This window comes from Solanum stenotomum, chromosome 12 (genome assembly GCF_019186545.1).
Source record: "Solanum stenotomum isolate F172 chromosome 12, ASM1918654v1, whole genome shotgun sequence".
Classification (NCBI taxonomy): Eukaryota; Viridiplantae; Streptophyta; class Magnoliopsida; order Solanales; family Solanaceae; genus Solanum; species Solanum stenotomum.
Window position 1 is genome coordinate 25,972,992 of NC_064293.1, and position 72,089 is coordinate 26,045,080.

General features: G+C 37.7%; 2 long non-coding RNA genes across 3 annotated transcripts; both read right to left on the bottom strand.

The window, feature by feature from the left end:
* Positions 1 to 30,912: 30,912 nt before the first annotated feature.
* LOC125848317 (uncharacterized) lies at positions 30,913 to 57,818 on the bottom strand. Of its 2 annotated transcripts, XR_007444505.1 has the most exons (6): positions 57,696 to 57,818; positions 56,575 to 56,656; positions 56,300 to 56,433; positions 31,909 to 32,052; positions 31,426 to 31,526; positions 30,913 to 31,172 (listed from the first exon to the last, which is right to left on the bottom strand). It is a non-coding gene; the product is annotated as an uncharacterized LOC125848317 (long non-coding RNA). The 2 variants fall into 2 exon arrangements; XR_007444504.1 differs by lacking the exons at positions 56,575 to 56,656; positions 57,696 to 57,818 and having other exon boundaries at positions 56,300 to 56,563.
* Positions 39,739 to 43,429, bottom strand: LOC125848318 (uncharacterized). The gene is made up of 3 exons (XR_007444506.1): positions 43,381 to 43,429; positions 40,575 to 40,649; positions 39,739 to 39,935 (listed from the first exon to the last, which is right to left on the bottom strand). It is a non-coding gene; the product is annotated as an uncharacterized LOC125848318 (long non-coding RNA).
* Positions 57,819 to 72,089: the final 14,271 nt, after the last annotated feature.

Genomic DNA, 72,089 nt, shown 5'->3' on the forward strand with positions numbered 1-72,089 from the left:
TAGGCCTACAAATTCAAGATACATCAATCAACATTACTTTCATTTACACAAGGAAAGGATGCCCTAAGCCTACCAATTCAAGGTGTACATTACATTGAAGAAACCCTTCATATTCTATCATTATCATTCATAAGTGTCAATTGAGAATAAGCTTTCAATAATAACACAATTGCATTCTAAACATGATCATAGTACTTTTATTGAAATCCCATGCATGTACTTCACATCATGATCATACATCAACCTTCATAAAATTGCCCTTCAAGGCTATGAATCCATCTCAACCCAAACATCTAGAATACTACATTAGATAAGAGGCATATCATAATCCAATAACTATATCAATATAGACATAGACAATTAAACATGCTTTCATGATCAATCAATCCAAAATCACAGTTCATAATTTAGTATTTTTAGGGTATTATGGGTTCATAGGGAATTCCATCTTAATTAATCATTAATTCATCAATTCCTTAATAATTTATCATATATAAACCTTGAAAATGTTTTAAAATTGAACTCATGCTTAGATTGAAACCCTAGCTTTTTGGGGAATTTTGGAAACTTGAAATCATCTTTTGACAAGGCTCTGATGAGTCCACGATTTGGACTCTTTTAGGGCTTTATTTTGATAGATTTAGTGTCCTCAAATGTATTTTTTTGGCTCAATAACTGATGAAAACCCTTGACTTTCAGGTATTTGGAGTTAGAGACAAAGCATGGACACTATTGGGCAAAAAGGAACAAAGAAATCTAAAGGAATAAAGAAATGGAGACCTGATGATCGATGATGTCATTCTGTGAATCGCCAATATCATTCGACGAATTGCCAAATTTCCAAGATACCGCCTAAAGTTACAGAATGATGGAGCTAAAATGGGGGTGAATTCGGTGAGCATCAACTATATTCGGTGTATCGTCGATTTAGTCAGGGAAGGACAACCAGGTGGCCAAAAGTATGAAAGAAGATTTAAGCAAGTATTGATGGGCGAGATAAAAGGTTAAAGGGTGAATCGCGGAGTCATTCGGCGATTCCGACCTAGATCACCTAAAATCACAGTAGCCAGACCAAGGAAAAGCAAAAAATAAAGGCGAGATGAAGAGCAATCGGCGATTCACCGATCTGTCAGCGATACCCAACTTACTTCGCCGAGTAGCCCTGAGCAGTGACACTTCAGACTTGTTTAAATTAATTTTTGCTAGAGAGAGAAATTCATTCAGAAAGTGAGGACGGAATTACTTAGAGAGAACACTACCAAAGGGTTTACTGTGTGATTTTAGCAAGATTTTGAGAGATATTTTTTAAGAGAGGAGATTATCAATTTATTTTCATCTATAATTCTCATTTTGTACCCAACTATGGGGGTGATAATTGATTTTGATTTTTTTATTTTTGATATGAGTGGCTAAAACCCTTTACTTGAGGTTTCGATCATGAAGCCAATTGTTGAATCTACTTAGTGGGTGTTTGTTAGTTGCGAAGAATGGTGTTAATTTGAAGTAGGTCTAAGTTGTTGCTGTGTTTCGAGGTTGAATTGCGTTATTTCGTGTATCAATTTCAGTGTTGTGCACTTGTTCGAGAGAGAGGTGTGGAACCAAGGTTGCAATTTTAGTGTCCTTAGCATAGGTTTCCTTTATTTTAGCTCGAGAGAGTGAAACAAGTGACCCTTCCATTGTATCCAGCTCGAGAGAGTGGATTTGATAAGGGTAAAGAGCTGGGCCTCTTTCGAATGGTGTTGAAGTTCGAGAGAATTCAACATAGAAAACATAATTGTTCGAGTGAAAGTTACTTTATATATGGTTCGACCTACCCACAACAAATTATCCCATTATAAGCAGCAACGTTCATTCATTTCATTGGAATACGATAATTGGCTGATCAATTACCCAAGCTTTACACTACTATTTGATTGTGTGTGTTAAAGTGTAAATTTGGATTGGCACTTAATACACGAAATTTGAGAATTGAACATTAATTGTGCAAGAATTGTTTGATTGAAGAGATTGTCATCCTATTTTTATTATTAAATTTGAAGGATACTCTACACCCTGTGGGATCTACTCTAATTCACGTAGTTGGGTTATTATACTGACAAACGATCGTTGGCATTTAGTATTGGATGAAATGCCTTGATACGTTAATCAGGCTCGTTGAATGAAACATAATAAAGGATGAAGACTACCATACCTTGGTTGTATAAACTCCGCAAAACTGAGTGAGAAAGATGAAATCTTGAGCTTCAAACATTGACTCCTTCTTCTCCAATGGTGGTTTCTAGAGAGAATTATTTGGAGAGGGTAGTTTCTATTTTGTGTGTAGGAAATAATGAATTGAAAAAAAGGAGTTTAATACTTTTAAAAGCCTTAAATAACTCTAATAAAACAATATAAACCGACCCCTACCTAATCTAACCACCCTAAGAATTTACCCCCTTGTCCCTCAAGTGACCGAAATTGGGCAGTATACAGGTGAGAACTACGCCCACTAACCCATGGACCGTGAGTGGGATGTTGCCCCGTACTGCACATCCGTGGTTTGGTTCAAAGGCTCCTAATTTGGGGCCTTGACCTACAGATGTGATCCAAGGGACGTGGATGGACCTACGGGGCGTATGTCTCATCCGTAGGTCCTTATCATTATGACAGCTTTTGGCTAGTTAGGGCATCCTTGGGGTTAGGCTTTAGGGTCCCCCTCAAGGACTCTTGGTTGGTCCTTAAAGGGTCGTAACTTGTCGTTTAACCCTTAAACCCCTCAACCTAAGCCCGAGAACTAATTTTACAACTTCAAACCCATATTAAACTCAATAACACACTCGTTAGGCTCTAGTTTCACCTAATAGTTTTTCCGAGTCGTTACATTACTCCCCCTTAGGAACAGTCGTCCTCGAATGACACTTTAAACACTTAAGGGAAATAAAGGCTCAAGATTAGTAGCCCATCATCCACGAAACATCATAAACAATGCACAAAACTAGGAGGAAACATCAACTCCATCTCAAACATATTACATGCAACACAAGAAGGTAGGAACTACATCTACAAACTCATTATGCATAATAAATTCAACATTTCTCATTTCATTTGAGGAATTACCTTCTTTAACTCAAAGCATGCTCATCATATCATCATTAAGCACACTATGCAATTTCTCTTAAAAGCACATTTAGGCATGTTCAACAATTCACCTCACGAAACATATAGACAACTCATACTAAATGCACATCAACATGAGGAACATAATTCATAAAAACTCATTTTCTCATTTAAACATAAATTCATCAAGAACATGCATAACATAAGGACACCATGGAAACACATAATCACACATGACTCTAAAACATGAAACAAGCTACAAGGAACTCTTGGTCTCAAGCTTGAATAGGAATAGAAGGAATGAGATAAGGATATCGGAACTCTCAACAACCTTACTATTCATCATACCATCTCCCCCTTGGGAGTAAACACATACCAAGGCTAACATGAAAATAACATAGGGACCTTAACAAGACATTCACAACTATAATGAACTATCAACATACCGGTGCCTTTATCCAGAGGAGCTCAGTTGTCCTCTCTAGCCCGAAGTACATAGAAACAATTTTTCTTTGGACCATTAGGATCCGGGTCATTAAGAGAAGCTTATTTGGCCTCTCTTCCTTTGGCCGTAAGAGTAGGGAAATTTTTCACTTGATGATCACTCTTTCCACAACCATAGCACCCAGTAGTACCGACTAGGCACTTTCCATAATGTTTCTTTCCACAATTGGTGCAAATAGGTTTAGGAAATAGAGACTCACTACCTCTCTTTTGGTTAACCCTTGGAGTGCTTAAAGAATATTGATTAAAAGCTCACTTTTTGAACCTTGTTTGATCTTTCTCATCGGACCTAGTTCTCTTCATCTCCTTATTCTTGTTATTAATATTGAACTCCTCAATTTGTTGAGCAAACACCATAAGCCTAGAGATATTCATGTTATCATTGAGCATTGGCATACGACACTCTTCCTCAACTAAGTCGGACACACCCGTCACAAATCTACTCATCTCATCCCTCGAGTTACACACCAAAAATGGAGCATACTTAAACAATAGGGTAAATTTCAAGGAGTACTCTTGCACATTCATACTACCTTGCCTAAGATGGATAAATTCCTCCACCTTAACCTCCCTCTTCTCACGGGGAAAGAACCTATCAAGGAATGTTTTCTTAACCTTTTCCAAATCTATAGGACCCGCTCCTACCGGTATATTGCTCTTCCATTGAATTAACCAAACTTGGGCAATATCTTTCAATTGGTAAGTGGCTAGTTCCGCTTTCTCTATAGAAGTCATCCCTATAGCATTCACTACCTTATACTCTTTGCAGCACATTTTTGGCGACTATAAATACATTTTTGAACATTTAGATTAGTATCAATTTCTCTTTAGAACATTTTATTATGAAGTTTTTAGCATTTGGAGATAGTTTTCTCTAGTTTTTTTCTCAACTTTGAAGGATTAAAGGTATTCACTTTTGACAAAATTGAAGTGGGTCTTTGAAGTTCATCAGATTAGAGCATTGTAAGGAAGAAATTACTCTTACCTAGTTGTTGGATAATCAATTTGGTAATTGTTTTTACCTTTTTATAATGTCTAACTAAAACACCAATTCTTGGGGTGTGATTATGGGCTGATTTAGCTTATGGGTATTGTGAATTGTTAGTTTAAAAGCTATTTAGAAGTGAGTTTAATCATTAATTGTTGTTTAATTTAAGAATTGTAGCTGCAAATATTGTTCTGTGTTTGTGTTCTTGACTTGCTCGAGAGAGGTTTTAGAACTAAAATTATTGATTGATGGTTTATGGGTATTGACCTGGGTTCAATTCGAGATAGTGAATCCTAAACCCAATCCCACACATTTAGCTTGGGAGAATGAGTGGATTAAGGTGTGGTATGCTCTTATTTTGCATACTTGTTGATGTTCAAGAGAAATCACTTGATTCAGGGTAAATTGTTCGAGAGTAAATTTACCTCGACTATAGCCTATCCTACTCACTAATATCTAGCTATTTTTTAATAGTTGCAATTACCTATATGTCTATATTAGCATATAATCAATCACATCCCAAGAACCCGTCTCATTATTGTTAATTTGTATTGTTGTGACTGATGTTTGTAGTTGACAATCAAAATAAAAATCTCCATTTGACATTCGTGTCACCCCTTAATTTGGATGATGTCTTCTCTCGATAATTTTTATTCCTCTAACTGATTTGACCATGTTCATACTTCCCAATTGAATTTGAAACAGGTACCACTCCCCGTGGAATTCGACCCCAACTCATTTGTTTGGGTTTTATACTGATTAACGATCGTTAACGCTTAGAATTGGATGAAGTATCTTTGAAAGATTATTAATAAGCCTTGCATGCCAAAATTTGGACAGCTATAAATTCAATTAAAAAAATGAAAGAAAGGAGTTCTACACTTTTGGAAAGAATCTTTTTAGCTCCAATATTCTCCTGAGCTTTCCATTGTAGACTTTAAATCTTTTGAGACTTGATTTTGAGGAATTTCGATTGGGTTTTTATTGAATTAATTCGATTTGAAGCATGATAGAGACTTATAAACCATTACCCTGCTCATGGCTAACATAGCTGGTAATTTTTTCTTCTTTTTATGATGTGTAGCTAAAACCCCAATTCTTGGGGTGTGATCATGTGATTATTGGCTTAAATAGCTTATGGGTATTGTCGTTTCCTGATTTAAATTCTTAATTGAAGTGGGTTTAATCGATAGATATGTATTAATCTATGAATTGTAGTTGCAAATGCAATTCTAACTTAGTGTTCTGGGTTTGCTTGAGAAAGAGGTTTTGGAACAAAGGTTTTCAATTAATGATTGTAGTTATTGCATTGATGTGTGTTCAGCTCAAAAGAGTGAATCCTAAACTCGATTCTACCTATCTAGCTTGAGAGAGTAGATAAATTAATGTTTTGGGATGTTTATATTGTTAAGTTTGTCGATGTTCGAGAGCACTCGCCTTAATCGTAATAATTGTATGAGAAAATGTTATTGCATCTAAATTCTAGCCTCTCTACTGAGATTTAGCTATTATTAAATAAATTTAAATTACCCATCTTGAGAAATTAGCCTATAATCAATCACGTCCCCGAGAATTTCTCTCTACTTGTTGATTCCCCTATTTTAGTTATTTGTCTAGTAGCTAATTTACAAACCAATGTCCCCATCTGACATTCGTTGTCAATCCCTTTGATTTATCTACCTATTTTCCATAATTTATATTCCTATAATTGATTAGACAACTTTCATTACTTCGTAACTGAAATCGAACTTGTACCGCTCCCTGTGGATTCAACCCCAACTCTTCTTTGAGTTTTATACTAGATTACGATTGCCTACACCTAGTATTGAATGAAGTGTAGTTTAGTGTTTATCAAAAATGGCTCTGCTGCCGGGGAGTTGTGTTTAGAATTCCCTTATTGATGTTTGAATTGTGATTTTTTTGTGTTGTATATGAATCGACTTATTTCGTTTTGTGTTTGTTATTGGTTGTTTTTGAATAGAGGACGAGATGAGTGTGAATGGGAGTAGCGGTAGCCAACTTTGCCACCAAGTTGATATCAAAAATCTGTTGGTGCCATACATCTACCTCTTGTTGAGGGGAATGTTGTCTTCCACGTGACTAGCACGATGTTGCAACTCTTGCAAATGAAAGGATTATATGGAGGGATAGCTCATGAGGATCCCCATGAGCATATTCAGAATTTTATTGACGTATATGGTTATTTCTCATTCAAGAACATATCTCAAGAATCAGTCTATCTCCGGTTGTTCCCTTTTTCTTTGTTGGAGAATATACCAAGTGGTTAGCTCATCTACTGAGGAATTCCATTACTACATGGGATGAACTTACTGTATCCTTCTTTGTAAGGTTTTTTCCTCCTTCAAGGATGATTACGTTGAGAGATAATATTCAGAGCTTCAAACATTTGGACGGTGAATCAATCCATGAGACTGAGATTTCAGAAGTTCCTACTTCGATGTCCAACTGACAGGCTGCCAAAAAACGTGTTGTTACAACACTCTTATAGGAGTTTTGACTCAGTGAACAAAGGTGTTGCTGATCAATTTTTTCCAGGGGGTATAATGCAACATCTTTTTGAAGTCGCATCTAATCTCCTCAATGGGATAACCAAAATTAACATTGCATGGTACACTCAAGAGGACCAGGTGTCTCCTTGATATACCATGAGTTTACAATTTTTTTGATGCATTTCATGTAAAGACTCAGAAAATGATAGGTTAAACTAGATCCTAAACCTGGGGGTTAACGTCAGGGGTTAAGGTCAAGGGCTAAGGGTTTTGGGTGAAGGCCATTGTGAGGGGCCAAGGCTGCCTAAAAACTAGGCTTAGCCACTGCCTACCAAGACCATGAGGGTCTTCACGACCTGTGGTGGCCACCACGAGTCGTGGTTCCACCCGTGGTTGGCATGGCAGTGTGCCCTTGTAAGGTGCCAAGCCAAGGATTCCCTTCACGAGCCACTTCACGGATCGTGGTCATGACTACGGGCTATGGGAAGGGTCGTGGGGCTGCCTTAGCTTGGTGGGAGTTGTGTTAAGTTGAGGGAGCTACTGTCCCAAAGACCACGGGCACCAGCACGAGCCATGGTGCCCTAGACGGTCCGTATAAGTGGTCGTGAAGATCACTTAGGCTCAAGGGAGGCAAGGCTCTCAAGACCTTGACACTACCTCATGACCACAACCATCACCACGACTTGTGGTCTTGACCACGGATCGTGGGAGGTCTCGTGGTCTTGAATTAGGCCCTTAAGAGCTTGGAAAGGTGGAGAGGCACACTGGTCAAAGGACCACGGGCACCACCACGAGTCGTGGTGCTTCTCACGACCCGTCAAAGTGGGCGTGGTCCCTGACGGAGCTGCCTAAGTTGGGGACTTTTATGTAATTTTTCTTTAATAAATTAATGTGTGGGGTTGTTTTTAATTGTTTTATCTCACTCGTATATATATTTTTAAGTCTTAAAACAAGTCATTTACTCCTTATTTCCCCAAATTAAATCACAGAGTTTCTCCTTTCAAAAATTCTCTCTCTAAAAGTTCCCAAAGAAGAAGAAGAAGTGGAAGCTAGGGTTGTGGATTCAAGACGTTTCTTCTTTAAATTTCTTGGGGAATCAAAGAAAGGTATGGTGATCCTTCATCTAGGGGTATATTTCACCCTAGAGTCCATTCAAAAGTAAATTTCAAAGGTTTCAAATTTCTCAAAATCCTAGAGTTTTACTCAAACTCATGGGTTCCCTATTCAAACGTTTTCAAATGGTTATTTATCACAATTTATGATTGTATTAATGTTTAATTGATGATTTATGATGAAAATAATCTATGAACCCATGAATTCTCTCAATTCCTAAATTGTGTCTTTATGAAGTGGATCTATTGAATATGAAAGCATGTGAATAGAAATTGTCTAAATTTCTTTGGGTTATCAAATTGTATCATTATCCATGCCTTAATTGTAGTAAATTGTTAGTGTGTTGGTGATTTGAGATTCATGGCTTTGAAGGGCATAGTATGAGGAATTGAGTTATTATCATGATATCTTGTATATGAATGTGAATCCAATGAAGTTAATGTGATCATGTATTGAATGTAATTGTGCTATTATTGAAAGGCTATTTCTCAATTTGACACTCATGAATGTTGATGATTGAAAGTGAAGGGTTCTTCATGGTATTTTATATCTTGAATTGGTAGGCACTATGCATCCTCTTCTTATATAAATTAATGTATTGTTGATTATTGAATCTTGGATTGGTAGGCTAATGGCACCCTTCCACACATGTTAATAATGAACCTTGGGATCGGTAGGCTTATGGCACCCTTCCATTAATGATATTAATGAACTTTGCGATCGGTAGGCTTTTGGCGCCCTTCCATGAATGTTAATGACGAACCCTGAATCGGTAGGCTTATGGCACCCTTTCATGAGGATTCAATGAGCTTTACAAATGTACGTTGGATCAGTAGGCTTATGTCGCTCTTTCATGTGTTAATGAATGTACTTTGGGTAGGTAGGCCAATGGCACCCTCTCATGTGTAATATAGTTAAAGTAATGAAATACTGTATGGGAATGGAGACTAAGAACTGAGTGAATTTTGTTAGATGGAGACACTCCCGATGTTTAGGCCAGGTTTCAATGATCATCTTCCTTATCTCATAAATTATGTGCCCACATAGGGCTAGCTAGTGGATCCACTTAAGCTAAATGTATCTAGTTCTACCTTAGGCAAGTAGGACACATTTTTACGGTGTGGGGTTATATGACACCAGGTTCCATGGTTTACTCTCATGGTCTATGTCGGTTAATGCTTATTCCCATCATGTGAGATGCGCATTATGGTTTCTTGAGAAGTTCTATGAAGTGTGGGTGGTAGTATGGGATGACATCCTTGCATTACATGAGTAGTCTTTGATAGGGTTATAGTGTGTTCTATAATGTCTTAATGACTAATGTATGAAAGTGCTCTTAATGAGGTTAATGAAGAATGTTAACTTAAATGTCTAATGTGATGATGCATGCTATACTTGGGTTGTATTATGAGTTATTTTCCCTTGTCATTACTTATTAAATGTTTGTCTCTTATGTATGATTATTGTGTTAAGATAGAATGGATGAATGGTAAGTTCACTTTTGGTGGCCTTGATGAGGTACCTAGTGTGGATGGTGGTATGGGACATTATTCATAAATTGCACATGGTATTGGCTTGGGATAAGTTAAGGTGGAAGCTTAATGTAATGAAATGTCTTATGGGTTGGTATGTTTTAATGTGATGTTTTGACTTGTATGATGATTATACTTGTATTTTATGTCTCTTATACCAATGTATATGATATTTCTAAAAAGTGGCATAATGCATTGTTTCAAACCAAAATGTCCCTTTTAAAGCATGTTTTTGCATGGTCATCATACTTAGTATATTGTGTGCTAACCCATATTTTCACTTATTTTACTACAAGTGTAGGGATCGACACTTAATTTGATCCTCCTCGTGGCTAAAGGATTGGATTGAGATTCTCCAAGACTAAGTGGTATGTCCTCATAGATCAAGGACAACTACTTGAAATTTCATTTTCTTCATGTAAAAGACTATTGTTAGACTTTTCGATTGTAAAGGGCTGTGACCCAACTTTTGTTTCAAGATATTGTTTAGATGGCCATGTGGGACAATAGACTTCCGCTGTGTTTTTAAATGAAGTTTGATTGTTTGGATTTAAATGAGTTTTAAATTTCGCACTATTTATATATATCGAATGTTATGAATTCTATGAGCTTTGTATGAGGCTCTTCAGAGTCTNTTAGACTTTTCTATTGTAAAGGGCTGTGACCCTACTTTTGTTTCAAGATATTGTTTAGATGGCCATGTGGGACTATAGACTTCCGCTGTGTTTTTAAATGAAGTTTGATTGTTTGGATTTAAATGAGTTTTAAATTCCGCACTATTTATATATATCGAATGTTATTAATTCTATGAGCTTTGTATGAGGCTCTTCAGAGTCTTGTACGTCGTGTCCCATCTACGAGGTAGCCCCGGGTCATGACATTTCACTCAGAGTTTGTGTGTCTTGGGCTATTTTTTATTAGAACTGATGTTTTGTGTTTGATGTTTGCAGGAAATAGGTTTGGATGCGGTTGATAAAGATGCGAGCTGAAAATTGCAGAAGTGACCACCCATAAAGCCACCCACAGACCGTAGGTCCATCGATGGGCCGTGGATGGGCAGTCGTAGGTCTTGGCCTGGATGTAACAACCTGAAACTAGTAAGTGAAACTAGAGCCTAACGAGTTTGTTTTTGAGTTTGTTATGGGGATTGAAGGTTTAAAAAGTTCCTAAAGTTGGTCCCTAAGGACCCTAAAGTTTTAACTTAAAATTTCTTCCCCTTGCCCGCTTGAGTTTACCCTTTGGACACTTGGGCTCGCCAAGTGCACTAGGTGATTCGCCTAATGCACACTTGGTCCGCCCTTTGTTCTAGTGGCTCACTCAAAGGGGATGTCCAATGGACAATTGGAGGGGTAACGGGCAACACGCCAAGCAAGTCGTCGATCATGCACCTAGGTCGCCCTTTGGAAACTTGGAGTTGCCAAGTGCACTAGGCCCCTCACCAAGTGCACACTTAGCTCGCCCATTTTTCCAGTAGGCTCACTAGATGGGCAGTCCACTAGGCGAGGTGGGGAGCCATTGGGCGATCAAGGCTGCCCATTGCCAAAAGGTCCTTAGGTGACCAAGATTTATTCCACTTTATTTTTTTAGCCTATGCCCTACTAGCACCCTAGGCTTCTTCCTTGCTCGTTCAAGGTCCTAAACTGCCCATACATCAACTCAAGGTCACATTAACCCAAACGTCAAGGCTCTAGATCATCCTATTATTTTCCGAGTCATTACACTATCCCCCACTTAGGAACATTTGTCATCGAATGACAATTAAATACATTAAGGGAAAACGACTCGAGACTAGCAGCCTAACAAACTTACAACATCTTAATCCATGCACCAACTAAAAGAAACATCAACTTTATCTCAACATGTATTCATTGCATTCTACCAACTCATTAGGCACACATACTTCATCATTTATTACTTTAAATAGAGGAACTACCTTCTCCGATCATAAGCATGCTCATTATAACAACATGAAGACAAAAAAAATATTAAATTACTCTCAAAAGCACACATAGGAATGATCATACATTCACTTCTTGAATTCACAACAAGCATCTCATACTAATTGCACAACAAAATGAGGGAATATAGATCAATTACTCATTTTATCATTCTATCGTAATCTCACCAAGAGCATGAATAACATAAAGAAAACCATGCAACACATAATCATGCATGAATCCAAAACATGAAATAAGCTACTAAGAACACTAAGTCTCAAGCTTGAATAGGAATATAAGAAAGTGATAAGGATACCGAAAATCTTCACAACCTCAGAATCAACATACAATCCCCCACTTAAGGAAGAACTCATACTCATACTAGACTAACATGAACACAACATGAGGACCTCAACATCACATTCTAAATTAAAGGAAACCATCACTTACCGGTGTCTTCACCCGGATGACTTTCCATACTCTCCATATCTTGAAGCACATAGAAACGATTTTTCTTGGGAGCATTAGGATCCGGTCCACTATAAGAAGCTTTCTTGGCCTCTCTCCCCTTATCCATGAGTGTAGAACAATCTCTCATCTTATTTCCCTTCTTTCCACACCCAAAGCAACCATCCGTACCGATGAGACACTTACCCAAATGGTGTTATCCACAATTAGCACATGTAGGCCTATCAGAAGGAGAACCACCTCCACTTCCTCCTTGAGATTTAGGGTTAGATACCCCACCTTTGCTCACCATAGAAGAATCATAGGAGGAATTTTGGTTGATTGACCTCTTTTTGAACTTAGGTTTACCTTCATCATCGGATCTAGACCTCTTCAATTCCCTATTATTTTGTTGGAGCTTTTCATCCTCCCTTTTCTTAGCATAAACCATAAGATGAGATAAATCCATGTTATCATGAAGCATAGCTGAACGACATTCTTTTCTCACCAAGCTAGACACATGTCACGAACCTACTCATTTCATCTCTAGGATCCGCAACCATAGAAGGAGCTTATTTAGACAACTCGGTGAATTTAAGAGAATACTCCTCAACACCCATACCTCCTTGTCGAAGATGGATAAACTCTTCTACCTTTGCTTCCTTTTTCTCCCTAGGAAAGAATCTATCGAGGAAAGATCTTTTGAACACCTCCTAACCTATAGCAACCGCTCCTTCCAAACTATTCCTCTTCTATTGAGTATGCCACACTTGTGCCACACACTTCAATTGATAAGCAGCCAACTCCGCTTTCTCCCTAGTAGTCACCCCCATAACATCTACAATCTTATACACCTCATCTAGGAACTCTTAAGGGTCTTCACCCACTTGAGAGCCAAAGAACATAGGAGGATTCATTCTAGTGAAATCTCTTAGCCTCGAAGCCATAGTGCTCTCATTAGGGTTCTCATGAGCTCTAGCATCCCTAGTCACTTTAGCCGTCAAAGCATGGGTCAAGGTTTGCAGAGTCGTCCTTATCTCCACATTAGTCATAGCCTCTTCATCAATAGGAACTTAAGGATCTTGAAGGACTTCCTCATACTGGGAAACATGACCACATAGAGGAACTTGATTACCCTGAGGAGCTTGATTACCTAGAGGGGAACTCCTCTATTCACACCCTCTCCTTCCACCCTCCTAGTGTTATTCCTTCTTGTATTCATATCCTATAAACACATGAGAAGGAGTCAGGAAAAGGACAACTATAGATCTATCTCTAAGGCACGACATAAGAGTATAATGAAAGTGAAACATCCTAACGTCCTATAGCCTCCCACTCATAGATGTGTTGTGACTCACACTGATGAATAAGACTCTACTAGACGTGGCTTGAGAGATGACATCCTAAAAGTACCGTTCCAAAATCTTTGCTCTAATACCATGTTTGTCATGAGCCGAGTCTAGGCCCCGGATGCGACACGGCGTATTCGATCCCAAAAGGCCTCATTCAAGCCTCATAGCATTCATTCATCGCATAGATAATAGAAATTGTATGGAATAAAAACTTTTTATTTAAAACTATATGATTTAAAACATACTAAACATTTAAAACATTGTAGTGGAAGTCTACTTGTCTCACATGTCCATCTTAAAAGAATCTAAAAAAAAACAACATAAGTAGGGTCACGGCCCTTTTCACTTGAAAAGTCTAGAAAGAGTCTAATACAAAGAAGTAGACTAAAACATAAAGCTTCTAAAATGTGTCCACGAATGATGAGGACATACCAATCTAACATGGGAGTCTCAATCCAAATCTTCACTAGAACTAACAAGTCACTTGCCAGAACCTACACTTGTAGACATAGAGGAAATATGGAGTTAGTACACACAAATGTACTAAGTGTGATGACCATGCAAAAACATGCTAAAGCGGACATTTTGGTTTGGAAACCATGCATGATACCAATTTCAAGATATTTCATGAACATGAGAATAAGAGGCATCAAATACAAGTATTACCAACATCCAAGTCATTATCATCACATTTCCACCAAAGGTGAACTTACCATTCTCCTCATGCTCCTTCAATGTCAAGACACAATACAAGAACATATACATCAAGAAAGGCATCTCAATCATCTTAGGGTCCCTATCTAATACAGCCCTAAGACACACTTAAGTAAAATATGAAGTGGCATCCCATACTACCTCTTCACACCACACCTAAGTGTTCCTCTAGGCCACCATAGATAAGACTCCTTGCATTTCAACATATCATGCTAAACAACTCATATTACTAACTCAAGTGAAACATGTTTCATATCTTTTAGTCAACTACGACATACATCATATCATGGAAAACATGCATCATTTCATATAGGCATGTGAGACATACATCAATTCATGTAGACATCAAGGCAACTTGCTTCATTTGTTCATTTAGAAGACATTCTTTCATTAGGAAGTAGAGATTCTCACTGAAGCCCTCTTGAAGCCTACTCGTGAAAATGCATGGATAGCATCTTATACTACTACCCACGCGTCAAAGAACTTCTCAAGAAACCATAATGGGTACCTCACATGATGGGAATAAGCATTTAACTGACATAGACTATGAGAGCTAATTCAGAGAATCCCGTGTCATGTAACCCCACACCGTAAAAAGGTGATCAACTTTCCTAGGGTCGATCTGTGATTAGCCTAATGGATTCCCTAGATATCCTATGTGGGCACATAGTTAAGGGACAAAGAGTTTGCTACATGACACCCCACCTCAACTAATATATGGGGATCCATCACAAGGGATTGCTACTATATACCCCGCCTCAACTATCCTGAGAGCATCCATCCCACTCAATGACCTCTCGGTGCTTAGCCTTCATTCCCATAGAGTAGTTCATGTCATTAGTTCATTAAGGAAGAGAGAATGTTACTAGATAACCTCTCCTCGACTAACGTATGGGTATCCATCTCATTCCAACTTGCATAAGTCCTTTGGGGATAGATATTGTTACTAGATAACCCCGCCTCAAGTAACGTATGGGCATCCATCTCTAAGGATTGCTACTAGATACCTCATCTCAACTATCGTGAGGGCATCCATCCTCTCCCAACATGAGGATAGATCATAGATTCAAACATGAGAATAACCTTTCATATAAGAATCCCTTAACATGCTTTAGTGAAGAGTTGAGAATAACCTTTCAAATCAGCACATCATAACATTCATAATCATATAACTACATATATGCTTTCAAGAAATGGAAACCTAAGTCTACCAATTCAAGATACATTAAAAAGGAAGAAAACCCTCTATATGCAAACATCTTCATTCATAAGTGCATAATTGAGAATGTCCTTGCAATACTAGCACATTTGCATTCTACGCATAGACCACATACATTACTCATATCATGTTCATACTTACACTTTTCATATCACATTCATGCATCTATTCTTCACAATTAGGGTAATAAGAAGACTTCTATCAATTTAATTACCATTATGTACATAGGAAGTAACCACCTCCACCATAAGTGGATCACACATCAATAAATCACACTTCTATATCAACATAAGCTAAATCATGAATTTGCCTTCCAAAGCCATAATCAATACATCACCACATACCAACAATTCTTCATAATTAGGCATGCATAATCATATTGCTTCAATAAACTCATTCAATTTAAGCATCTCATAATCACATGCTTGAACAAACCACAAACCCACTTCTTAGGGCACCATTGAAAACTTTTGGAAAACATGGGTTCTTTGAGAGGGTTTTTCATAAATCCACCATTCAACATCAATACAACCACATTACTTCATAATAAAGCCATTTAAAACAATAAAAGTTTGAACCCATGTTGAAGAGTGAAAGATCTAGGTTTTGAAGTTTTGCAAGCTTTGAAAAACACTTTAATAGGGCTCTAGGGTGAGAGATAACCCTAGATAAAGAGCCACCATACCTTAATCCAAAGAAATCCACAATAAATTTGAGAAGAAACGACCTTGAAATCACCAAACCCAAGCCTCTATTGCTCTCTTCTTCTTCTTATCTAATAGAGGGTTTCTAGTGAGAGAAAATGTTGAGAGGAGATGGGTTTCATTTAATTCTATTTGGAGGGGCTTAAAATTAAAGGAATTAGGTCATAATAAGTTATAAATTTTCTAAGAAAAGTATAGGGTCAATTTCGGAAAAGAACTAAGGACCCTAAAGTTTTAACCCCTTGCCTGCTTGAGTTCGCCCTTTGGACACTTGGGCTCGCCAAGTGCACTAGATGATTCTCCTAATGCACACTTGGTCCACCCTTTGTTCCAGTGGCTCACTCAAGGGGGATGTCCAATGGGCGATTGGAGGGGAAAAGGGCGACACGCCAAGCAAGTCAGCGATCATGCACCTAGGTCACCCTTTGGAAACTTGGGGTTTCCAAGTGCACTAGGCCACTCATCAAGTGCACACTTAGCTCGCCCATTTTTCCAGTAGGCTCACTAGGTGGGCAGTCCACAAGGCGAGGTGGGGAGCCATTGGATGATTCGCCCATCCCATTGGGCAACCAAGGTTGCCCCTCGCCAAAAGGTCCTTAGGTGACCAAGATTTCTTCCACTTTATTTTGCTAGCCTATTCCCCTACTAGCACCGTAGGCTTCTTCCTTGCTCCTTCAAGGTCCTAAACAGCCCATACATCAACTCAAGGTCACATTAACCCAAACGTCAAGGCTCTAGTTCATCCTATCATTTTCCGAGTCACTACATAGGGAATTTATGCCCTAAAGGTATGGTAGTGTTTATCCTTGATTAAGTTTCATTCAAGGAGCCCTGTCAAAAGATGATTTCAAGTTTCCAAAATCCCCCCAAAAAATAGGGTTTCAATCTATGCATGGGTTCAATTCCAAAACATTTTCAAATGTTTATATTTGATGAATTATTGATGGATTGTTGAATTAAATATGAATTATGGTGAATTTCCCCTATGAACCCTTGTTCCCCCAAAATAATAAATTGGAAGTTTGTGATTTGGGTTGATTGATCATGAAAGTATGTTGAATTGTTTATGTGTATATCGAATTAGTTATTGAATCAAGTTAATTTCGTTATCTAATTTAGTATTCTAGATGTTTGGGTTGAGATTGATTCATAGCCTTGGAGGGCAATTTCATGAAGGACTTATGTATGATCAATATATGAAGTTTATGTGTGTGATCTCAATGAAAGTATTATGATCATGTTTAGAATGTAAATGTGTTATGATTGAAAGTTTATTCTCAATTAACACTCATAAATGATGATGATAGAATGTGAAGTTTCTATAATGTGATGTTACATCTTGAATTGGTAGGCTTAGGCATCCTCTTCTTGTATAAATGAAAGTAATGTGGATTGATGTATCTTGAATCGGTAGGCTTAGGCATCCTCTTCTAGTATAAATTAAAGTAATGTGGATTGATGTATCTTGAATTGGTAGGCTTAAGGCATCATTTTCTTGTATTAATGAATGTGACCTTGATTGAAGTACCTTGAATTGGTAGGCTTAAACATCCTCTTCTTGTGTAATGAATGTGTATTCACTTAATGAATATGAATAAATAGGCCTATAGCATTCCTTTCATAAATGAACTAACGTAATGACGACTCTTGAATCGATAGGCCTATGGCATTTCTTTCCTAATGAGTCAATGAACTAATGTATCATGAATCAATAGGACTATGGAATTACTTTCATGTGTATAATAATGAAAGGATGAACCATGAATTTATAAGCTTATGGCATTCTTTTCATGAGAATTCTAGATATATCCTAATAATGTACCTTGAATCGATAGGCTTATGTAATTCCTTTCATGTGTAATGATGTACCTCGGGTCGATAGGCCAATGATATTTCTCTCCAGCACAATAATGTAATGTGAATGAAATGTTCTACGGGAATGGAGGCTAAGGACCGAGTGGATATGGTAAGATGGAAGCTCTCCCTACATTATTCTTGGGTTTCAATGAACATCTTTTTTATCCCATAACTAAGTGCCTGCATAGGTTATTAGGTAGTGGATCCACATAAGCTAAAATGTTACCGATCCTACCTTAGGCAAGTAGACCACCTCTTTACGGTGTGGGGTTATATGACACTAGATTCCATGTCCAACTCACATGGTCTTTGTCGGTTAAACGCTTATTCCCATCATGTGAGATGTGCACTATGGTTACTCAAGTTGTTCTATGAAGTGTTGGTCGTAGTATGGGATACCATTCGTCCATTGCACTAGTAGGCTTGAGAGGGCTATGGTGAGTTCTCTAATGTCTTAATGACTAATGCATTAAAGTGCTCTTAATGAAGCTAATGAAAAATGTTGACCTATATGCTTAATGTAATGATGTATGCTTTACCTTAATTGTATTATGAATTACTTCCTTGTCATGACTTATGAAATGTTTATGTTCCTTATGCATGAGTATTATTTAAAGGTGAAAAGGAAGAATGGTAAGTTTATTTTTGGTGTCCTTAATGTGGTACTTAGTGTGGATGGTGGTATGGGACGCTATTCATACATTGCATGCACAAAGTATACCTTAGGGTTACTTGAGGTGAAAGCTTAATGTGATGAAATGGCTTATGTGTTGGTTATGTTGTATCTTATGCCTCTTATACTTATGTTCATGAAGTTTTCTCAAATTTTCATAAAGCTTGATTTTTAATTAAAATTTTCCTTTTTAAGCATAGTTTTAGCATGGCTATCATACTTAGTACATTAAATTTGCTAACCCATATTCTTTTATTTTCTACGAAGTGTAGGTTCCGGCATTTGAGTTGATTCTCTCTAGTTCAAGGGCTTGGATTGAGTTCTTCCAAGACTAGTGGTATGTCCTCATGCATTCGAGGACAAATGTTTTTGATGTTTCATGTATTTCATTGTAATAAACTCTTTTAGACTTTCTATTGTAAATGGTCGTGACCCTACTTTTGATTTAAAGATTGTTTTTAGATGGCCATGTGAGACAAGTAGACTTCTGTTGTTTTAAATAATTTTTCGATAGCATGGATTAAAAGAGTTTTAAATTCTATACTATTTCTATTATCTTATGTGATGACATGATATGAGGCTTGTATGTGACTTTTCGGAGTCTTGTACCTCATTTCACCTCCGGGGTGTAGGCTCGGATCGTGACAAACATGGTATCAGAGCACATGATTTTGGGATGATTCTTAGGACGATGTCTCATAAGCCATGTCGGGTAGAGTATTATTCATGGGTGTTAATCGCGACACATTTATGAAAGCGAGGCTATAAGACGTTAGGAAACTTCACTTCTTTCATTACTCTTTAAGTCGTGCCATAGATTTTAACTCTATGAACTCCTTTTACTAATCCTTCTCTTGTGTTTATAGAATATGAATACAAGAAGGGCAAACACAAGAAGGATGGAAGAGGATATTGTGAATGAGGGAGTTCCTCCCCAGGTCCTCAAGGTGACCAAGTTCTTCAAGGTAATCAAGTTTCATTTTATCCTCCGACAATGTCTAATGAAGAAGTTAGGTCAGCTCTTTTAATGATGGCTCAAGCCGTAACTACTCAAGCTCAATCCATGACGGCTCAAGCTATTAGGGGTGTTGAGACTCATGTGAACCCTATTGTGAGCACTATGACTTCTAGGTTGACAGACTTTGTGAGGATGAATGATTTGGTATTTCTTGGTTCCAAGGTGGGAGAGGATCCCCAAGAGTTTGTTGATGATGTGTATAAGTTAGTCAATGCTATAGGGGTAAAATCTATTGAGAAAGCAGAACTAGTCGCTTATCAATTGAAAGATGTTGCCCAAGTTTGGTTTACTCAATGGAAAAGCAATAGGCCGGTAGGAGCGGGTCATATAGAGTGGGAGGTGTTTAAGAAAGCATTTCTTGATAGGTTTTTTCCCCGTGAGAAGAGAAGTGTTAAGGTGCAGGAGTTTATCAACCTTAGGCAAGGTAGCATGAGTGTGCAAGAGTACTCCTTGAAATTTACGCAATTGTATAAGTATGCTCCATCTTTAGTGTCTAACCCGAGGTATGAGATTAGTAGATTTGTGACGGGTGTGTCCGACTTGGTTGAGGAAGGGTGTCGTACGGCAATGCTCCATGATCACATGAATATCTCTAGGCTTATGTTATTTGCTTAACAAATTGAGGAGTTCAAAATTAAGAAAAATAATAGGGAGATGAAGATGTCTAGGTCCGATGAGTAAGGTCAACCAAGGATCAAAAAGAGATCTTTTAACCAAGATCCTTCAAGAACTCTTAGGGTTAACCAAGAGAAAGGTAGTGGGTGTCCATTTCCTAAACCTATTTGCATCTATTGTGGAAAGAAACATTATGGGAAGTGCCTAGCCGGTACTAGTGGGTGCTATGCTTGTGGAAAGAATGATCACCAAGTGAAAAATTACCCTACTCTTATGGTCAAAGGAAGGGAGGCCAAACAAGCTTCTCAAAATGGCCCGGATCTTAATGCTCCAATGACTAATTGTTTCTATGCATTTGAGCTAGAGATGACAAAGGAGCTCTTCTGGATGAAGGCATCAGTATGTTGTAGTTTCTTATTGTTATGAATGGTGTACTGAGGTTCGTATGTTATTTTAGGTTAGCCTTAGTTTGGGTTTACTCCCAAGGGGGAGATGGTATGTTGAATAGTAAGGTTGTTGAAAGTTCCGATATACTTATCTTTTTCCTTCAATTCCTATTCAAGCTTGAGACCAAGAGTTCCTTGTATCTTGTTTTATGTAATGGAGTCATGTGTGATTATGTGTTTCCATGGTCTCATTATGATGTGCATGCTCTTGATGAATTCATGTTTAAATGAAAAAATGAGTTTTTTTATGAGATATATTCCTCATGTTGATGTACATTTAGTATGAGTTGCCTATATGCTTTATGAGGTGAATATTTGAACATGCCTAAATGTGCTTTGTAAGAGAAATTACATAATGTGCTTAATGATGTTATGATGAGCATTATTTGAGTTAAAGAAGGTAATTGCTCCAATGAAATGAGAAATGTTGAAGTTTTCATGCATAATGAGTTTGTAGATGTAGTTCCTACTTTCTTGTGTTGCATGGAGTATGTTTGAGATGGAGTTGATGTTTCCTCCTAGTTTTGTGCTTTGTTTATGATTTTGCATCCTTGATGGGCTGCTAGTATTGTGTCTTTATTCCTTAAAGTGTTTAAAGTGTCATTCGAGAACGAATATTCCTAAGGGGGAGATAATGTAACCACCCAGAAAACTAGTAAGTGAAACTAGAGCCTAACGAGTTTGTTTTTGAGTTTGTTGTGGGGTTTGAAGTTGTAAAATGTCTTCCCAAGTTTAGAATGAGGGGTTTAGGGTTTAAATGTCAAGCTATGACTCCCCAAGGACCAAACAAGGGTCCTTAAGGAGGAACCTAAAGCCTAACCCCCAAATCCCCTACATCTGCCAAAAGTGGTCAAAATTCATAACTTACGGATGGGACCTACATGGAATAGGTCCATCCACGCCTCATGGAGGTGGTCTGTAGGTCAAGGCCCCAAATGGCGACCCTCAGACCCAAACCACGGACTTGCAGGATGGGGCGTCACCCCACCTACGGTCCGTAGGTCTAGGGGCGTAGGTCACCACTGGTTTGATGTCAAGTTTCGGCAAAGGTAAGTGCAAGGTAGTAAATTCCTTTTTAGGTTAGTTAAGTTAGGGGACGGTGATATTTGATTAATTAAAGTATTTTAAGGCATTTAAAAGTATGAAAACTACTTTTCTAATTCATTATTCCCAAACACTCAAATTCAAACTACCACTCTTCCAAATATTCTCTCTCTAGAAACCACCGTTGGAGAAGAATGATTCAAGCTTTCAAGCTCAAGATATCACCTTCCTCGCTCAATTTTCAAGGAGTTTCTTCCCTAAAGGTATGTTAGCCTTCATCCTTGATTAAGTTTCATTCAAGGAGCCCTATCAAAAGATGATTTCAAGTTTCAAAAATCCCCCTAAACCCTAGGGTTTTAATCTATGCATGGGTTCAATTCCAAAACATTTTCAAAAGGTTTATATTTGATGAATTATGAATGGACTGTTGAATTAATTATGAATGGATTGTTGAATTAATTATGAATTATGGTGAATTTCCCCTATGAACCCATGTTCCCCTAAAATACTAAATTGGAAGTTTATGATTTGGGTTGATTGATCATGAAAGTATGTTGAATTGTTTATCTATAAATTGAATTAGCTATTGAATAATTGTAATTACCTTATCTAATGTGGTATTCTAGATGTTTGGGTTGAGACTGATTCATAGCCTTGGAGGGCAATTTCATGAAGGATCTATGTATGATCATGATGTGAAGTATATGTGAATTATATCAATGAAAGTATTATGATCATGTTTAGAATGTAATTATGTTATGATGTAAAGTTTATTCTCAATTAATACTCATGAATGATGACAATAGAATGTGAAGGGTTTCTATAATATAATGTTACATCTTGAATTGGTAGGCTTAGGCATCATCTTCTTGTATAAATGAAAGTAATGTGGATTGATGTATCTTGAATTGGTAGGCTTAGGAATTCTCATCTTGTATAAATGAAAGTAATGTGGATTGATGTATCTTGAATTGGTAGGCTTAAGGCATCTTTTTCTTATATTGATGAATGTGACCTTGATTGAAGTACCTTGAATTAGTAGGTTTAGACATCCTCTTCTAGTGTAATCAATGTGTCTTGACTTAATGAATATAAATCGATAGGCCTATGGCATTCCTTTCATAAATGAACTAATGTAATGACGACTCTTGAATAGATAGGCCTATGGCATTCCTTTCCTGATGAGTCAATGAACTAATGTACCATGAATCGATAGGCTTATGTCATCCTTTCATGAGAATTCAAGAGCTATCGTAATAATGTACCATGAATTGATAGGCTTATGGCATTCCTTTCATGTGTAATTATGTACCTTGGGTCAATAGGCCAATGGCATTCCTCTCCAGTACAATAATGTAATGTGAATGAAATGCGCTATGGGAATGGAGGCTAAGAACCGAGTGGATATGGTAAGATGGAAGCTCTCCCTACGTTAGGCTTGGGTTTCAATGAACATCTTATCTTTCTTATCCCATAACTATGTGCCCACATAGGTTATTAGCTAGTGGATCCACATAAGCTAAAATGTCATCGGTCCTACCTTCGGCAAGTAGACCACTTCTTTACGGTGTGGGGTTATATGACAGTGGATTCCATGTCAAGCTCACATGGTCTATGTCAGTTAAACACTTATTCCCATCATGTGAGATATGCACTATGGTTACTTAAAAGGTTATATGATGTGTGTGTGGTAGTATGTGATGCCATTCATTCATTGCACAAGTAGGCTTTGAGAGGTCTATGGTGAGTTCTCTATTGTCTTTATGACTAATCAATGAAAGTGCTCTTAATGAAGCTAATGAAGAATGTTTACTTATATACTTAATGTAATGATGTATGCTTTACTTGGATTGTATTATGAATTACTTCCATGTCATGACTTATGAAATGTTTATGTTCCTTATGCATGAGTATTTTTAAAGGTGAAAAGGAAGAATGGTAAGTTCACTTTTGGTTGCCTTAATGTGGTAATTAGTGTGGATGGTGGTAGGGGACACTATTCATATATTGCACAAAGTATAGCTTAGGGTTACTTGAGGTGAAAGCTTAATGTGATGAAATAGCTTATGTGTTGGTTATGTTGTTTCTTATGTCTCTTATACTTATGTTCATGAAGTTTTCTCAAATTCGCATAAAGCATGATTTTTAAATAAAATGTCTATTTTAAGCATGGTTTTTGCATGGCTATCATACTTAGTACATTTAATGTGCTAACCCATATTCTTATATTTTCTACAAAGTGTAGGTTCCGGCATTTGAGTTGATTCTCTCTAGTTCAAGGGCTTGGATTGATTTCTTCCAAGGCTAGTGGCATGTCATCATGGATTCGAGGACTAGTGTTTTTGATGTTTCATGTCTTACATTGTAATAGACTCTTTTAGACTTTCTATTGTAAATGGTTGTGACCCTACTTTTGATTCAAAGATAACTTTTAGAAGGCCATGTGAGACAAATAGACTTTCGTTGTTTTAAATGATTTTTCGATTGGATGGATTAAAAGAGTTTTAAATACCGTACTATTTATATTATCTTATGTGATGAATGCAATGAGGCTTGTATGAGACTTTTTGGAGTATCATACATTGTTTCACGTCCGGGGTGTAGGCTCGTGTCGTGACACTGGAAGTTGAATTCTAGTAACTCAAACAACGGAGTGCTAAAATGGACCGTAGTCATGTCCACGGATCGTGGGTGAGGCATCGTATGTAGAACATCAGGGAAGTCTCACAAGTGTGGAACTACAAAGCAAGACGATGGCCCATAGGTCGACCCACAATCCATCCTGCATGTCCGTCATTGATGATTTGAGAGTTGGAGGTTCAAGTACCCTCTGAAATTGTCTAAGTGTTGAGCCACGGAGGGGACCTCTAGACCGTAGGTTGACCCACGATCCATAGGTCAAAGCGTTGTTTGAAATCGCATCCTGGTAGTTTATTTCCTTATTATGTTTCTTGTTTTGTTTAAGATTTTTTTTCTATAAATATGAGTTATAAACCTTGTTTTTAGGGGTTAGACATTATTGTAAACTCTTAGTTTTTAGTGTTTTGGGAATCAAACTTTCAAACATTAGCAATTTGATTTTTGGAATTCATTTAATACAAATTTCACTTTTAATTTCAATTGAAGATTTAGGGTTTCATCAATTCTACTTGTAAGTTCATGAATTCTTCTTAAGATCCAACTTTAGGAGGACTGCAGCCCAAGCATTGAACACCAGAGAAGGTTAAATATATGCAAAACGTGGTCAAAAAGGATATCATCTAATGGTGAGATACTGGGGCGGTGTACCCCATTTTTTATAGTCATTGAGTCAACCCAATGCAATGTGTGCCCAAAAAGAATGGTATGACAGTGGTGTCAAATGCAAAGAATGAGTTGGTCCCGCAAAGATGAGTCACTAGATGGCGAATGTGCATGGACTACAGGAAGCTGAACGAGTGGGCCTTGAAGGATCACTTCCCAATGCCATAAATGGACCAGATGTTTGACATGTTGGCTAGAAAAGGGTGGTACTATATCTTAGATGGATACTCTAGCTACAACCAGATATCAATTGCTAAGATCAGGAAAAGACCACCTTTACATGTCCTTATGGCACCTTTGCGTTTAAACGCATGCAATTTGAACTATGTAATGCACCAGCAACTTTTAAGAGGTGTATGATATCTATCTTCTCTGACATGGTGGAGGACACTCTGGAGGTATTCATGGATGACTTTTCGGTGGTAGATGATACTTTTGATGACTCTTTGCTCAGTCTTACCAGGGCTTTATATAGTTGTGAGTAGGCTAACCTAGTGCTGAATTGGGAGAAGTGCCATTTCATGGTCAAAGAAGGCACAGTCCTTGGTCACAAGGTCTCATAAAAGAGGTTAGAGGTTGACAAAGCCAAAATTGAGGTGATTGAAAAGTTGCCTCCACGTATATGTGTGAAGGGTGTTCAAAGCTTCTTAGGACATGTTGGGTTTTATAGGTGTTTCATCAAGGACTTCTCAAAAATTGCACAGCCCTTGTGCAAGCTTTCGGAGAAGGAGGTGAAATTTGTTTTTGATGAAGAATGTCTAAGAGCCTGTGAGTTCCTGAAAGAAAAGTTAATTTATGCCCTAGTGATCATTGGCCCAGATTGGGCTGAGCCATTTGAGGTAATGTGTGATGCGAATGGTACTGCATAAGGAGTTGTGATGGGGAAAAAGCGCAATAACATGTTTCATCAGATTTACTATACTAGCAAGTCACTAAATGGAGCACAGTAAAACTACACAATTACTGAACATGAACTACAGGCTGTGGTATATGCTTTTGAGAAATTGAGAGCTTAGTTGCTGGGTACTAGGGTGATAGTCCACACGGATCATGCAACTCTTAGATATCTCATGGCAAAGAAAGATGTCAAACCTAGGTTGATCAAATGGGAGTTGTTGCTTCAAGATTTTGATTTTGAGGTTAAGGATACGAGAGGTTGTGAAAATAAGGTGGTTGATCACCTGTGTAGGTTATAGGTTGAAAAGAAAGAGGAACTTGAGCTCGAAATCAATTAATTGTTCCCGGATGAGCAGGTGTTAGCTGCTACTCTTGATCTTATTCCTTGGTTTGTTGATTTTGCTAATTTCCTTGTTAGTGACTTGATGCTTGAGGGGCTGACATTTCAGCAAAGGAAGAGGTTCTTGCATGATGTGGGTGCGTATTTTTGGGATGAACCTTATTTGTACAATATGTGTGATGATAATATCATCAGGCGATGTGTCCCTGAAACTGAGATGTTGCATATTTTAGAGGCCTGTCACTCCTCTCCAGTAGGTGGCCATCATGGAGATGCTCAGACAACACACAAGGTACTTTAGTATGGGTACTACTGGCCCATACTTCATCAGGATGCGATAGACATAGTAAGGACTTGTGGTGTGTGCCAGCGGCAATGAGCCATCTCTCGAAGCCACGAGTTACCCATGACACCTATTCTAGAGGTGGAGCTATTTGATATGTGGGGATTTTATTTCATGGGCTCATTTGTGAGCTCCTATGGGCAGAAATATATATTGGTGGCAGTGGACTATGTGTCCAAATGGGTTGAGGCAGTTGCTTTACTTGAGAATGATGGCAACAATGTTGTTGGCTTTCTAAAGAAGAATATCGTCTCAAAGCTATTATTAGTGATGGCGGTTCTCATTTTTGCAACAAGGTATTCAGTGCGTTTCTGGCCAAATATGGGGTCAAATAACACAAGGTGGAAACACCATAACACCCACAAACCTGTGGCCAAGTGGAGGTGTCCAATAGAGAAATAAAGGTGATTGTGGCAAAAATAGTGAATGCCAATAGGACAGATTAGGCACAAAAGTTAGATGATGCTCTATGTGCATATCGAACAGCTTTCAAGACGCCTATTGGTATGTCTCCATATCAATTGGTGTTTTGAAAGGCATGTCATTTGCCAGTAAAGCTTGAGCATAAGGCACTCTGAATTTGAAGAAGCAGAATCTTAGTTGGAGTGAAAGATCAGATCAATGAGATGGATGAGTTCCGTTTGAGAGCTTATGAGAGGTCTGCACAATACTAAGAGAGGATGAAGTTGTATCATGATATGCATATTGAGAAGAGAACCTTCACTCCTGGTGACTTGGTGTTACTTTACAATTCTACACTTAGTCTGTTTCCGAGGAAGTTGAGATCCAAATGGTCTGGACCTTTTAGAGTAACTCAGCTGTTCTAGTCTGGTGCTATTGAGCTTGAGAATGACAAGGGTGAGAGGTTCAAGGCCAATAATCAGCGAACAGTACAACATTTTAGACCTACAACCACCCTAATAAAGTGTAGCCTAAACTAGCAAAAAGTGTGGCCTTTGATAAAAGGCTACGCTTTTGGACTTTAAGCAACGCTTTTTAGGGGTTGGCCTAATGATGCGTAACCTTTGACATTAGGCCACGCTTTTGAAATGTTGCCATAGTAGCTACACTTAAAAAGCGTGGTCAAAGAGGTATAAAGGGCACGCTTTGTAGTAATTTATTAGCAACACCTTTTGTTTGATTGTACTACACTTAAAAGCGTGACCTTTTCTTTGTTATTGGTCACACTTAAAAAGTGTTGCCTTTTATATCTCATCTAAAACAACACTTATGAAGTGTAACTTTTCATATGTACAAGATAAAATTTGTAATCAATAAGCCACACATTGGACGTCCCTATAGCAACACTTTTGAAGTGTGACAATGTTGTGTAGAATTTTTGTAGCCACAATTTTTCATTTTTAAAAATAATAATTTTTAATTGCATATATTCAATAATCACATGATTAAATATATAAGTGATGTAAAGCACAACATTAGCTAATAAATAAATCGAAGCTATGTATTTCAAATAAACATCGAAAAACACGTCTTCTACAAACATTACTTAGAAAGTGATTTCTTAAAGATCTCTACAATCAATAAATTCCACAAATTTAAATGTATTCAAACAAATATGACAATAGTACAAAAACACTTCATCGTTCAATACAATAGATCGAGTTTACTTCTGGCCACTATTCAAATTAATTATTCGCATTTTCTTGCACATTCAAAATAAAATTATAAGTTAGTGAAATAAATCATGTATTTAATATGCTCAATACTAGTCATTTTAAACAATACTTCCCAGCCCCTTCCCAATGTAGTGGAACTGTTGTGAAAAACAGGACTCTTAGTTACTATTAAAACATGTATTTCATATGCTAATAAGATATCACAGTAAGAACTACAACAAAATCCACTTTCCAATCAACTGTTGTTACAAAAACTATAAAATCCTAGTTCTACATGTATTCAAAGAGTCTTTCGGCAAATATGAATAATAAATCTGGGAGAACAGACCAAAACACTTAAATGATCACTAACAAACTACATTTGGGCAACTCCATTTCCAGTCAAAGTAGAATATAGATACAAATTTTAGGAATTTCTAGTTGTGTGTGGATTAGTCACTGGCAGGATATTCTTGAATGGTGACAAATATTTGGGCAACTCCATTAATCATGCCTCTGTGGCCCACTTGGAATGAAAAGAGGAAGGTAATGGAGTTCAAATAACTCACCAACGTCACATGAAAATAAAATAAATAGATTAGCCTATGTTCATGAAGATGAACTTTCAAATTAAGCCAAACCAATCCATCACAATAAAGTAACTGGCCAAACAAATCAATGCATGCTTTTATCAACAGCTTGTCACATGCTTATTTAATACAAATCTAAACTACCAAATCTAAAGCCAATTGACTAAAACTTTTCCTTAGGCATAAATGAATTACTGGAAGACAACTCTTTATAAATTTCAACATTTTAAAGACAAGAGACATCTAAAAGAAACAAAGAATTACTTGCAAAGCTAATCCATCTTGAAGGCAGTGCCTTCCCAAGACAACATAGGCTACTGATCCACATTAATATGAAAAATTTCATGTCAAATTTCATTCTATCAAAAGTTAAAGAAAAATGAAGCTCACAGAGGTCACAAGCAGTAAAGAAAAAGGCAGATTCATTTGTCACTAGAGAACATACACTTATGCAGATCACAACCTGAAAGATATAATACGAACTCATTTGAGGCCTATTATGTCAAGCTAACTGATGTTGGGCAATATCTCACCCCAAACAAATGAAATAGTATCCACATCTCTGAAAAATACAAAACGACAGGAATCAAATAAAAATTCACTGTGAGAATCAGAAAAAAATGTCTCGTATCGAAAGGGATCATTCACAATACAAAATGACCCTACCAAGGTTGAATAAATCTACATGATATGAGTGAGAACTAATCAATCTAAACTTAGAAAACAAGCACAAGAACAATGGAGTAATTTCTTTGACACCTTCAAAACTCATAACCAAAAACAAGAAAACTACTACAACAGATAGAGAAAGAACAAACGCATGGTGATTAACAAATAAATAAACCAAGCTTAAGGATAGCACAACAACTACAACTCAAGAAGACTAAGACCAGGAAAACAATGCTTGAATGATGGCAGATAGATATCACTATCTTATAACAAAGGAGATTACAAATGTAATGTTATTTATTTTAATGGATTCACATGCCTTCTATGTTATATTAAGTTAAAATTAGTTATTCAATGAACTACTTTTGAAGCAAAAAATAAATAAAAGATAATGTATTTTGCTGTGAAAATTCTTTTGAACCATTAAATTTTTTCTTCTTTCTGCAGAACTGTGCTATGAAAAATCTAGATATGGATTTTCTAAAAGATTATAACAAGTTTTTAATGTTGATCAATTAATTAGGTACTAGTTATAAACTTTGCAAGGCAATTTGGACTACGACATAGTACTAATACCCATATGTCCTATACTAAGTTACGGAAGGATGTCTATAGAAATTACTTCTCCCACCATTAGAGTGAATACTAAAAATTCTTTATGTAACTATACAAATTTTTCAACTGTACAATTTTGACGGAAGAAAATGACCTCATGAAGATCTCGTATTTTATTTTCAGATCTTATGTGTAAATATAAAGATCACTCAAGAGACTTTGACATAAAACTAAAAAAGAAGTTCTAATGGGCCACAAATCCAACTAAACCAGTTAGCCAATATGGTATCCTCGTCTGGAAGTCTTATCTAATTATGATTCAATTATGATACAAGATAGACAGAGACTTGTGGTTTAATTAGCGTTGGTTTACATAAACAAGCATTAGCATTAAGCTCTTATCGAAGTCCATTTAAAGAAAAAAAAACGTATAAAGGAAATACCAGGTTGATGATAAGCGTTAATGTTGACAAGTGAAACATAAATCCCAACAGCTCGCTCGTAGAGTGCTTTTAGAGCTCCAACAGATCTAGGTGTCATTTCCTGCACAGTGACTGTGATGGACTCCCGGTCGTTCGAATATAGAGCTGACCTTGTTCCCTGCAAAACATGGATCAACCTTTTGAATAAAGCTACAAATAGCAAGAAATATAAAACACAAGAGAACAAAAGATCGTTACTGTGTAAGGAAAAAAGTATGTAACATAAATCAAAAACTGTGAGATTCTGTGATAAAGGCCATGGGTCAAACATTCACAATAATCTCTTTTGATACCAAGGAAGTACTGACCAGCTTAAAAAATATACAAAAAGCTGGGAATTTTTTGACACAGTGCCTAAATAATTAAAACTTCTTTACAAATTCATCAGAAACTTGTTCTTTTTAGTGGAATGCTAAAATATTGTTTCATCTCAATTATCTTCTATTCATCAACTATCAATTTCATAGTAGGTCAGTTTATAGAGCATTCAACATCTCACTGTATGAAGCCTATAAAACATCTTGCATTTCTTGCACTAAACCTTCACACCCCCTTCAATAAATGTTGCAAAGAAATTGTGTGCACCTTCTCGTAGTTGTTGAATATAGCTGGAAACAAGAAAAAGAGAAAACTAAATTTATGGTGAAACGATGACCACTTAGCAAATACTTAGATGAGCTTCAAAGGAAAGTACACCAGCCTCTATAATTTCATTTTCTTGTTTATTTTTTCTTTAGTGATGAGTGAAAAGTACAATCTAAGTTGGTACCCGTATGGGGTTACATGAGTAAGTGGAAATGCATCTATTTTGTGTTGTTTTAGTCTGAAAAAATTAAGAACTGGAAACTATAGGAAATATACTCGGTTACCATCCAGGTCAAACTCTTTGCTTCATCCATCAATAGATTGTTTGCTTCATCCATCAATGCAGCACCGGCGAGCTTCTCTCTAATATCAATTCCCTGGCATGAAAAGATATATAAGGCTTAATGTTACACAAATATTGTAAACCAAGATGAAATAATTCCCTATGTCTCATTCTATGTGACAAAGTCTGGCTGACCTTGGATTGTAAGTGTTGTCCTACTCAAATAATACATTCTACGTAAAATTAGAAGTTTTAAGAAGTTACAGAGGTTGTATATAAGTTAATTTGATAAAGACAATATCACACCAATCATCACATTCATTTCTACAAATGAATTTGAATTTCTGAAACTTGTGAGAGTTACATGAAATATTCTTTCTTCTAAAATTATGTCGAGAAGTTTGGGAAGTTTAAAGCAGTGAATTGTGATATATAAGCAACCTGAGATTAGAAATGTGACTTTAGGAGTGTCAAACTTGAAGTGCAGCTGGAAGTAAACCAACTGTAGATATTTCAGAGGTTCTTCTGCCCACCTAATCAAACATAGGGAATCTGGCTAACCAACCCTCAATTCTAGCAGTGTTGTCAAGCAATGAGTTCTCTTGTGTAATGGCAACACCCTGCACATGAGTTGCAGTATGCAACAATGAGAAGTGAAAACTGACTAAAACATTTTAGGCCTATGGCCACACTAAATCTGGACAACACTTGTAAGGTGTTGCCTAAAATGTTTTTGGGCACACTTTTAAAGAGTAGCCAATGTTTTAAACTTTTGGCTTCGATAATATTAGCAACACTTGTAAAACGTACTCTTTAATGGTATAGGCTACATTTTTAAGTGTTGTTATATCATAATATAATTGGCAACAACTATTTATATATACGGCCACACTTTTAAAGTGTGTTATTGTAACACCCCGGAAATTTTGTAGGTTGAACTAGAGCCTAAACGTAGTGTCAATGAGGTATAAAATGAATTTCCCTAAGTTAGTATATCATCTAGGTGTGCTATAGTGGTCTATTAGTTAAGGCCTAAGGGAGGAGTGCCAAACAAAAGGGGTAAGCCAAGGCTTAAGGCCAAGGCTGCCCCAAATTTGGAGCGACTGCCCCAAATTTGGAGCGACTGCCTCAAACTCCACGGCCATCACCACGGCTTGTGTTCATGACCACGGATTGTGGGAGGCTTCGTGGAGTTTCCTTTGTCGAGGGAGAGGGACCTCCAAGTGTCCCAGACAATGCCTCACCCTTCACGAGAGGGACCACGAGTCGTGGTCCACTTCACGACTCATGAAGGTGGGCGTGGAGTTCTCTTAGCTTTTAGGGAGTTGGGGGTTGTTAGGGTAGCTACTACCCAAGGCACCACAGGCACCACTACAGGCTTTGGTGCACTGGACGAGGGAGAGGGNGGATTGTGGGAGGCTCCGTGGTCTTGCCTTGGACAAGTGTTGGCTTGTGCACGAAAGGGGAGCCACTGCCTCCAACACCACGGGTAGTACCATGGCCCGTGGTGCACTTTCACGGTCCGTGAATGTTGGCCGTGGTCCCTGACAGGGACCATTTAAATTAGGAGTTTTGGGACTTTCCTTTTAAGTCCTATTTAAGTAGGGGTGTTTTGGGTATTTTTAGAGGTTAATTATATATTGGTTTTTAAGTCTAAATTCACAAGTTTTGGTCATTATACACAACACCCAATTGAAATCAAAACTCTCCCACTTCTCTTTAAACTCTCTCTCTCTAAAACCTTTAGAAGAAGAAGAATACATTGGAGCTAGGGTTACAAGGTTCTTTCACAAATTGCTTGGAGTTTCTCCATTGATTCTCAAGGAATCAACTAATGTATGGTTGCTTATCACTCTTGGGATTCCTTTCCCTAAGAGGTCCCTTCAAGATGAATTTCAAAATCTCCAATTTCTAGGTTTCAATCCAAAAACGTGGGTTTTCTTTGTAAAGTGAAATTGATGTTATAAAATGAATTTGATTGATGTTATATGAACAATTATGAATGAATTTATGTTGTATTTGTGGTTTCTTGAAGAATTCCCCATGAGAGTTTCCCCTTCTTTTCCTAATTCTAACCCTAGTTTTTGTTGGATATTGCGTGAAGGCTATGAATCGAATGTGATGTTATGTAATTCATGTTTGTATGATGATTCTACCCTACGTTATGTATAATTTCTATGAAATTAGGATTGATTCTTTGAATGAAGCCTTAAAGACTATGAAGGGAATATGTCAATTGACTATATTGATGTTGATTATGTACTACTTTATGAATTATCTTGTATTATGTATGGGTTATGAACTGATTGGTGATTGAAGTACAAATTTCCTATGAAGGGCAAGAAGGTATGAAGGTTGGTTCTTCTTTGAACTCAAGTATGAAAGGTGAATTACTTAGATTGTAATGATGCTATACCTAATGTGTTGTTGTGGTGCTGATGACCTAGTATCCTCATCCTTAACCCTCTACACTTGAATTAGCTATGAAATATGTATGTATGTTACGGTATAATTGCTATAGATTGAAAGGTAGTTCTCATGATTATAGTGTAATGTAAAGTGAAAGGGTTACTCACTTACTAAGTGTTTCTAAAGTGAAAGGATTGTTACTCACTTATGAACACATATGAGCTATTATGGTAAGATGTTTACATAAGAGTCTAGTAAAGGCTAATGTGAAATTATGTGATGACTAAAGATAATTGCAAAAGGGAATTAGATGCTTAGCACCGAAAGGGCATGTAAATGAGATGGGGGTCTCACGTTTAGTAAGTTCGGCTTCCCACATGGGTTTCCTCACGTTTAGCAAGTCCGGACTACCCACGGTATGTGTTGTCTCATGAGATGGAAATCCCCCACGTTTAGTAAGTTAGGATTTCTAGAAGCGATCTCCTTGACCCCTAACTATGTTCCCACATAGGACTTTAGCTTAGTGGATCCACCTAGATAGCTATGTACGAATGGTTACACCTTAGGCAAGTGTTAACCTTCTCTTTTCGGTGTGGGAGTAGAACACCGGATACCATGTAGCTCTCATGGTCTATGTCGGTTATGGCAATATCTCCCTAATGTAAAACTAAATGAAGGTATGAAAGGTGTGAACTCTTACTAGTGCTTTCTTAAGTGTTTCTACATTGTGTAAGGGAGGGTTTGGGACTTCTCTTGCACATTGCACTTGTGGCATCCTAAGAGATGGTTGTAGTAGTGTTCTCTTACAATTATGATGATTATTACTTATGTATGTTGAAGCTATGTTATGTATGATCATTATGAATATGGTAAGTTATGATGAAGTATGATCTTATGCATGTATGCATGAAGTAGGTTGTTTAATGTGATACTTGGCTTTGAATATGGTTATGGGATTCTGTTCCTTGTATTGTACTAGTATTACTTTGGTTGTCTACATGTTGGGATGATATTATGTTGGTTTGTACTATGATGCTTACTTTGTGTGCATATTGGATTTACTTGGTAAAAAGCATGTTTTGACTAAAATGACCTTTTTTGCATGTTTCAATGGTTTTTATGCATAGTAGTCATACTTAGTACGTGTGTTACTAACCCATATTGTCTCATTTTTCCCCAAGCATTTAGGTTCGGGCCATTGAGGATTCAAGCTTACTTCTCAAGACACTTGGAGTTGCTTCCCCTAGTTGGTGAGTCCTCATGTCCGAGGACAAGACCCTATGATCTAGCTTCTATGTTTAGTTCTTTAGTTATGTTGAAAGACATTGTTGTACTTTCCTATTTCTTGACTTCTTATTGATGTAAGGGCTAAGTCCCATTTTCGATACTTCTATGTCTAGATGGTACATTGTGACGAAGTTAGATTCTATTTTTCATATATGAAGTGAAGTTGAACTTCCAAAGTAAAAGTTTTAAAGTTTCCATGTTTTTATTCTACGATACATGCTATGATGAATGCTAAGGGCTTGAATAAGACCTCTTCGAGGTTGAATATGCCGGTAACGACTTGGGGGTGTTCTCGTGTCGTTACAAACTTGGTATCAGAGCATAAGGTTGAGAATAATGTAGGATCCATGTCACAAGATACCACGTCGAGCAGAGTCTTGTTCATGGGTGTGAAGCGGGCCTCACTTATGAATGAGAGGCTATGAGATGCTTAAGAACTTTCGCTCTTTTGTTACTCCATAGTCATGCCTAAGATTCTTAACTCTATCTAGTCCTTTTATTCTAATCCTTCTCTTATGCTTATAGGCAATGAATACAAGAAGGAACAATGCAAGGAGGGCTGGTGAGGAGAATGTGAATGAGGCGATTCCCCCTCAAGCTCCTCAAAACCCTCAAGTTCCTATTGAAGAAGGGGCTATGTCTAATGTTGAGATAAGGTCGGCTATTCATAATTTGACTCAAGTGTTGGCCACTCAAGTTTCTAGGGATGCTAAGGTGCAAGTGAACCCTAATGCTAGCACTACCGCTTCTAGGATAAGGTATAGGTATTTCACAAGGATGAATCCCCCTACTTTCTTTGGCTCCAAGGTGGAAGAAGGTCCACAAGGATTCATTGACGAAGTGTTTAAGGTTCTAGAGGCTATGGGTGTGTCTTCTCAAGAAAAGGCGGAGTTAGCCGCCTATCAACTCAAAGATGTGGCACAAGTGTGGTATGAACAATGAAAGGAGGGGAGACCTATTAGAGAGGGTCCGATAAGTTGGGCTACATTCAAGATGGCTTTTCTTGATAGGTTTTTCCCCTTGGAACTAAGGAAGAGGAAAATGCAAGAATTTATCAACCTTCGTCAAGGGAGTATGAGTGTGAAGGAGTATGGCCTCAAGTTCACTCAATCTTCCAAGCATGCTCCTACTTTGGTGTCGAACTCTAGAGCTACAATGAACAAATTTGTTATGGGAGTATCCGATTGAGTGGTGAATGAATGTAGGTCGGCTATGCTAATCCCAAGCATGGACATTTCTCGTCTTATGGTTCATGCCGAACAAATTGAGAAGCAAAAGCTTAAGAAAGTTGGTAGAGAATTGAAGAGGTCAAGAGCCGATGATGGAAATTCTTCTAAGGTTAGGTTTGAAATCCAAGATAAGTCAAAGTTCAAAAAGAGGTTTTCCAACCAAGGTCCTCCTTACACTCCAAGGGTCAGCATAGGTAAAATGTCTACCCCCAAGCCTCAAGAAACAAAAGGTGGTGGTCCTTATGTTAAGAAGCCTATTTGTGCAAAATGTGGCCGAAAACATGAAAGGAAGTGCCTAGTTGGCACGGGTAATTGCTATGGTTGTGGTAAGAGCAGCCACATGAGAAGGGACTGCCCTATGCTAAAGGCTGAAGGAAGGGAAAATGCTCAAGCACAAGTAAGTGGCCCAAATCCCGATGCTCTTAAGAAGAATCTCTTCTATGCTCTCCAATCCCGAGGTGATCAAGAGAGTTCTCCGGATGTTATGACCGGTATGTTACAAGTATTTTCAATTAATGTTTATGCATTGTTGGATCCCAGTGCCACTTTGTCTTTTGTAGCCCCTTTAGTGGCTATGAAGTTTTATATGCTTCCCGTTGTCTTAAATGAACCCTTTTTGGTTTCCACCCCGGTGGGTGATTCCATAATTGCTAAAAGAGTGTATAGGGGTTGTCCCATATCATAGCCTAATAGAGTCATTTTGGTTGATCTGGTGGAACTTGATATGTTACACTTTGATGTTATATTGGAGATGGATTCGCTTCATGCGTGTTTTGGATCCATAGATTGTATGACCCGAATTGTGAAGTTTCAATTTCCTAATGAACCCATTTTAGAATGGAAGGGAGGAAATTCCGTCCCTAGGGGAAGGATCATTTCATGTCTAAAAGCTTATAAGTTGATTTCTAAGGGTTGTCTCTATCACATTATGAGGGTCAAGGATCTTGAGTCCGAGATTCCTCCTTTGGAGTCGGTCCCCATAGTGAAGGATTTTTTGGAAGTCTTTCCCGATGACTTACCCGAGATTCATCTCGAACGGGAAATAGATTTCGGCATAAATTTATTGCCAGATACACAACCCATTTTATTCCCTCCTTACAGGATGGCCCCAGCGGAGTTGAAAGAATTAAAAACTCAACTCAAGGATTTGTTGGATAAGGGTTTCATCCAACCTAGTGTATCTCCTTGGGGTGCACCTGTGTTATTTGTGAAGAAGAAGGATGGATCTCTTCGTATGTGTATTGATTACCGACAATTAAATAAGGTGACCATTAAGAACAAGTATCCACTCCCTAGGATTGATGACTTAGTTGATCAACTTCAAGGAGCGAGTTACTTTTCAAAAATTGATTTGAGGTCGGGTTATCACAAACTTAGGGTGAGAGGTGTTGATGTTCCAAAAACAGCCTTCCGAACAAGATACGGTCATTTTGAGTTCTTAGTGATGTCCTTTGGTCTTACAAATGCCCCGGCGGCTTTCATGGACCTTATGAACCGTGTGTTTAGAAATTTTCTAGACTCATTTGTTATTGTCTTTATCGATGACATCTTATATACTCAAAAAGTGAGGATGATCACATGAATCATTTGAGGATAGTATTGCAAGTCCTCAAAAAATCACCAACTCTATGCTAAGTTTAGCAAGTGCGAGTTTTCACTAAGATCAGTTACTTTCCTTAGTCACATTGTTTCTAGTGAGGGTATAGAAGTTGATCCAAAGAAAACCAATTCGGTCAAAAGTTGGCCTAGACCTTTGAGTCCTTCCGACATCCGAAGCTTTTTGGGTTTGGCCGATTACTGCCGGAGGTTTGTTGAGGGATTTTCATCTATTGCATCTCTATTAACGGCCTTAACTCAAAATAAGTCCAAGTTCGAATGGTTGGAATCTTGTGAAAGGAGCTTCCAATTGTTAAAAGATAAGCTCACCTCCGCTCCGATTCTGACCTCACCGGAGGGCACCCAAGGGTTTGTAGTATATTGTGACGCTTCCCGAGTGGGTTTGGGTTGTGTCCTCATACAGCATGGTAAGGTTATAGCTTATGCCTCGAGAAAACTCAAGGTACATGAGAAGAATTATCCAACTCATGACCTTGAGCTAACGGTCGTAGTCTTTGCCTTCAAGATTTGGAGACACTATCTCTATGGGGTACATGTGGATGTGTTTACCGACCACAAGAGCCTTCAATATGTTTTTATCCAAAAAAAATTGAATCTCCGACAAAGGAGGTGGTTGAAACTCTTGAAAAATTATGATATGAGTATCCTTTACCACCCCGTAAAAGCAAATGTAGTTGCGGATGCTTTGAGTCGTGTATCTATGGGTAGTGTGTCTCATGTGGAAGAAGAGAAAAGGGAGTTAGCCCGTGATGTACATAGGCTAGCCCGGTTGGGTGTCCGACTTGAAGATTCCCCAAAAGGAGGTGTCATGGTCCGTCATAATTCCAAGTCATTGGTTGTTGTTGATATGAAGTCTAAGCAACATCTTGACCCTATTTTGATGGAACTAAAAGAGTCGGTTCTCAACAAAGCAATAGAAACTTTCTCTCAAGGAGAAGATGGGGTGCTTAGGCACCAAGGGAGGTTATGTGTGCCAGATGTGGATGGCCTAAGAGAAACAATCTTAGAGGAGACCCATGGGTCCCGATACTCCATCTATCCAGGAGCCACCAAGATGTATCGTGACTTACGTGTGATTTATTGGTGGAACGGAATGAAAAGAGACAGCAAAATTTGTCGCTAGGTGCTCAAATTGCCAACAAGTCAAAGCCGAGCACCAAGGACTAGGAGGTCTGACTCAAGATATCGATATCCCTACTTGGAAGTGGGAAGAGGTGAATATGGACTTTGTGGTAGGTTTGCCTCGAGCTCGTAGGCAACATGACTCTATTTGGGTCATTGTGGATAGATTTACTAAATCAGCCCATTTCACTACAAGAAAAGTGGCTATTAGCGAAGGGAAAACTGGTCCTTAAAAGTGTAATTCTAGTCCTTAGAAGTCAATAGCGACCAGAAATATCTGGTCGCTCCCCGTCCTTATAGGCGCCGTCTCTAGAGATCAATAGCGAAGAGTTCTATTCACCGGTCCTTATAGTGTTTGCGCGACGAGAAACACACTGGTCCCTAAAACACTTTTAAGGACTATAAATCTGGTCCTAAGCATGGATCGACTGGTCCCTACAATAATTTACTAGCTTAGTTTTACTGGTCAAAGAAAAGTCTTTTAAGACCAAAATACTGGTCCTTAAAGATTCTTCTCAAGTTATGTTTCTTTTGAATTTATACCATAATTAATTAAATAATCAGATACACATGATAAAAAAATGTCAATAAATTCATGCTTTAATTATACAAATAAGAACTTACAAATCTAAAATTGGTATATTATTAGAAAATATGTAATAACATCACATTTGTAGCAATATAACCACAATGCACATGCACGCTATTGTTTACACAACTTTTTAGGAAAATAATAATCTACATTTTCCTAACTTCTCAAACAAATGATAACCAATTTCACAACTTGTCTGAAGTCTTCAAAACTCTCATCATGACTTGTAACTGAAACTCTTCAAACCCTATAAAAAATAAAAGTAAAATCTATTTAGAGAATTATATAGATCAGAGAGTATCTAAAAGATAATATATTGGTGAGAAAAATTGGGATATTGTATCTTTCTTCCCCTTCAAATTAAACATGTCATCTTCATATATAGTCCAACTACATTCTTCAAATACAAATTGTAGGAAAGCTAGGTATCCAGTATATTACAAAAAAAAGAGTTTAAAACAAGAACATTACACAATCTAGGGAAACCTCCAATCATTCTTCATGAATGTCCATGTTTAACCTAAGAACTTCAATACAGATGTTCGTTAAAAAGCATTTATTTGAAAATATTTGAAATTCAAGAAAGAGAAAAAAATAAGGAACATTTTGAATGGCCAGTGATGAAAATAATTATTTTACTATAATACATCACTGTTTAAAATTGGTTCCATTGCTTTCTTTGGTGTATATGTTCCTTGAGAATCAGAAAGCAACCATATTTTACACATAATGTAAACACCAGTTAAAATCATGAAGAGTATTTGCATGGTCATCGATAACACTTGATATCACTTTTCGGACATAAGTAAATAGAGAAATAAAGTACTATCTCAAGGAATTGAAAAACAAAATAATGTGCAGCAGACACACATAAAAGTAGACTTACAAGGTAAGGTGAAGCACCTAAAAGCCTCAAAAATATGTTCTGGTTCAAGTGTTTGTTTGTCTTCTGTAGTACAAACTTCATTGGATTCAGATGAGATAAAATTAATCAAATTCACACAATATAGATAAAGTCTCAAACACTTCGCAAATGAGAAAAAGGGAAAACGATCTTATGAAATTAATTTAAATAATAACTGAAGCTAGCTAAAGTACTCATAGAAGCTATACACATTTTATTTACTTAATATATTCAGAAAGGTCAGAACATGAAAGGGAACATATATCACGAGCCAAAACATCTATGGAAGCAAAAACTTAGCACCAACAAACAATAACACAATAATCATAGTCTTTATGAGAACTTATTTGTATGAAGTGTGTAACCATCTCAATAGTTCATATCAGAAAGGTAACGAACATTGCTCATTGGTTTAAACGTCTGAAGTAGTCCACCAATAAGATATGAGGATAAGTTTTGAGCCGAGATAACACATGATAGTCTCGCCAAATGTCTATGTTGCTTCACCACCCCATCTAATAGCTTAAGTTGTTAAAGAGAGTGCCCTTTTAAGTTCATACATTTGGACTTGTTCTTTTTAATAAGCCAAGCACATGGAAAATCTTTTTAATATAGGTTGCTGCAAGACTAAAACTCAAGTACTCTACATGCTTTGCTACCATGTTTAAGTGTGACCATCTCATCTAAAATCTAAATTTATTAAGAAAGTACACTTTCATTTACTTAATTACCTCTCAAAAAACCTTAGACTTTATAAGGACTAGTAAAAATCCTTTAGCACATAACTTAACCAAATTGCTAAATATATCAGTAAATATCTAAGGATAACGCATGAATTCGATTCCATCGACCAGCTTATCAAGTGAAAATTGGTCAACAGGTATGGGTAGAGGGCCTACACCTTTGGCATGCACCTTTTCACCCAAAAATGATTGGTCACCAAAGATAGGGACAATAGTTTCCGGGCACTATAACCAAATAAAGCTGATAAGTTGCAAGTAAAACCAATAGATATTAGCAGGGTAATGAACATACAACATTTGAAATTCTATCACAACTTTTAGACCAATAGAACCCCCATGGTGCACCAGAAAGGAAAATTATCGGGGTAATTCAAGGTTTTTAAAACTAGAATTCCTTAATCTCACACTTATCTCTACAACATTGACGTACAAGTCTTTCACTAACCAAAAATTGTTGACTAGTGCGAGAGCTAATGTATATTTAAACAATAACTAAGACTTAACGTAAACTAGTTGGTATCATATATATAGGTCCTTTAGTTCCATGTTGTTCTGTTGTTCTAAGCAAAATCAGTAGCTGTTTCAATGAGTAGAATACACAGTAATGGAGTTGGACAAATATTTCAACTGAAGCACAACAATTCATCGAAATAAACATAATGTATTATTACGCAGTGAAAGAGATTTGAATTACCCTCTCGCTCCAAAGCAGTTCATAGCTTAACAACACGATAAACTATTAAGTCCCCAACTAACCAAACTCATAGTACTACTAAATGGAATATGACCTGAACTTGCAACAACATTACCCATCTGACCCATTATCTATTCACAGAATTGAAAACGAAATAGGTGGCACAAAGACTATGATGACAGGGGAACTCCTTTGCCTCAAGAATTTATATACAATAGTAGCATCCAAAAGGAAAAATGCTTTGTTTCTAAATCTGGTCTTGCTATATTTATCCCGATTTATTGAAATAACAAGAAATTGGTTGATACTAGTGGCTTTTATTAGGCGTAGCCATCAAAGTGAAGATCAAATGCATTTTTTTGACACAATCTTTTATCAAAATATACATATACACATATACAACAACAACAACAACAACAACAAAATATATAGAGAGAATCATTATTTACACTATCTTATAAAAATGTGTAGAGAGAATCACATGTATCTTATATCAACTTATGAATTGAGAAGTTTAACACCACAAATCAATAAACTTGAAAGTTAAAAGAGACTTATCAAGTGTCAGTAGTTTGATTTGCACCTAATGCAAGAGATGTAGAAGAGACACATAATGGAAAAATTTGTAAAAAGTTGTAATTGAACTAAGAAGTGGAAATTGTTACAACCAAAGATACTGTATATATCTAAATAATTGGACCCTAGTAACATTGAGAATATCTCCTCTTTTAAATTGTATTTAAAGTTGGATATCAGTACTCCTTCTCAGAATAGGATAACTTAAATGTTTTTGAAATTGGAAACTTAGAAGTTTATAAGGAAAAGGTATAAACTTTAGTATAAATTTTACTACTCATATCTCAATAAATTCTATTGAAAAGGTAGGGTAGAACATTGAATTTCTCAATGATCTAACCTCTTTATTGTAAAAAAATTGAACTTTCTAACCCAAAACATCTCTCCTACAACTTTTCTACAACCTATATTTACTAACTTTTTATTTGAGAAGTCTTATTTTATAGTATAATCACTGTCCATTACTCTAAAAACACAACATCTAGTAACCAAAAACAAGGACATCCCAAACTTAGGATGCAATAGAAGAATTCAATTCTAACGACCTTGTTAAATTTTGTTTGTTTCCATTCATTAGTTCTCCAATACAATACTGTAAGAAATCTGCAATTTTTTCCCAACCAAATAAAAATGAACCCATTAATGTTCTATTCCACATTTGAGATAAACAGAACATCAACATATTTAAAATCAAAACTCAAAGGCTGCAGGGAGAACACAATCATAAAGTGTAAACAAATAACTTACTATACTCAAATTAAAAGATAAGATTTACCTCAAAAACGTTGAAATAAAGAAACAGGGACCATCAAAAAACACTGAGCATCCATAGACACTTGTTCAATCTTCAGATTTCTGAGATAGAATTTCGGAGAGTTCTTGGGCTCATGGTCAAGTCCACAACCTGGAGAATACAAATAAGTGAGAGAAAACACATTGTAGAAACCCAATTGATTGAAAAATCGAAAAGCTACCAGCATGATTTGTATGTTTGTGTCCTTTCGTTATTGCACGATCTACCCGGAACATAGATCAACAGATTAGAGGCAAAATAGGAACTATGATTTTCACTCACATAGAGAAGTGGTCTAGGGTTTTTTTGAGATGAAGTTAGGTTTCAACGATGATATTTGCTTTAGTTAAAGTACCCATTCCTAATTTTTTTATTTTTTTTAAGAGCAATATTTTATTTTGGGTTTAGTCTCACTCAATTTTGGATATTAGGGACAAGTTATTGATGATATTAGGGACTATATTTCATCCCTTCGCATTTTAGAAAAATAAATAAGAGAACTAGGGTCCGGAAAAAAATCTGGACCTTATAGGTACGCTTTTAAAGACAAGATATTTTACTCATCGCTAAATGTTGGTCTTTGTTAAGCCTTTTTCTTGTAGTGTTTTCTTCCTGTTAAGGTTTCTTATTCGGCGGAAGATTATGCTAAGTTGTACATTAAAGAGATTGTGAAGTTGCATGGGGCCCCATTGTCGATTATTTCGGATAGAGGTGCCCAATTTACTTCCCATTTTTGGAGGTCTTTCCAAAGTGGGCTTGGTACTCAAGTGAAGCTTAGTACCGCATTTCACCCTCAAACGGATGGTCAAGCGGAACGCACCATCCAAACCCTAGAGGACATGTTGAGAGTGTGTGTCATTGACTTCAAAGGTAATTGGGATGACCACCTACCTTTGATAGAATTTTTCCTACAACAATAGCTACCACTCAAGTATTGCTATGGAACCCTTTGAAGCACTTTATGGTAGAAGTTGTCGATCTCCGGTTGGGTGGTTTGAAGTGGGTGAATTTGCTCTTCTTGGTCCTGAGGTATTCTATGAGGCCACGGAGAAAGTTCAACTTATAAGGGATAGGTTGAAAACGGCTCATAGTCGGCAAAAGTCTTATGCTGATAATAGAAAGAGATATCTTGAATTTGAAGTAGGTGATTGGGTCTACTTGAAGATCTCACCCATGAAAGGGGTGATGAGGTTTGGTAAGAAGGGTAAACTTAGCCCCCGGTATGTTGGGCCTTATGAGATCTTGAAGCATGTCGGAAATTTTGCTTATGAGTTGAAATTGCCCATTGAATTGGCCCCGGTTCACCCGATATTCCATATTTCTATGTTAAAGAAGTGTATAGGTGACTCGGTGTCCATCCTCCCTCTAGAAGGTTTAGGTGTGGATAAGAACCTTTCTTATGAAGAGGTTCCGGTCGAAATCTTAGATCGTCAAGCTAAGAAGTTGAGGAATAAAGAAGTTGCCTCCGTAAAAGTCCTATGGAGAAACCACCTAGTTGAGGGTGCAACATGGGAGGCCGAGGCAGACATGAAGTCCCGCTACCCTCATCTTTTTCCTCCTACTCCTAGCCATAGTTGAGGTTAGTAGTCTCTCTTAATTTAGTATAAATTGAAAAATCATGTGTGTTGATTATTATGACATGATTTCCTTGTATGTGCATATTTTTTTGAAAATTCATGCTTAAGTTGTATGTTGAATTTTCATGAATTTTGTTTCTCATGATTGAAATTTCACCCATAGATGTTGTGTGATGTTGTCTTTATGAGAGTTGTAATGAGCATGCTTGATGTTGTCTTGTTAACAAAATTTCTTGTTAATTGCTGAAAATATATGTTGATGCTCATTAAATATGGAGAAGGTAGTTCCTCTTATACTTATGTGAAGTGAAGACTTTTGAGCATAGTGATGTTCTGGATTAAATTCCTATATGATATGATGATAAGATGATGTTGATGTGACTGGTTGTTGTGCTGCTAGTTCGAGTCATTTTCTCCCTAGAAAGAAGCCCTAGTGACATTCGGCGACGAATGTTCCTAAGGGGGGGATATTGTAACACCCAGAAATTTCGAAGGTTGAACTAGAGCCTAAACGTAGTGTCAATGAGGTATAAAATGAATTCCCCTAAGTTAGTAGGCCATCTAGGTATGCTATGGTGGTCTATGAGTTAAGGCCTAAGGGAGGAGTGCCAAACAAAATGGGCAAGCCAAGGCCTAAGGCCAAGGCTTCCCCAAATTTGGAGTGGCTGCCCCAAATTTGGAGCGACTGCCTCAAACTCCACGGCCATCACCACGGCTCGTGGTCATAACCACGGATCGTGGAAGGCTTCGTGGAGTTTCCTTTGTCGAGGGAGAGGGACTCCAAGTGTTCCAGACACTGCCTCACTCTTCACGAAAGGGACCACAAGTCGTGGTCCACTTCACGGCTCGTGAAGGTGGGCGTGGAGTTCTCTTAGATTTTAGGGAGTTGGGAGTTCTTAAGGTAGCTACTACCCAAGCACCACGGGCACCACTACGAGCCGTGGTGCACTTGACGAGGGAGAGGGGTGGCTTGTGAACATCACTTGGCACCAAGGCTTGAAGGCCTTGCCTCCACAAGGCCAAGTCATGACCAAGACCATCACCACGGACCGTGGTCATGACCACGGATTGTGGGAGGCTCCGTGGTCTTGCTTTGGCCAAGTGTTGGCTTGTGCGCGAAAGGGGAGCCACTGCCTCCAACACCATGGGCAATACCATGGCCTGTGGTGCACTTTCACGGTCCGTGAATGTTAGCCGTGGTCCCTGACGGGGACCATTTAAATGAGGAGTTTTGGGACTTTCCTTTTAATCCCTATTTAAGTAGGGGTGTTTTAGGTATTTTTAGAGGTTAATTATATATTGGTTTTTAAGTCTAAATTCACAAGTTTTGGTCATTATACACAACACCCAATTGAAATTAAAACTCTCTCAGTTCTCTCTAAACTCTCTCTCTAAAAACCTTAGAAGAAGAAGAATACATTGGAGCAAGGGTTTCAAGGTTCTTTCCCAAATTGCTTAGAGTTTATCCATTGATTCTCAATAAATCAACTAAGGTATGGTTGCTTATCACTCTTGGAATTCCTTTCCCCAAGAGGTCCGTTCAAGATGAATTTCAAAATCACCAATTTCGAGGTTTTCAATCCAAAAATGTGGGTCTTCTTTCTAAAGTGAAATTGAAGTTATAAACTGAATTTGATTGATGTTATATGAACAATTATGAATGAATTTATGTTGTATTTGTGGTTTCTTGAAGAATTCCCCATGAGGCCCATGTTTCCCCTTCTTTTCCTAACTCTAACCCTTGTTTGTGTTGGATATTGAGTGAAGGCTATGAATCGAATGTGATGTTATGTAATTCATGTTTGTATGATGATTCTACCCTAGGTTATGTATAATTTCTATGAAATTAGGGTTGAGTCTTTGAATGAAGCCTTGAAGGCTATGAAGGAAATATGTCAATTGCTTATATTGATGTTGATTATGTATTACTTCATGAATTACCTTGTATTATGTATTGGTTATGAACTGATTGGTAATTGAAGTATGAATGTCCTATGAAGAGAAAGAAGGTATGAAGGTTGGTTCTTCTTTGAATTCAAGTATGAAAGGTGAATTACTTAGATTGTAATGATGCTATACCTAATGTGTTGTTGTGGTGTTGATGACCTAGTTTCCTCCTCCTTAACCCTCTACACTTGAATTAGCTATGAAATATGTATGTATGTTATGGTATGATTGCTATATGATTGAAAGGTAGTTCTCATGATTATAGTGTAATGTAAAGTGAAAGGGTTACTCACTTACTAAGTGTTTCTAAAGTGAAAGGATTGTTACTCAGTTATGAACACATATGAACTATTATGGTAAGATGTTTACATAAGAGCCTAGTAAATGCAAATGTGAACTTATGTGATGACTAAAGATGATTACAAAAGGGAATTAGATGCTTAGCACCGAAAGGGCATGTAAATGAGATGGGGGTCTCATGTTTAGTAAGTTCGGCTTCCCACATGGGTTTCCTCACGTTTAGCAAGTCCGGACTACCCACGGTATGTGTTGTCTCATGAGATGGAAATCCCCCACGTTTAGTAAGTTAGGATTTCTAGGAGCGATCTCCTTGACCCTTAACTATGTTCCCACATAGGACTTTAGCTTAGTGGATCCACCTAGATAGCTATGTACGAATGGTTACACCTTAGGCAAGTGTTAACCCTCTCTTTTCGATGTGGGAGTAGAACACCGGATACCATGTAGCTCTCATGGTCTATGTCGGTTATGGCAATATCTCCCTAATGTAAAACTAAATGAAGGTATGAAAGGTGTGAACTCTTACTAGGGCTTTCTTAAGGGTTTCTACATTGTGTAAGGGAGGGTTTGGGACTTCTCTTGCACATTGCACTTGTGGCATCCTAAGAGATGGTTGTAGTAGTGTTCTCTTACAATTATGATGATTATTACTTATGTATGTTGAAGCTATGTTATGTATGATCATTATGAATATGGTAAGTTATGATGAAGTATGATCTTATGTATGTTGAAGCTATGTTATGTATGATCGTTATGAATAGGGTAAGTTATGATGAAGTATGATCTTATGTATGTATGCATGAAGTAGGTTGCTTAATGTGATACTTGGCTTTGAATAGGGTTATTGGATTCTATTCCTTGCATTGCACTAGTATTACTTGGGTTGTCTATGTGTTGGGATGATATTATGTTGGTTTGTACTATGATGCTTACCTTGTGTGCATATTGGATTTACTTGGTAAAAAGAATGTTTTGACTAAAATGACCTTTTATGCATGTTTCAATGGTTTTTATGCATACTAGCCCTACTTAGTACGTGTGTTTTACTAACCCATATTGTCTCATTTTTCCCCAAACATTTAGGTTCGGGCCATTGAGGATTCAAGCTTACTTCTCAAGACACTTGGAGTTGCTTCCCCAAGTTGGTGAGTCCTCAAGTCCGAGGACAAGACCCTATGATCTAGCTTCTATGTTTAGTTCTTTGCTTATGTTGAAAGATATTGTTGTACTTTTCTATTTCTAGAGTTCTTATTGATGTAAGGGCTAAGTCCCATTTTTGATACTTCTATGTCTAGATGGTACATTGTGACGAAGTTAGATTCTATTTTTCATATATGAAGTGAAGTTGAACTTCCAAAGTAAAAGTTTAAAATTTTCCATGTTTTTATTCTTTGATACATGCTATGATTAATGCTAAGGGCTTGTATAAGACCTTTTCGAGGTCGAATACGCCGGTAACGACTAGGGGGTGCTCTCGGGTCGTTACAAACTTGTTATTTTTATAACTGAAAAAACAACACATTACAAGTGTAGCCTTAATGTTTTCACTAAAATATAATATTCCCTTCAACATTTTCAAGTCCCGCTCCAATTTTTATTTGGCAAAAAAAATGTCACAAAATATAAAACCTTTCAACTCTAGGTCTTTTCCCCATATCAGAAAAAATTTATAATTTCTTGAAGAACAAAATTTGCTCCAAATTTAAAATTTTCCCCAACTTTTAGTCTTTGCTCCAAATCTAAAACTTTTCGAGGGCTCACAAATTAACAGGTATTTCTTCATCAACACATAAAGTAAAGATTTTTCACAAAGCAAAGTGAAGAATCGTTTGAAAATTTCGTTCATTATCATCGGACTACGATTTTGCTCCAATCTGAAAAATTGCTCATCGTGAATCGCTCATTTAGTTGTTCTTGTCAGCTTGATGAACAAAATTTGCTCCAAATCTGATTTATTTTTCACTGTTCTAATCTAGTTGGAGAACAGGATAGAACAAATTGCTTCACTTCAGAAGATGGTGTCTTAAAGCTTCATAACATTGAAAGGATTTTGTTAGAATAGAGTTTATCAGTAAAAATTTAATCTTTAAAAGTCTAAATTTATGGCATCTGGGTTTATTTTTCTAATATTCTTGATTTGTTGAGATGACTTTTTGTTGATTTTTCGGAGTCTAGCTCGATTTTGTACTACCCACATCATTTAATTCTTTGCCCCATTTTTCTCTTTTAGATTTGTTAGTTTCCCTTAAACCCACTGCACTCAAAGATTACAGAAGAAAAAGAAGAGTAAAATTTTATTCCTTAAAAGTCCAAATTTATGGAATATGGTTGATATTCTTGTGTTGTTGAGATGTTTTTTTGTTAATTTTAGGAGTCTAGCTCGTTTTTGTACTACCCACATCAGTTAATTCTTTGCCCCATTTTTCTCTTTTATATTGTTAGTTTCCCTAAAACCCATTACACTCAAAGATTACAGAAGAAACAGTAGAGTTGAAAAGGACAACAAAAACAACAAAGAACTAATGTTCGGTGAAGTAGAAAATTTAACAGTTAATATCATAGCCGAGTGCAAGTTAACTTCCAACAACTCAACAATAATTGGTACACACGTGTCCTGATTTCATTTGATTATTTCCATTTCTGGATCAGTTGTAGGGTTAATGCTATTGTTAAGAAGTGAGAATCCACAACATTGACTCTTGAATTCTCATCAACACCTCTATCTTCTACTTAGGTGTCTCAATTTCTATGAAAGTTTCGTTTTTCCGAGGTTCAATATCCCTAAGGTGAATGACCCATTTTAGGTAATGTTTTCAATGTTGACGTGTTAAAGGTGTTGTGTTTGTACTACTATTTTTCTCTAATTATAGATTATGTTATTGGGTATCAACGAAAATGTAAAACTTTAATTTCTAGGTTGGGATTGTGGCGTAGTAGAAACGAAATGAGCTCAATTGGATCAGAGTGTTTGAACTTCTTTAAAACGTTGTTTACAACGTGAACCTACTTCTTGATAGAATTTCGCAATCTCAATTAGTTCATTTAATTTCTTTAATCGCTAAGGATATATTTATCGCCATTAGTTCTTTGCTTAAATGAAGTTCTATGTTGTTTCAGCACTTCAACACTTTGTTAATTTTGCTTCAGCCAGAACTTTCCTCGACATCTCATCCAACTTCATCGACTCTGTGGTAGGTAGGCTTTTAACATTTCTTCAAGTTTCAATATTTATTGAAATTTATCTACTTTCTCACCCTTTTGTAATAGTGTGTGTGAGGGAGAGGATTGGTCTTTATGTGTATTTCTTTGGTTACACTCGTTTCTATTTCTACTATGTTAAATTATGAACAAGATAGTGCAACTCCATGCTTTATATTAGTAAAACTTTTTTATATGTACCACAGTAGAAAGAAACATGCGGATTTCTAACTGAATATTCATCCACTTTGTCATTTCTACTACTGCTATTCTCTCCCTTTCGGTAAATTCTTGGTTTGAGGCATAATTAAGATGAGCTTGAATCTCATATAGCCTTTCCCTTGTTGCTGCAATTCTATTGTCCAAGCTACCTATTCCTTGATGTTGTAGTAGCTTTAGTGGTTCTTTGCATAATTTTAATCTAGTCCAAAGTTTAAACATGTTTGTTCCTCGAACTGGTTGCTGCCAGCTATGTTCTACAATCTCCATGAATTTCTCATCCTCAGTTAAAATGTTGATGAACCTGAAAGACTTTCTTCTCAAGGCTATAGTTGTGGTTATTTCCATATGGACTGGGGAGGTATCTGAGAAGTGTTTTTCCTCGAATTGAGTTGTAATGTGACCATATTGTGAAATACATTCCTCGTTACATAATGCCCTGTCTATTTTACTCCAAATATGCCTATTAGTCCAAGTAAATACTCTTCCGGTCGCTTTCATATCAGTTAGGATTAGAGTATCAATTACTTGCTGGAAATCTCTACTCTCACTTTCGTTTACTGGTTGGCCTCATTTTCTATAACAGAGAGTTGAAGTTTCCACAGATACACCAAGGGGTAGTTAGGTTAACACCCAACCTCATCAAACCATCCCATAGGCTCCTTCTCTCTTACAGGTTATTACTTCCATATACTACAGTTATATCACACTTAAAGTTTGTTCTTCCGTCAACCAATGTACAATGGATGTATTTGCCATGTGTTGCATGAACAGTAACCTCAACCTCAGTTGCCTGAACAGACACTCATGATCAGTTTCATAAACACATTGCTGTTGAATTTTTGTTTTCTCATCCATGTGAATTCCATCTTGGTCGTGATCATCTGGATATGTTAGTTTACGTGTAACTGCATGATTTTCTGAGGCTTTTCAGTTTTGATTGCCTTCTTTCTCGAGATAGGTTGAACGTCATACTAGTCAAGTTCATAGAGTTGTAGTTGTTTATAAAATCCACTGTTGCATATTGGTCAAGTTCATATAAGCACTGTTTGTTCTGTTTGTTGTCAGTCAAATCGTACATCAGATATGTGAACATGTGCAAGAAAAGAAAGAGCAAGAGAGTGAATATGTTCGCTGTCAAAACTTAGGAATCTGCTCATATACCATCAAAAAAGAACAAAAACTTACAGTCTTGAAGAGAATTAAAAGCTGATTGGAACCTAGGCTTGTTAGTCTTCTTGAGTTCTGTTTAAAAAGGTAATAAAAAGCATACATCCAATCTATTAAATATGGGCAGCCTATGTTCAGCAAAAAGTAAACCTAGGCTTGTTAGTCTTCTTGAGTTCTATTCAGCTCCTCATTCTTAGTCGTCTTGAGTTCGTAGTTTTTGTGCTCGCCTTAAGCTTGGTTTATTTGATTATTAATCACCATAAAATTCAGATGTTCAGAATTCTTTTATATGTATGGATTAGGTATTTCTTGTTTTGGAGACTGTTGTATTGAGGGAGGTTTTAATCTAATAGATAGAAGGAAGGTACTTTTTAACCATTTATGATATATTAAGGCCATTTTGACCCTTTTCTTTTTTCCTAATAAAATTTTTCCCTGGAATCCTTAACTTTTTCTTCCTTGCATTGCTACAAACACCATATCTTTACAACTTTATAATTTATGATTTTCCCTGGTGCTAATTTGAAGTCTCCTGGTTCAAGGTCATATGTTGAGTTGCAAATAAGCCAATCTGCTGATTTCACAGTTTTGTTGTTGTGTACCAACATGTTGAAAATAATGTTATGCATTGTTGAATTTCCCATTCTTGTCCAAAGTAAATTTGATGTATTCATGATTGGCATAGGTGGTTCAAACTGAAAAGTATTATGATCTGCCATTTTGCATACCAGGTTCATCCTACAACTTTTCACTCATTGTATTTATGTGGAGCACATGAATTCAATAGCTTTTGTTGAACCTCGTATATGAAACTTATTAAATAAATGTATGACTATGAACTCAGTTCTTATTTTGTATGAACTTTTAATGTCTGTTGTAAGAACTTATAAATTTCAAATCATGTATCCGCCTATGAGGTTAGACTATAGTCGCGATTCGTATCAAAAAATTTGATAGGTGTATGTTGGAACACTTGAGTGGTCCTTATACACTCTATTTCTAGGTGAGATTTTAAATGGGGATCGACTTGTGAGTGGTCCTTATGCACTCTATTTCTTGGTAGATAAAGACTTGGAAAATTCTTTGTCGAAAGAAGTTAACAAAGGATGAAGTTGCTTAGTTTTGAAGAGCAGTAGTTAAGGACTATTACTTTAAGATGTACTACGATGAATTGCCCGTATGAGGACTTATCGGAAGAGTTGAGAATAGGGAAGAGACAGAGGAAACAAAATATTACAAGTACTTTCTATACAAACACGTTCATTTTGATATCCACTATAACATGGACTGTGTTATTGAGATCACTGAACGAATGGATCCGCATTTTGTTTTGGACATAACAGAGGATAGGGAAGTCGATGTTGAGTTCACATACACCGCAAAATGGAAGGGAACAGCTATTCTGTTTGAGAATCGGATGGATAAGTTCATGTAGACTTCTCTACCACATATTTGGTTCTCGATTATCAATTCTTGTGTCACTGTCCTCCTTTTAACCAGTTTCCTTGCCACGGTTCTTATACGAGTCCTTAAGAATGATTTTATCAAGTAAGTGGCTTATCCTTCATTTTCAAAAAGAAAACTAACTACAGTCATAAACTCCTCTATTTATCCTGATACTTTTTGGCTGCTACAACAAAATGTTATTACATATAACATATAGTAATACATCATTTCAAAGAAAACATGTTCGCTATAGAGAGGTCTGACTATATCAGATTTTCTTGAGAAATAACTCTTTTAATTGACAATGTATGCAAAAAGTATGCATATGATGAAGAAGCAGTTAACGATCAAGAGGAGACGGGATGGAAGTACATACATGGTGATGTCTTTAGGTTCCCGAAACACAAGTCATTGTTTGCTATAGCACTTGGTTGTGGTGCTTAGCTCTTTACATTGTTAGTGTCCTCCGAAATATGTTGTTCTAATAAATTAAGTCTAATACAAGAAACATTTGCATTATTGTAAATTGTGTATCTTGTACAGGACAATTTTTATATTCATGATGGCGCTTGTTGGGGTGTTTTATCCTTACAATAGAGAGCTCTATTCACTACCATGATGGTTATATATGCACTCACTTCTAGCGTTGCCGGATACACATCAACCTCTTTCTATTGCCAGCTTGAAGGAACTAATTGGGTAAGTGCTGTAATATTCTCATAAATGCTGAGATATTGTCATCTAGACACTAAACTTGTTGTTTAATTCCAGCTATAACTATAATGTAAGCTGAGGTGTATCATGCCTTTTTGTTATCATAGTTGATTAAGCATAAACTACTTGCTCGTAAGAGAGCACAAACGACAAGGTTCAAATCCTCTGTTGAGATTACTGTTGTTGAACTCGAGAAAAAGGAGAACCTAGTATGTTGGCTACGAGTTTAGCAAACCCTAGTAACTTTGGTTCAAATCTTGTATTTTTGCAGGTGGCGTAGCAGGTACTTAGTAAAATAGTCAATGGGGCGCAAATTGTTCTAGAAAACATTGTAATATTTTAAGAATACCCATCTAAATACGAGTCTCACGCATATGTATGCTTCCACATGAAGAGGTTTAATGTAATGAGATCTAGAGGGCTATATACAACACGAAAGTTGGGTTCAGACATCCATGGAAGAGTATTTGACCTCTTTTGTTCTCACTCCTATCTTCTTTAAATGAAACTGTTTTTTTTTTTTCCTTTAGTTTGTTGCTCATTATTGTAACTCAAGTTATGCTTACAAGAACAACATCCAGAAGATGGATTAGTGGTACACTGAACATGATTTATTTTCTCACTTGTATCCCTTTTTTTTCTGGTTCTTCTCTTGTTTTCTAGTTGGTTTATTTGATTGCTTGGAAAACATTTTTCTGCATGTACACTAATTGTTGTTGTAGTTTTTCAAAAGATTTTGTTTGCCTAATTCGTAGCTGTTTTAATATTTTGCTGATTAGAATCTGATTCCTCCTCTATGAAAGGAGGTTCATGCTAGTAAATTTTGTTAGTTTGTTAGTTTTGGAAAGGAGGTTTCTCTGCTTTAACATGCTTTAACATTTTGCTCTTTTGTATTTTTGGAGAGCTCTGTTGTGACTTTATTGTTATGACCCAATTTTAGATTTGTTAGTTTTGAAGAGCTTTACTGTTGTGACTCAATTTTAGATTTGTATTAAGGAGAGCTTCAGTTTATGGTTGCTCTACTGTGACTTTATTGTCATGAATTGATTTGGCTTACTGTGAATTTGAGCATATTAAATACACATGATTTATTTCAGTAACTTAAAATTTTATTTTGAATGTGCAGGAAAATACCAGTGATTGAATTTGAATAGTGGTATGAAGTAAACTCGATCTATTGTAGTAAACGATGAAGAGTTTTTGTTATGTTTGAATTCATTTGGTTTTGTAGAATTTATTGGTAGTAGAGACATGTTTGTCGAATTTTGATTGTACAAGACATGTTTGTCTAAGTATTGGTTGTACAAGACATGTGTCTTGAAGCTTATTTGAAATATATAGCTTCGATTTATTTATTAGATAATTTTGTGCTTTAGATCGCTTATATATTTAATTATTATATGTGACTATTGAATATATGCAAATAAAAATTATTATTCTTAAAAATAAAAAATTGTGGCTACAAAAATTCTGCACACTATTGCCACACTTCACAAGTGTTGCTATAGGGACGTCCAATGTGTGGCATACTGTACATAAGAAAAGTTACACTTTAAAAGTGTTGTTCTAGATGAGATATAAAAGGCAACATTTTTTAAGAGTGCCCAATAACAAAGCAAAGGCCACACTTTTAAATGTAGTATAATCAAACAAAAGGTGTTGCTAATGAATTACTAAAAAGTGTGCCCTTATACCTCTTTGGCCACACTTTTTAAGTGTAGCTATTATGGCAACATTTAAAAAGCGTTGCCTAATGTCAAAGATTATGCTTCTTTTGAACACCCCGTGAAAAGTGTTGCTTAAAGTCCAAAAGTGTAGCCTTTTATCAAAGGCCACACTTTTTGCTAGTTTAGGCTACACTTTACTGTGGTGGCTAAAAGCCTAAAATGTTGTAATGACTATTTAAGAGCAATGCTATGCACAACCTGCAATATATACTATAATGGAGAGTGAACAAAAAGATGGAACCAGAGGATAACAGACCAAGCAGAAACTTTTGGTAGACCTACTAAAACTCCTAAACCAGTAGATGCAGATTAAGTGTAAAAGTAAACCTAAGGTAAGATACAACTATCTGATATTTTCATTCATTTCAAATGCCACCATATTTCTAAATCAATAATTCAGTTCTCAGATAACAACAATAACATCAGACCAATTCTCAAATGGAGTCTGAAAGAAATTCATGACTAGGTTAGATTGCTTTAGTGTAGGTAGATTAAGAAACAACATGTCTCAGCTAAGCCGCTGAGCAGCAACATAGTCCGCTACAGTAAATGAATGAAAAATATTAGACGTACTAACAATCTTGTAGAATGATAGATACTCACAATATTGACGCTAATTGTTCCAACAATTCTAAACCAAAGCTAAAAGATACACCAGCCAAAGTCCAAGATAAAGCAATGGAGAATGTAATAATAGAAATAGGCATACTTTGCATCCATGCTTTTCTGATAGTCCACTAAGAACATTCTCACACTTGTCAGATATATCAGTTGAGAAGACATCATTAAACCACAACAAGAGGAAGTTGTTATGAGATTATCAAAGAAATAATGGTTATAACGAAAAAAAATCAGTGCACAACAGTGTAGTCAGTCACCTCTGCATAATTTCCAAGGACGCAGTGATTCCAGAGATCACGAGCTCTCTTGTGAAGGGAAATTAGGTACACAAGGGAGGGTCTGAAAGAAATAGGGACATATGATTAAATTACAGAAACAGAACTTCTGATCCACAATGATGTCCAAAATCAATAAGTGAAAGTTAGGACAAGAAGTTCCTTAGGCAATTTATACACAGACCAAAAGCAAACATTAAGACATGCAGTTCCTTAGGCAATTTATGCACATGAAGTTACTAGAAACATATTAGTGAAAGCTCCAATTCTACATCCAGCATTTCAAGAACATAATGCAAAATGAAGACATGTATCCAAAGTAGAAAACAATGTTTGCAGCCACCACTGCAAGGAATAAGGAAAAGATGCACGATCTTTGAAAGGTGCGGCTATTAAAAAAATGCATTAGCACTAAACGGTATTAACAACTCCACCAACAAGAAATTAACTTATCACCAAAGATCATTAACAAGCTCCACAAACAAGAAATAAACCCCTTTAAGTCTTAAGGATGAGAATGAAAGACAATCGAAATGTAGACAAAGGAAGATAACAATGGCATCAGTTGAGTGCACTTGTTCACTACTTCTCCTCTGAAAGATTTGGGACCTGATCCAACAAAATTGGTTGATGAGCTAAGAAGTTCCTCTCCCCGTCTTGGCTACTATTATTAGTGTCCTCTATAAGAACCCTTTCCAACTTAGCTATATGGTATACTTCTTCAATTAAATAGAAAATAGTTATATCTATATGCTTCAACAAAGTGGCAGAGAGATCTACAACATAGACATCAACGATAAGAATTCATCATACACGAAGCATAAAATATTGAATTCTGCATATCTAGAGCATAAATATCATAATGCAACTTAAAATCTAATTCAGTGAGATTTAACACGAAGGGAACTAAGATTAACTTCCTTTGCTACTACAATTTATCGAACAGAACCCAGAGTGCGCTATTTCGGCCAATAACATTCTTAAACATTAGCCAAAACAATTAAAGAAGGTTCATGCTAAACTTCGAATCAAGAAATGGCTGCTTAGCCTCAATCTATGTACAATTTCAATCTATTAACCTCATAAAGATTAACACTATATACCATTTATTAGCACGAAAGTGAAGCAGCAAAGATATGCTTAAACTCTAACAACCAACTCCCACTATCTGCGCATACTGCTGAAGGAATGTTCTCCCAGCCAGGTGGTAACCAGTATGATCCACTTTAAGGCACACTTGGGTGTTCCAAAAGAAGTGAAGATAGTGGAGGAATGTAAACTTGATGAAGTCTGAGTAATCAAGTAACATGCGTCGCACCGCGACGTTAAATTGTGCACTGCTTGGGAGGCAACCCAAGATTGTAATTATTATAGGTAGTTTCCTTTCTCTCATTTTTCTTTGTGTTTATAGAGTCACTGTGTGTAGAGGTGTGCAGGAAGGGTTTGAACTGAATATTGCAGAACAGGGTGCAAACCACTCTTCACGAGCAGTGCCACGGGCCGTAATGCCCTTCATAGGCAATTTCACTTCCCGTCATCCTCAAAAGCAGCCAAAGGAGGCTACTTGAAATTTCCATAAGTGTCTTAACAGAAGGGTTCACGGTCCGTCAAACTTTGTATGGACCATCTAGCCTCTCATGAACCTCAAGTAAGTTGTCCCTAACCAAGACATATACACGGACGTCTTTACGGGCCATGGTACGCTTCATGGGAAACTTCATGGTCCGTCATATATAAGCCAGTAGTACAATAGCTCGACCCAACCCACGCGCATAGAAAATTAATTTGAAACGTTTATATAGTTCATAAAGCACCAAAGGTCAGGTTTTTTTTCCTCTTCAATCTCATCTATAACAGTTCCTAAAGAGATAACAAGGGTTTCCACCTTCCATAAAGTTTAAATCCATCAGAGAATCAAAACCCTAGTTCTTGTATGTCAACAATTTGAAGTCAAAGTTCAGTATCTTTCTTTCTGGGGAAAAATTGTGACCCTATTCAAAGTAAGTTTACTATTAACTTGTGATAAGCATGAACTATCAATAAACAAGTTAGAACTACTATGATTGTGTCGAATTTGAGCATTATTTTTATTGAATGATCATTGACGATACCTTATGGGTGTGTGTCAGTTGAAATTGGTGTTTTCCATACATGGGTCTGTGAAAGTTGTGTGGAACTAAGTGTTGATGTATGGGTGTGATGAATTCTTGCATAATTACTGCATATAATGATACGAGTCTCTTTTTGAGTCCTAGTTGTCAGTATACATGGTATATGAATGAATGTCGTGCCAATAAATTAGGGAAAAATTGTTGAAGTTGCATGATTAATCTCATAGGCATGTGATTATGATCATAGTGTGATCTAGATTGTGTTTTATTTACATGGCGAGTGATAAATGTGGTATAATGGTTGGTCTCATGTGCTAATAGATCTCATAACCTTGTGATGGGTTGAAATTGGGCATCGATTGTTATTGGAAAGAGAGGACCACTGGAAATGGGCCAAGTGTAAGTCCACGATGGGCTTCACGGACCGTGGGATCAACTACAGATTGTGAAACCCCTTGTGGACCACACTTGGCAAAGGAGGAGTACACTGGGTAGGATCACGATGGCCTTCACAGACCGTGGTTCACTCCACGGACCGTGAAGTTGTTCGTGATCCATTCCAATACACCATCTCACATAGTCAAGTCATCAACTGGTGTTCACGAGGGTCTTCACAGATCGTGGTACCCACCACGACCCATCTTGGCTCCCTTACATATAAAAAAATGTATTTTTACTTTCTGCATTTTGATTTTGTGGCCCTTCCCAATGATAGATTGGGTGATGATATTCTTAAGGCAAGGCATCACGTTGTAATTACACAGGGGAAGTCTGAGCACCCGATAGTGTGTCATTTTACTATTTTGGTGTACTAATGGGTTTTGTATTTCTCAGGTACTATGGCTCCCCGAAGAAAGAACGCAACCAAACATTCCTTACCGACTGCTTCTCAATCGAAAGGTCATAACGCATCAGAATCTAGTAGTTTCGAGGTTCAGATTAATACCATAATTAAGGAGAACTCACGTCAAACTACTAGATCCCAGACACCGAGGGCAATTCTCCAGAACACTCCTCCCCAGTCTGAAGAGGAAGGTAGTAGTTCTGGTAGCGGTGAGGAATTAGATAGCCAATCTGCTGATGATTTGGGAGATAATTTAGAGTATGCTAGTGGCTCTCATGAGAATGTAACCACACCTCAACCTGCAGTAAACATAGAAGCCAAAATTGGAGTGTAGGAAGAGGTAGGTGTTGTAGGAAAATATAAAGAGATCACTGCTGATGACACCATGGTCCAATATGTTCACATCCATGAATATGACCCTACAACGAGACAACAACTGATTGATTGTTTCCATTCTATGTGGATTGTGGGCAGGTGCGAGGACTTCTTTAATAATGGAATTATGAAGAAGTCTGGCAGTTTCAAGAAGAGATCAATCATGTCTGAGACCATAGTGGTGGTAGCTGATATTTATCAAAGCATTCCCCGATATTTATCAGATCTTTCAGTTTCATCAATTTTATTCTAGCCACCTGACCAGAGAGTTTTATTCGTCTTATGCAACCACATTGATGAACTTGGCTACAAAAACTGAGACAAATAAACGAGGGTAGAAGGAAATTGACAGCACATGGGGTCCACTCAACTCAATTATGGTTCGGGGAAAATCTAAAGACATCTCAAAGGCTACTATCAACATAATATTGCATGGCCCTAAATACACAGCACTAGTGTCAATTGGCCTTTATGAGGGCAAACATAATGAAGTCACCAACGAAACTGAGATGGGCGTTCAGAGTTCTTGAGAGCGGGTCTTGTGCTAGATTGCAGGAAAAATTGCTTCAGAGATGTAGAATGCATCTTGGGTCACAGGAACACAACCGCTCATCACTAAAGCGTCACTTTCTTTTACGGCCAAGGTTTGGTGGGTTATTGTTCGTGCACATTTGAGACCTACGGGTAATTATAATACGGGTCTCCCTCACTGGGTTCTTTGCTAGCGTGCCTCATGGCTAGGTACCTGGTAAATGTGGGGCGGATCATAGCGATCGAGATGAGAGAAATGGAACTAAATGAGAGAGACAAACTTCCATTTCCTTGTCTGATAGGGAAATTATGTCAACAAGCAAACATTTCCCCAAACAAGCTAGTTGACAGATATAGTCAGGCGTCCAGAATCACCCAGGCCTCTAAAATCAAAGATGTTGCTAACCATCTCTTTGGTGAGAAATCTAAGTTGCGGGTTCTTTGGTAGTTGTTCCTCATGTACCAATTGACATTCCACATTCGAAAAGAGGGCCCGGGCAAGGAGAGTCATCGCAGCCATCAACAGAGGCACCACTACCACCAGCTTCAGCCTCACAGGCTCCAGGTACCTTTGTCACTATTCCCATGATATTCCTTGAGAAATTAGTTGCAGATCAGCGCCAGTCCAGGACCTTAGTCGACCAGATTTACACCGGATGCCCCAACTAATAGAGCGAGATGTGTTAGCTGTAGAGAAGAGGATAAAAAATGAGATGTGGAAGGAGCTGACTGTCTTAAAAGACAAGATGGGTGGTTTGGAGATCCTTGTTCAGGATCGAGTGCAGGTTGACGGTTCAGTCAAATCTGAAGATTTCAAGACACAATTAGCTGAGATGCGAACTCAAGTTGCTAAACTAGTTGAAAAGCCAATACAGGTGCCCACTCCGGTCATGTCAGAGTCCTTGATGCAATTGCTCAGTCAGGCACCCTCCAGTCAATTACTTGAAGATTTCTGGGGTGAACTACCCAAGAGTAAGTCTGGCAAGAGAAAACACAAAGTCGGAGAGTTTGATAAGGAGCTGCCTACCGACCTATCCAAGGAGGAAAAAAGAAAACAAAAGAAAGCCCACAGGGCTTTGAAAAGATCGTCAAGAGAAGCAGAAGCACTTGTCCAACAACAGCGAGATGCGGTGTTAGCTGGCACTTCTGGTAGAGGAGCATATGTCCCAGTCAGTGGTAGTCAGCCTGATCCAGAGCTGGGTTCTGAAGATGCACCCATTGATAACGGTGTCATGTTGATCCGACTATCAGCGCCTAGAGCGCTGTAGGTATGACCCTTCCTCATAACCCTGTTTTGTTTTCTTTATTGACTTTAAGGGAAAAGTCCTTCTGTTTGGGGAAGGGGTGGTGAGCAACCTGCCATTTTAGCTGTTAAAATGAATGGAGGTTGACTTTATGTTTGTCTGTGATTGCTATAGTTTTGTTTTTTGAGAAAATTGTGAAGTTTTTGTGTGTTGGGCTATGTAGCAGTTGGTTTGTTAGCAATGATGACCTTGATATGAAATCTGCTTGTTAGGATATTTAGATGGCATTTTAGGTACTCACATGTTGAACATTGCTAATCTGGAAATAAATTGGTGTTCCAAGAAACTGGAGAATGTAGTCCTGTGTCATGTGTGTGTGAGGTTTTCTAGAAGTCTAAAGCTAGGAGCAAAAACTAGAACTTGCCCGAGTAGTCTTGCTTAAAACTGAGAATAATCAGATAGGAAAGGATCAGTAGGTCATTTTTGCTACGCCATTAAAAAGCCAAAAATAAAACAACCAAATAAAATGCTTATCACTTGAACCCGATTTGAGCCTGAAAATCAATTTTTGTTCTTACCCAGTAAATATCATATCCTTGGGTCTCCGAAGATACTATGTCACAACTCAGGCGTAAAACTTAAGTTGAGGGTGATTGTAACCTGAGCAGAAAGAAGAAGCGAAAAAAAAAGGTTCAACCAGCGAGTTGAATGCATAAAAAAATAAAAATAAAAAAGAAAAGAAAAGAACAGAAAATAAAAGAGAAATGAAAAGAAAATAATGGCCGCTTGGATGTACTGAAACGAAGAAAAAGAGGGAATCGCTCAGAAAAGAGTTGTGTGCAAACAAAACTTTGGAGAACCAAGGGACTAGTCACTCACAAACCCAAATATCCATTTCCTAGCTTGAGCCTATGTTACAAGCCGATAAAGTCCTACAGTGACCCTATTCCAGGTGTTTGAAAGATAAAGCGTAGAAAGTGATTAATTTCAAGGACACTTCATCCAATTCTAAGTGTCAACGATCGTTAGTCAGTATATAACCCAACCAACTGAGTTGGGGTCGATCCCACTAAGAGTAGCTTTCTTTGAATTCAAGTAAGAAAGTATGACGATGACCTTTGCAGCTCAGCAGCACACACTTAAGAGTTTAATACTCAAATTTTCAGGATATCGTTGCCAACACACTTCAAAGTATAAACAAGAAACAATCACATAGTTAGAACACACTTGGGGGATTGACTAACCAACTATCGAATTCAACTTAATGGGGGTACATCATTACCGATAATGCTAATTCGTCGCGGGTAGAATGGACTATAAGTAAAAACAACTTTTCATTTCCATTGATTTCTCTCGAACCTCAACTCTATCCATAAGCTAACCAGCCCACGTTCTCATCAAATCCACTCTATTGAGCTAGATACAAAGGTTGGGTCTTGGGTTTCACTTTCTCAAGCTGAAACCGTCAAGACCCACTACTAAGAATGCCAAATTACTACGTTGGTTACGTACTTCTCTCTCGAGCAAGCACAAAACTCTGAAATCTATCACATCAAAGATGCAATAATAAAGTTTAACCACCATAATAATTTAGACCCACTTCAGATTAACACCAATAATCGCTAATCGATAACACCCATTTAGTAGAATGCAATAATTGGTCACATCGTCAAACCCCCAATGTTAGGGTTTTAGCTAATCATGGAGAAAAGATGAAAATCAACACCTGCCACGTTTCCCAAAGCTGGGAAAATGAAATTCAAAAGTTAAAATCAACTAAAATCTTATCTATTACAAAATCTCAGTGAAAAACCTTGCTAAAAATTACTTGAAATCCACAATGGTAGTGTTTTTGCTCTCAATCTTTTGTTCCTTACGTTTCTGAATGCCTTTTCTCTCTTGCAAAAATCAATTTATGCAAATCTAATGTGTGGCTATTTGGGACCAATCGGCGAGGTAAGTCGGACTTCGCCGACCATTCAGCGGCTCACCGATTTTCTTTCATCTCGCCTTCATTTTTCACCTCTTCTTTGTTCAACCAATGTAATTTTAGGCGAGCCAGATCAGGATTGCCGAGTGATTCCGCGATGAGCCCTTTTTTCTGTCATCCCGCCCATCAACACTTATCTTGATCTCCATTAGTACTTTTGGTGACCTGATCATCCATAACCGAAGCGGTCGGCGACACGCCAAGTGGAATTGCTGCTCGCCGAAGCTACCCCTAATTCAACCTCAGCGCACTATAACTTTAGGCGATAGAGTGGCAACTTGGTGAGTCGCCGAGTGAGTTTGGCGATCATTAGGCTTGTTTTTCCTTCTCTTTTTCGCTCGTGTTGTCTCTATTGCCCATTTATGTCCTATCTTTGTTCGTCAATCAATATATCTGCAAATCAATGGTTTTACATCAGTTATTGGCACAAAATAAGCATTTGAGGACACTAAATCTATAAACATAAAGCCTTGAATTAGTCCAAATATCGGACTCATCATCACCCCGAACTTACTCATGCAAGGATCAGTTGTGCACTCAAAGACTCAAGTTGTGACTTACCATTACCAAAGAATCTCAAGCTCACACTACTTGCTTCAAATGCAAGTTCAACCTCAACAAAGGTACTCAAATGCCCTCACACAAAGACTGATTCCATATTCACACACAATTGTTCAACAATATATAGCTCCGGAATCACAAACAACTCTCACACTCACAAGGATGAACACATGCATGACTTCACCCATAAGTTTGCCCTTATTTTCCAATCAACACTTATTTCAGCTCAATTAAGATCAAAAAGGTTTTTTCAAGGCTTGTAATGGGGCTGAGTGTAAAGGTATGGTGATTTAGGCTCGTTGGATGCTTATCCTCAAGAAATGTGGTATGAACAGTACTTTCTTTCCTTTTCTTCATCATTCTCATTCATGCTCAAAATTTACCCCATTATTCACTTTCCATGGAATACCGAACACCCTTTCTTTTGCACTTTCACAATTTTTTTCAAACTTTTTCATTCTTTTTCTTTTTCTCTCTTTTTTTTTGTATGGAGGGGTTCCATCTTTATCACAACCATGGTGCCTTCTTTGCACTTCTTGATTTACCTTCTCTTTTCACCACACTCCCAACTTAGTCTTTTGGCCTAAGTTGGCTATTCAAACAAACCATATTCCGTGAGGATTATGGGTGAAGGGATAAAGAGAGGTTTCATTTGCTCAAGTTTCTTCCAAGAAAAGGGTAAGGCTCAAAGGGTGTTCAAGCAAAGTTGACACACTGACAAAGTAGGCCGCAAAAGAGGTATAATGTCAAATTGTTTCACTCTTTAAAATTGTTGCCTAAGATCATTTCAAGAGCTTGTATCACTTAGTCAATTGGACCAACGGGGCAAATTCTAGGTGTCCTCATACAGGGTTCACGGTAAGTTCATCACATAAGGCATTGGCACCAATGTCAAACAAGAATCCACACTCTCGCTAGTGTGCAACGTTCATAACAAGAGACTTAATTTGATAATCGGCTAGTCACAACGAAATGCAAAGAGTTCACATATTGCCTATGCAACTTCATTTGGTCTCATCGTAGCTGCACATTTCATGTGTGCTTGATTTAGAGCATTATTCAAGACATCAGTATTGATCACAATCGACACTCAAATTTGCAGAAGAAGAGCCACAATTAAACACAATCAAGAGGTGGCAAAAATGGGTCTAAGAGGGTACAAGAACACAAAGGAATTTGCTGACCAAACACCCCCACCAAAAACATTCAACATTGTCCCTATTGTGAGTAGAGAACGGACACTCCCACAAATAAAATAAAAGCAAAAATAAAAAAGCCAAGAAATAAAGATAAAAGTATCTAAACATGCAGAGCAAGGGGATGAGGAATCTTCACTAACTACTCAGTCGGCGAGAAAATAAACCAGTCGCCGAATGCCTCGGTAGTGCACCCAATGATCCGGGTCTCGCCCTTAGTTCTAGTGAGCGATACTCTCAGAAAGGGGTGAATCGGCAGAGATGAAGGAGGTAGCGGAATGGGTCGGTGATTCACATAATGGACTTGTAACATCGCCGAACGATCATTACGTTACGCTGTCAGCGTTGAAGTAGAAAGGGCGAGAAAATTTGGGTCGCCTAAGCACATCGGCAATTCACTGAGTGATGAAGGTCTCTTGTCGAATGTTCCAGTAGTTCAACTCCATTTTTGAAGTCCATAAGGCAAACAATCTCATGCTCGCCGAGCGGGTTCGGCAACTCGTCGATAGCATTTTCTTCTCGCACAATATCCTGCACCTCAAAACCGACACATATTATTTGAAACACTAACACTTGGGTTGCCTCCCAAGAAGTGCCTTATTTAACGTCGTGACACGACGTGGAAATGCTCTCAAGCATCTTCCAGGTACACCACCTCAATAAGATAAATCTCTTGGCACTCGCCAAAGTATAACTTCAAGCGCTGCCCATTCACCTTGAATGCAGTTCCTTCTTGACCTTCAACTTTGATGGCACCATTTGTGAACACTCGTGCCACTCTAAACGGCCCTGACCATTTGGACTTGAGCTTTCCTGGAAAGAGTCTAAGTCGAGATTTATATAGTAACACCTAGTCTCCCACTCTGAACTCCCTTTTAAGGATTTTAGAATCATGCCATTTCTTCATCTTTTCCTTGTAAAGGGCTGGACTTTCGTAAGCCTTGAACCTGAATTTGTCCAACTCATTTAACTGCTCTACTCTCTCTTTTGAAGTCTTAGTCCAATCCAGATTTAGAGCCTTCAATGTCCATAATGCTTTGTGGTCCAATTCAACTGGTAGATGGCAAGATTTACCAAAAACTAGCTGATACAGAGACATACCAATTGGTGTTTTGTATGCGGTGTGATACGCCCATAGCGCGTCATTAAGCTTTTGAGACCAATCAGTCCTATTAGCATTCACTGTCTTGGACAAGAAGCTTTTAATCTCCCGGTTTGACATTTCAACTTGGTCGTTCCTTTGGGGATGATACAGAGTTGCTACTTTATGTCTCACTCCATACTTACTTAATGCGGCTGAGAACCACTTGTTGCAAAAGTGGGATCCCCCATCACTAATAATAGCCCAAGGAGTACCAAATCTTGCAAATATGTAGCGTTTCAGGAATAGAACAACACTTTTCCCTTCATTGTTTGGGAGTGCAATAGCCTCCACCCATTTAGAAACATAATCTACGACCACCAAAATATACTTATTAACAAACGAACTCACAAATGGGCCCATGAAATCTATTCCCCAAACATCAAATAGCTCAACTTCTAAAATGGGCGTAAGAGGTAACTCGTATCTTTTGGACATTCCACCTTATTTTTGACATTGAGTGCACTTCTTAACAAATTCATGAGCATCCTTGTAGAGGGACGGACAGTAGTAGCCACTTTGGAGAACTTTAGTAGTTGTACACACACCACCATAATGACCCCCAACCAGTGAAGCATGACAAGCATGGAGAATTTCAATGGCTTCTTCTTCGGAAACACATGTCATAATGATATGGTCTACACACTCTCTGAATAATATAGTTCATCCCAAAATTACTTCTTAACATCGAACAAGAACCTTTTTTGTTGATAGAAGTTCAGTTCGTCCGGCATTAATCCACACACTACGTAATTGGCAAAATCATCATACCAAAGAGGTTGTTGAGAGTTACCGTGAATACCTATTCATCGGGGAAAGAATCATTTATGTCAATCTCCAGCTTGTCATTTTCCTTGCCTTCCAATCTTGATAAGTAGTCAACCACCTGATTTCACACTCTCTCTTATCTTTAACCTCAAAGTCGAATTCTTGCAATAGTAGCACCGCCTTATCAATCCTGGCTTGGCATCCTTCTTTGCCATTATATAACGCAGTGCAGCATGATCAGTGTGAATAATCACTCTAGTACCTAGCAAGTATGCCCGAAACTTGTCAAACACATAAACTACCGCAAGTAACTCTTGTTCAGTAACGGTATAGTTACGTTGAGCACTATTTAGAGTCTTGCTTGCATAGTAAATAGGGTGAAATAGTTTGTTGCATGTTTCCCCTATACAACACCCAATGACGTGTCGCTTGCATCACACATTACTTCGAAGGATTTTGACCAATCAGGACTAATGATGACTGGGGTGGGGACCAATTTTTCTTTCAAGCACTTGAAAGCCACAATGCAAGCATCATCAAACTGGCATTTCACCTCCTTCTCTAAGAGTTTGCATAGAGGATGTGCAATCTTTGCGAAGTCCTTGATGAACCTCCGGTAAAAACCGGCATGTCCCAAGAAACTACGAACACCCTTCACCGAAATTTGTTGTGATAATTTCTCAATCACTTCAATATTCACTTTATCAACCTCCAGCCCCTTTTGTGACCAAGAACTATACCCTCTTTAACCATGAAGTGGCGTTTTTCCCAATTTAGGACCAAGTTTGTCTCCACACATCTTTGGAGAACTTGTCCTAAGTGTTCTAAACATGCTTCAAAAGTGTTGCCCACAACCGAGAAGTCATCCATAAATACCTCCATTGAATCCTCCACTATGTCCGCAAAAATAGATAACATGCAACATTGAAATGTTGCCAGAGCATTACATAACCCGAACGGCATCTTTTTAAAGGCAAACGTTCCATAAGGGCAGGTGAAGGTGGTTTTCTCTTGGTCTTCCGGCACAATGGAGGTTTGGTTGTAACCGGAATACCCATCCAAAATGTAATACCAACCTATCTCTGAGAGTCGATCAAGCATTTGATCAATGAAAGGAATGGGAAAGTTATCCTTTTCAGTCCATGAATTTAACTTTCGGTAATCCATGCATACTCTCCATCCGATCACCGGTCTCATAGACACAAGCTCCCCCTTTTCATTTGGGACTACTGTGATACCTCCCTTTTTCGATATACATTGTACCGGACTTACCCATTTGCTATCCGTAATAGGATAGATCACACTTGCATCCAACCACTTTATTATCTCCTTTTTCACCACCTCTTGAATTGGTGGGTTCAATCGCCGCTGATGTTCAACACTCGGCTTATAATCACTATCAAGCTGAATTTTGTGAGTGCAAATACCGGGAGGAATTTGATATGCCTTCTCAGCACCTTAAGGAGCAATTTTACCTGCCATTCAAGCAATTCAGTTGCAATGATCAGTGGTAAGGTGTTATTTTCCCCCTAGAAAACATATCGAAGATGGGAAGGAAGTACTTTCAACTCCAGATTTGGTGGTTCTTCTGTTGATGGCTTTGCGGGAGGACTCTCTCAATTTTTTAGATCAATGTCTAACTTCAATAGAGTCTTTGAATACCCCTCCCCCCAAGCCTGAAGAAGCAGCTACTACCTCTTCATACCCTTGAATTTTGAATTCATCATAGTTAGCAAGCACGGCTTCAAGTGGTTCACTCATACACATCAAATGGCTCACACTAGCCACCGCCTCATCAATAACATCAACAGTGGAGATCATATGAATATCACTTGGGTGTTTCATTGACTTACAAACATTAAAGGTTACTTCATCTTCACTCACTCGAAACTTCAATTCTCCACTTTCAACATCCACCAATGCTCTCCCAGTTGCCAAGAATGGTCTTCCCAAAATGATGGGAATTTCAGCATCTATTTCACAATCGAGAAAGACAAAATCAGCGGGGAAAATGAATCGGTCAACCTTTACCAAAATGTCATATAGTTTCCCCACGGGATGTTTAATTGATCGGTCCGCCATCAAGAGTCTCATTGTTGTGGCTTTCAGTTCCCCCAACCCAAGTTGTTTATAGATCGCATATGGCATTAAGTTAATGCTTGCTCCCAAATCGCATAGGGCTTTAGAAAATTGGAGCATGCCGATGGTGCAAGGGATGGTGAACGCTCTGGGATCTTCTCTCTTTTTGATGAGCTCCTTAGTCATAATTGCACTACAACTATGGGAAACTTCGATTGTCTCAAAATCCAAGCTCCTTTTCTTTGTGACTAACTCCTTCATAAACTTGGCATATCCCGGCATTTCCAATAATGCTTCCACAAAAGGGAGATTAATTGATAATGTCTTGAACACCGATAAAAACTTCTTGAACTTCTCATCCTCATTCTTCTTCTTTAGACGTTGGGGAAATGGAGGGGATATTTTGGGTAAAGGTTGCATAACTTTCAGGATTGGAATGTGTTTCTCCATCTCTTTTTGTGGTCCTTTGGCAATGGTTTGATGGATAGGTTTCTCTTCTTCCTCCATACCCTTGTCTTCTTCATGCATTTGAGCCTCTTCATTGCCCGTCACATCGCCTATTGCTACCTTTCCCCTACGAGTAACCACAGCTAGCCCTTTATCATCATCTTCCATTGTCATTTTTGGTTTCAATTGTGCTGAAAGTAAACTCAATTGACCTTCAAGTATCTTGATTGCATCTGCGTGAGAGTTCACTTTATTTGTTATAAAAAAAAATCACTCCCATTAATAGGGAACAAACACCCTAGAGGCATTTTAGGGAGCAAACACCCTATCATCTTTCATTTTTAGAGAACAAGCACCCAAATAGCANAATGATGAAAAGTCAGCTTTCATACCTTTCAACAAATCATCTGAACCTTCAACTTTATCAAGGATGCGTGACAACAAATCATTCACCCGGGGACTACTTGCACTCCCTTTCGATTTTGGGCTCTCACTCATGTGAGTGTGGTCCTCTTCATGGTCATCCTCCTTTCTCCAATAATCACTTTGCTCAGCCCAATCTTGATAGTATCTCCTTTTCTCTTCGCGATTGTGATAGTTCCAACCTTGATTCTCATCTCGCTGTAAATAGCGTGGGTGGAAACCCTTCTTGTATCTCTTGGAGTTCCAACCTTGATTCTCCCCAACTTTGAATAACCCGAGGAAGAACCCTCCTCAACTCTAAACACTCCACTTGTCCCCTTGGGTTTTCCCGCATTCTCCATCATATGCTCTTGTAATAGCTCCATTTGGGTCAATATTTTCTTGATGTTTGCATCCCTTTCTTTTTCTTTATCAAGTTGTTCTTGTGTCATTCTAAAAAGAAAATGAGAGACTTGATCCTCTTGAGTGTACCAAGCTTGATTTATTTTTGTCATGTCATCAAGAAGAAATGAAGCCACCTCAAATGATTGTAACATTACTTCTTTATTAACCGAATCAAGACTCCGGTAAAAATATTGGAGTAGCAAATTGTTTGGTAGCCCGTGAGTTGGGCATTTAAGTAAGAGTTTCTTAAACCTCACCCACGTTTAATGGATGGGTTCACCCTCCCAACGCTTGAAACCTTGAATGTCGTCTCTAAGTTTCATCATCCTTGATGGGGAAAGAATCTTGCATTAAATGTTATAATCAGCTCCTCCCATGATGTGATGGAATTATTCGATAACTCGGCCAACCACTTGCTTGCCTCCCCCATTAAAGATAGTGGAAATAACTGAAGTCGGATTGACTCTTGTGACACATTCTTGAATGAAAATGGGCTACACAATTCTGTAAAATTTCTTACATGCTCATGCGGGTCTTTGTGTTCTAGCCCTCCATACAGTCCCATCATTTGGAGGAAATGAAGAGTTGTGCTAGTGGCCTCAAATATTGCATTCCCATCACCTTGTGGTATGCAAATTGCTCCCATTTCACCGGATTGAGATGGATTGTAAACACTATTGATATCATCGATACCGTCCCGATGACCTGCTTGACTACCATTCACCTCTTCTTCACTCATTTTTTACTTCTATGTAGTTCAACCAACGCTACACAATGCAACCTAAGCCAATTCAACTACCGCCAACAAATTCAAAAGATAAATCTTCGATCAAAGAACTCTAAGCAACGCTACTCCCCGGCAGCGGTGCCATATTGATTAATGTTTCAAGGACACTTCATCCAATTCTAAGTGTCAACAATCGTTAGTCAGTATATAACCCAACCAACAGAGTTGGGATCGATATCCAACAAAGAGTATCTTTCTTTGAATTCAAGTACGAAAGTATGACGATGACCTTTGCAGTTGAGCAGCACACACTTAAGAGTTTAATAATCAAATTTTCAGGATGTCTTTACCAACACACTTCAAAGTATTAACAAGAAACAATCAGATAATTAGAACACACTTGGGGGATTAACTAACCAACTATTGAATTCAACTTAGTGGGTGTACATCATTACCGATAATGCTAATTCGTCGCGGGTAGAATGGACTATAAGTAAAAACAACTTTCTCTCGAACAATTGCTTTATTTCCGTTGAGTTCTCTCGAACCCCAACGCTATCCATAAGCTAACCAGCCCACGTTCTCATCGAATCCACTCTTTCGAGCTAGATACAAAGGTTGGGTCTTGGGTTTCACTTTCTCAAGATGAAACCGTCAAGACCCACTACTAAGAATG